Here is a 71,936-nt window from a genome sequence, read left to right on the forward strand (position 1 = left end):
ATAATATCAGAAATGCTATAGAGCTCCCACTCACTTTCTTGTAAATATAGGCTTCACCATAAGTCTGTATAAAACCATATGCTTTGATCACCTCCTCAAAGCGTATATTCCAACTCCGAGATGCTTGCACCAGTCCATAGATGGATCGCTGGAGCTTGCACACTTTTTTAGCACCTTTAGGATCGATAAAACTTCCGGTTGCATCATATACAACTCTTCCTCAAGAAACCCGTTAAGGAATGCAAGGTTTTTGACATCCATTTGCCACATTTCATAATCATAAAATGCGGCAGTTGCTAACATGATTCAGAAAGACTTGAGCATCGCTACGGGTGAGAAAGTCTCATCGTAGTCAACCCCTTGAACTTGTCGAAAACCTTTCACAATAAGCCGAGCTTTATAGACAGTAACATTACCATCAGCGCCAGTCTTCTTCTTAAAAATCCATTTATTCTCTATGGCTTGCCGGTCATTGAGCAAGTCCACCAAAGTCCATACTTTGTTCTCATACATGGATCCTATCTCAGATTTCATGGCCTCAAGCCATTTATCGGAATCTGGCTCATCATAGTTTCTTCATAGTTTGTAGGTTCGCCATGGTCTAACAACATGACTTCCAAGACAGGATTACCATACCAATCTGGTGCGGAACGTGCTCTGTTCGACCTATGAGGTCCAGTAGTAACTTGATCTGAAGTTTCATGATCATCATCATTAGCTTCCTCTCTATTTGGTGTAGACATCATAGAAATAGATTTATCGGATGTGTTACTTTCCAAATTGAGAGAAGGTACAATTACCTCATCAAGTTCTACTTTTCTCCCACTCACTTCTTTCGAGAGAAACTCCTTCTCTAGAAAGGATCCATTCTTGGCAACAAAGATCTTGCCTTCGGATCTGTGGTAGAAGGTGTACCCAATTGTTTCCTTAGGGTATCCTATGAAGACACACTTATCCGATTTGGGTTTGAGCTTATCAGGCTGAAGCCTTTTGACATAAGTGTTGCAACCCCAAACTTTAAGAAACGACAGCTTAGGTTTCTTGCCAAACCACAGTTCATACGGCGTCTTCACAACGGATTTAGACGGTGCCCTATTTAACGTGAAGGCGGCTGTCTCTAATGCATAACCCCAAAACGATAGTGATAAATCGGTGAGAGACATCACATATAGATCGCACCATATCTAATAAAGTATGGTTACAACATTCGGACACACCATTACGTTGTGGTGTTCCAGGTGGTGTGAGTAGTGAAACTATTCCACATTATTTTAAATGAAGGCCAAACTCGTAACTCAAATATTCACCCCCGCAATCAGATCATAGAAACTTTATTTTCTTGTTACAATGATTCTCCACTTCACTCTGAAATTCTTTGAACTTTTCAAATGTTTTAGACTTGTGTTTCATCAAGTAGATATACTCATACCTACTCAAATCATCTATGAAGGTAGAAAAATAACGATACCCATCGCGTACCTCAACACTCATCGGGCCGCATACATCAGTATGTACTATTTCCAATAAGTCATTAGCTCGCTCCATTGTTCTGGAGAATGGAGTTTTAGTCATCTTACCCATGAGGCATGGTACGCAAGTATCAAATGGTTCATAATCAAGTGATTCCAAAAGTCCATCCTCATGGAGTTTCTTCATGCACTTTACACCAATATGACCTAAACGGCAGTGCCACAAGTATGTTGCACTATCATTATCAACTTTGCATCTTTTGGCATAAATATTATGAATATGTGTATCACTACGATCGATATTCAATAAACCATTCACATTGGGTGTATGACCATAGAAGGTTTTATTCATGTAAACATAACAACAATTATGCTCTGAGTTTAAATGAATAGCCGTATTGCAATAAACATGATCTAATCATATTCATGCTCAACGCAAACACCAAATTAACATTAATCCCGAAGGTAGAGGGAGTGTGTGATGGTGATCGTATCAACCTTGGAATCACTTCCAACACTCATCGTCACCTCGCCCTTAACCGGTCTCTGTTTATTCTGCAACTCATGTTTTGAGTTACTAATCTTAGCAACTGAACCGATATCAAATACCAAGGGGTTGCTACGAACACTAGTAAAGTACACATCAATAACATGTATATCAAATACACCTTTGTTCACTTTTCCATCATTCTTATCTGCCAAGTATCTGGGGCAGTTCCGCTTCTAGTGACCATTCCCTTTGCAGTAGAAGCACTCAGTTTCAGGCTTGGGTCCAGCTTTGGGCTTCTTACCGGGAGTGGAAACTTTCTTGCCATTATTTTTGAAGTTCCATTTCTTTCCCTTGCCTTTTTTCTTGAAACTAGTGGTCTCGTTAACCATCAACACTTGATGTTGATTCTTGATTTCTACCTTCACCGATTTCGGCATCATGAAGAGCTCGGGAATCATTTTCTTCATCCCTTGCATGTTGTAGTTCATCATGAAGTTCTAGTAGCTTGGTGATAGTGACTAGAGAACTCTGTCAATCACTATCTTATCTAGAAGATTAACCCCCACTTGATTCAAGCGATTGTAGTATCCATACATTCTGAGCACATGCTCACTGGCTGAGCTATTCTCCTCCATCTTGTAGGCAAGGTACTTGTCAAAGGTCTCATACTTCTCGATACGGGCATGAGTCTGAAATACCAATTTCAGCTCTTGGAACATCTCATATGCTATGTGGCGTTCAAAACGTTTTTGAAGTCCCGGTTCTAAGACGTAAAGCATGGCACACTAAACTATTAAGTATTCATCATATCAAGCTTGCCAAACGTTCAGAACATCTGCATTTGCTCCTGCAATAGGTCTGACACCTAGCGGTGCATGAAGGACATAATTCTTCTGTGCAGCAATGAGGATAATACTCAGATCACGAACTCAGTCCGCTTTATTGCTACCATCATTTTTCAACCTAGTTTTCTCCAGGAACATATCAAAAATAGGGGATCTATATTGTGAGCTATTGATCTACAACATAGATATGCAAAAACTATTAAGACTAAGTTCATGATAAATTTAAGTTCAACTAATCAAATTACTAATGAACTCCCACTTAAATAAGCATCCATCAAGTTATCTAAGTGATACATGATCCAAATCAACTAACCCATGTCTGATCATCACGTGAGATGGGGTAGTCATCAATGGTGAACATCTCTATGTTGATCATATCTACTATATGACTCACGTTTGACCTTTCGGTCTCCAATGTTCCGAGACCATGTCTGTACATGCTAGTCTCGTAAAGTTTAACCCAAGTATTCTACATGTGCAAAACTGTCTTTCATCCGTTGTATGTGAATGTAGAGTCTATCACACCCGATCATCACGTGGTGCTTCGAAATGACGAACTTTGGCAGTGGTGCATACTCAGGGAGAACACTTTTAGCTTGAAATTTAGTGAAGGGATCATCTTATAATGCTACCGCCGTTCTAAGCAAAATAAGATGCATAAAGGATAAACATCACATGCAATCAAAATATGTGACATGATATGGCCATCATCATCTTATGCTTTTGATCTCCATCTCCAAAGCATCATCATGATCTCCATCGTCAACAGCTCGGCACTTGATCTCCATCATTGCGTCGGGGTCGTCTCGCCAACTATTGCTTCTACAACTATCGCTAACGATAGTGATAAAGTAAAGAAATTACATGGCGCTTGAACTTCATACAATAAAGAGACAACCCTAAGAGGCTCTTGCCGGTTGTCGATATTACAAAACATGATCATCTCATACATCAACATATATCACATCATATCTTGACCATATCACATCACAACATGCTCTGCAAAAACAAGTTAGACATCCTCTACTTTGTTGTTGCAAGTTTTACGTGGATGCTATGGGCTTCTAGCAAGAACCGTCTTACTTACGCAAAAACCGCAACGGTGATTCATCAAGTTTGTTGTTTTCGCCTTCTTCATGGACCGGCCATAGTCAAATTCGATTCAACTAAAGTACAAGAAATAGACACCCGCCAGCCACCTTTATGCAAAACTACTTGCATGTCTGTCGGTGGAACCGGTCTCATGTGTGTGGACGTGGCAGTATGACAATCACCGCCCACAACTCTTTGTGTTCTACTCGTGCATATCATCTACGCATAGACCTGGCTCGGACGCCACTGTTGGGAAACGTTGCATGGAAAACGAAAATTTTCTAGGCACACGCAAGATCTATTCATGGAGATGCATAGCAACGAGAGGGGGGAGTATGTCTACATACCAAGCGGAAGCATTTAGTAATGCGGTTGATGTAGTCGAACTTCTTCGCGCTCCAACCGATCAAGTACCAAACATACGGCACCTCCACGCTCAACACACGTTCAGCTCGGTGACGTCCTCCGCCTTCTTGATCCAGCAAGACGATGAGGTAGTGGATGAGTTCTGCCAGCATGACAGCGTGGTGACGGTGATGGTGAAGTGATCTCCCTAGGGCTTCACCTAAGCACTGCGAAAATATGACCGAGGGTGTAAACAGTGGAGGGGGCGCCGCACACGGCTAAGACAATGTTGTGTTGTGCTAGGCGCCCCCCTCCCACATATATATATAGGTGAGGGAGGAGGGAGCAGCCAGGAGGCACCCCCAAGTAGGCTGAATTGTACTTGGGGTCCTCCCCAAGTGGCGCACCCCTCCTTATATAGGTCTGTCCCCTCATTTGGCCCATTAGGCCCATACACTTACCGGGGGTGTCCAGAACCCCTTCCGATGTCCCGATGAGTACCCGGTGCACCCTGGAACATTTTCGGTGCCTGAATACCATCGTACTATATATCAATATTTACCTCTCAACCATTTCGAGACTCCTCGTCATGTCCATGATCTCATCCGGGACTCCGAACAACATTCGGTCACCAAATCATATAAGTCATATAACACTATATCGTCAACGAACGTTAAGCGTGCGGACCCTACGGGTTCGAGAACTATGTAGACATGACCGAGACACCTCTCCTGCCAATAACCAATAGTGGAACCTGGATGCCCACATTGGCTCTTAAATATTCTATGAAGATCTTTATCGGTCAAACCTTATGACAACATACATAATTCCCTTTGTCCATCGATATGTTACTTGCCCGAGATTCAATCGTCGATATCTTAATACCTAGTTCAATCTCGTTACTGGCAAGTCTCTTTACTCGTTCCTTAATACATCATACTGTAACTAACTCCTTAGTCACTTTGCTTGCAAGGCTTCTTATGATGTGTATTACCGAGAGGGCCCAAACATACCTCTTCAATACTCAGAGTGACAAATTCTAATCTCGATCTATGCCAACTCAACAAACACCTTCGGAGATACTTGTAGAGCATATTTATGATCACCCGGTTATGTTTTGACGTTTGATAGCACACAAGGTATTCCTCCGGTATCCGAGAGTTGCATAATCTCATAGTCGAAGGAATATGTATTTGACATGAAGAAAGCAATAGCAAATAAACTAAACGGTCAATATGCTAAGCTAAGGATGGGTCTTGTCCATCACATCATTCTCCTAATGATGTGATTCCATTATCAAATGACAACACATGTCTATGGTTAGGAAAATTTAACCATCTTTAATCAACGAGCCAGTCTGGTAGAGGCTTACTAGGGACACAATATTTGTTTATGTATTCACATGTATTTAAGTTTCCGATCAATAAAATTGTAGCATGAATAATAAACCTTTATCATGAATAAGGAAATATAAAATGACAACTTTATTATTGCCTCTAGGGCATATTTCCTTCAGCTAGATGGCTTCTTCTCTCTGTTTGATCTTCAATACAATGTTCTCCTCAATCTTCTTGGATTTATATCCGATGTAATCTTCTTTTGTTGTGCATTTGTTGGGATCTAATAAATTATGGGTTTATGATCAGATTATTCATTGAAAGTAATTGAGTCTTTTCTGAACTTTATTATGCATGATTATTATAGCTTTATATTTATCTCCGATCTATCTGTTTGGTTTGACCAACTAGATTGATTTATCTTCAGTGGGAGAGGTGATTTGTGATGGGTTCAATCTTGTGGTGTCCTCACCTCCTGATAGAAGGGGTAGCGAGGCATACACTGTATTGTTTCCAATAAGGGTAAAATGGTGGAGTTTATTCTTATTGCTTGAGTTTACTTTGTCTACATCATATCATCGTACTTCATGCATTACTCTATTTGTCATGAACTTAATACGTAGAGAGGCAAGCATAGAAGCGCTCTCGAAGTGGAGTAGTAGTAGATGCAGAATCGTTTCGGTCTACTTGTCACGGACATGATGCATATATACATGACCATTGACATGAATAACATAATAACTTTGTGTTTTCTATCAATTATCCAAGAGTAACTTGTCTACCCACTGTATGCTATTGTTTCGGGAGAGAAGCATCTAGTGAAAACTATGGCCCCTGGGTCTATCTTAATCATATTATTAAAACCAAAAATACCTTACTGTAATTTATTTACTTTTCTTTTTTCTATCTACCGCTATCAGATTTGCAAGTAACGATTTCAAGGGGATTGACAACCCTTTTGCCCACGTTGAGTGTAAGTATTTGCTCTTTTGTGCGCAGGTATTCTTCACTAGGATTTGCGTGGTTCTCCTATTGGTTCGATAATCTTGGTTCTCACTAAGGAAAATACTTATCAGCTACTATACTGTTTCACCCTTTCTCTTCGGGGAAAATCCCGACGCATCTCACAAGTAGCAACGTCGTCGCATCACCAACTCGCAGCAACCCCACATCCCCCTCACTCAACTCCTCACGGCGTTGTTGACGACCATCACAACACCAACTTGCATCAATACTATAGGCACCTCACGCTACTGCTTGCAGCATCTCCGGCAGCCGTCGCCGATGACATCACAGTAGCAACATGCAACAACAACAGCACGGTGGCGCCTTGCACATCGTTGTCTTGCATCATGGATACAACACCCCCATGTCGTATTGTTTGCAACACAGATGCAATGAGCGGCGCTGGATTTGCAAAACCGATCCCCAACTTGTAGCATCGTCGGTCGCAGTGGGATTATATCCACCAAGCATGGGTGAGGTGCATCTCGTAGCACCATGTGCCGCCTTGCTGATGTTGTGACAACAACAAGATCCATTGGCGGCTGCTGTAGTCGCCCTCGTCCAGTTCACTTGGACGGCGATGCCACAACTCAAATGGGAGAGGTAGCTGAAAGCATTCCACTAGCGAGGGAAAATGTAAGGAAGAGGGAGAGGGCACATAAGTAGGGCTCACTGAATGTGTGTCGCTCGCGCGGGGCGGTTGTTGATGCGAGAGTCTACCGCCGGTTGAAACGAATCAATTTCCTTGTTTCATACAGTGCTTATTGGTTAGTTTTACATAAAAAAAATTGTCATAATCTTGTGTGTGCAAACATATTCTTCAAACATACTAAGACAGACATTATTTTGTTGTTCTTTTATCTTGCTCTTCGTTAGTATCTTATTAATCAATATTTCATATTAAATTTTGCCAAAAATATTAACTTAGGTGATCTTTTAATGGTAATGGACATTTTTTGGATTTCCATTCCTTCATTAATACTTTAGAGTATTTACATAAAATTTATTTCTAAATATAAGTGCGATTCTATGGTAGACACTAATTCCCGGTGGTTGTCCAATATCCTTTCATTACATCCTGCCAGCCATAGTTACGTATACTCGATAATTTCGGCTTATCCTTCAACAAAATTTCTCTATAAATACACTGCGAAAGTGGACGCTACCACACAAGAGTACGAAACAAAAACATAAGCAATATATTGCACATTCAAAGGCGTACACATGGAGGCATCTAAACTCGCCCTTTTGGTCATGCTCGCAATGGCAGCCGTGATGTCTGACCCCTGCAATGCCCAGAACTCGCCACACGACTACGTCGTCGCCCACAACGTCGCTCGCGCCGCCGTGGGCTTGGGCCCTGTGACCTGGGACGCGTCCGTGGCGGCCTATGCGGCGAGCTACGCAAGGCAGCGCTCCGGCGATTGCAAGCTGGTGCACTCAAAGGCACCACAGTACGGGGAGAACCTCTTCTGGGGCTCCGGCAAGGACTGGACGGCGGCGCAGGCCGTGAAGATATGGGCCGACGAGAAGGCCAACTACAACTACGCCTCCAACAGCTGCGCCACCAGGAAGCAGTGCGGGCACTACACGCAGATAGTGTGGCGCAACTCAACGCATATCGGCTGCGCGCGTCTGCTCTGCGACCACAACGCCGGCGTGTTCATCACTTGCAATTACAGCCCTCCGGGCAACTACATTGGGCAGAGGCCATATTGACTCCCTCTTTTTGCGGGGAAGAGGCCATACTGATTTAATTGGCGCAAACAGATTTAGATCAGCATATCTTGTTTCTAATACTCTGCATGGGCTGTCGTGCATGTATTTTGTATTGTGAGAACCATAAATATGTACTCCCTCTCTAAATTAATATAAGACGATTTAGATCATTAAAGTAGTGAACTAAAATGTCTTATATTACTTTACATATGGAGTAGTATTTACGAAAAATCAATAAAATAGCTCAAAACTTTTCTTAGTTGGAATCATTCGAAAGTTTTAGTACTACTACTAGTTATTGTGCATGCAATAAACGGTCCTAGAAAGACAATTCGATTTACGGGCATTAGCAAAAGGCTCTATCAACCACTTCACTCTCGCTCCCGTGCGTCTCCACGGACCGCACGGGGATGTCCAAATTCCGGTCGCTTAGGGCCCTCTATCCTCCTCCTCTCTCCTCACCGTCGTTGGGAAATGCCTGGGTGCTATTGGCGGTGGTGGAGCCGTTTGGCGGCACGGTTCGGGGGGGTCTGGAGTTCTCGAGGCTTGGCGACCGATGGTGCTCCAAGGGCTGATTTTGCCAACGGGAGAGGGGGTCAACGATGGCGTGAGGAGGCGGCCACGGCTTGCGGCAGTGCAGCAACAACGAGATGGTGCGGAGATGCCACATTGGCTTTGGGGCGTGGCCAGTGGGACTCGGGCTGCGGTGGATGTCTTTGGCGGACGGTGGTGAGGCTTCGGTGCTGCAGTGGTGGATTTGTTGCTTTGTGTGCTGCGGTGGAGCTCCGCAGACGCGGTGGAGTCGTCAGAATGATGTTGTGTGTGTTGCGGGTGCCTAAACCGGCCTGATCTGGCCATGCAAGGCTCCCGAGCAGGTGCGGGTGCGGGTGTATCGGCAACAGTGATGTTTGGCTCGCATAGAGCTGCTTTGGAGGGAGCATGTGAGGATCTCGTCCGTGCAGTGGTGGTGTATGTGAAGGGATGCAGTGCATCGGGTTGTGGGGAATCTCCCCATGCTCGATGTGGGTCTGCTCATGGGCAGAAAGTGAGGTAGATGGCCTGGGGGTGGACTGGCCATTCTTGAGGTTGCTCTAGAGGTAGGCGAGGCGGTGCTTGGTGAAAACCTGCTCTGGCTGAGGCCATAGTCGATGACGGCTACGCTCATGGGTGTCGTTACTTTCTTGAAGGCTTCGTCGAGGCGATCCTCTCCTTTCCTCCGATCAGGGCAGCTCAGGGAGAAACCACATATCCAAGGATCAGACGATGGAGGCACTTCCGCATCCCTTTGTCTTTGGAACGGGCATCGGCCGAAGGGACCAGTGCTTGATGGTGGTGGGTCGCATGCGACTCGGGTGGCAATGATGATCGTTGCAAGAGGAGCAAGGTCGCGACATGCCTTCCTCATCGACAGTCTAGCATGTAATTGGAGTTGTAGCGTCGTGTGGTGATGTGGCGGTAACAATGTCGTTTGATGGAAGGCCGGGCTATGTTGGTGCAAGGTGTGCGTGTTTCTCATGAGATGCTTGTTTCAAAGTTGGAGCTATCTAGTTCTCTGCGCATTGGGTCGACTATTTGTCATAAGCCGACAAGGTTCACATGTGTTGTTCGTTTGAAGAGCTCTTGGCAAGGCCAAAGTCATCTTGCTCGGAGAGAAGTTTACTCTTATTCCGGCATGAATCCCGTCGAAGCATCTAGTTTTTGGTCATTTCCAAATCCTGTCTTTCTCACAAGATAGAAAGCTGTTTTAGCTAGGAATGAAGTTAGCTTGACCTTTTTCATTGAGAAAAGATACCTTAAGCATCAAATAAGTCAGTTGTTTTGTTTTTTCATTGAAATATGTTTCACCACGAAAAGAAGAGTGCAAATAATAAGATAAAGAGCACAAGAAAAGAAGAGTTTATGTCATGGTACCAAAAAGAAATAGCAAGAATCTGAAAGAAAAAATGATCTCCAAGAAGCGGCCCAATAGACCTATTGAGCGCATTTGTTGTCTTTATTTTTCTCTCAATCTGGTATCTCTACCTCTACTCTTAAAAAAATAGTGTTCCTTTTTCTACCGGTAGAACACTTCGACAACCGATTTTCCTTCCTCCCACCACGTCTCTTCACCTATTTTTTTTGGTTTGGTCAATTTTTTTAGTCCCGTCACATTTTTTCCCTCGTCTTCCCAGAACGCTAATCAATCACCTACAAACACCACGGTAATTTTTGACTAGGTTTTAGAAAAAACAGAACCCTGATAACATTTGTGTCAATAATATGGTAATATTTGACTGCACACCTGATAAATTACTTACAAACACTGCAGTAACTTGAATCGGGGAACTTTTTTGTTGGAAAACATATCCTTGGTAATTTCTGCGTAAATAGCATGGTATTTTGCGCACCACAGACTTGATTATAGGTGGCCAACGGGTCGGCCCGGGCACTGCATGGTCTGGCACATGCCTAAATAGGCCTAGCCCGATACGACCCGCAAAGTTCGGCTTTCTAAGCGGGTCGTGCGGTGTCGACACATGGGCCTCACCTTGCGGCCCAGGCACGACACCGATTGTAGACGGTGATATTTTGCAGACCTAATAGTTTACTTAGAGATATCGTGGCAATTTTTTATCCAGGCAAAAAAAAGTAGTTGAAACATACCCCGATAACTTTAGTGTAAACACCATGATAAGTTACATACTGTAGGCGTAATACTTTACATAGTCCAGGCGTGGTAAGTTTGGTCTGGAAAATAAATCGTCGAAACATATCAATATGGGATCTAGTTTCGAAGATCTCGTCGTGACGATTTTTTCATGTGAAAACGAATTTTGAATCAGAACGACGGTTTGATTTCAATACAATAGAATCTGTGATGACATTGGCACTTCCGTTTCACATTCATGCATGCATGCTCAAAGCAACTACGCACCGGTTCTGCTCAACGTTTTGCTCAAGGAAATGCAGCCCTGGTCGTTCAGGTCTCTTGCCATATACTCCCTCCGTCCGTAAATACTTGTCGGAGGAATGAATGTATCTAGATGCATTTTAGTTTTAGATGCATCCATTTATATCCATTTCCGCGACAAGTATTTCCGGACGGAGGGAGTACCAAACAATCGACAATTAACACTGTCCAATAAGAAATGCATTGTGATAAGACCGCATCCTTTTAACGCCAGGAGCTTAATCTATTACCTAATAATAAAAGGAGAAAGTTTTCATAGTTCTTCATACATTATCTTTTTATATCCATTGATTTATGTTAACTATAAAGATTGACGGTTTATATTTAAAAATAGATCAACAGAACGTTGCGTAAAATATAAAGCATGTACACACCTATAATTGACATGTCTATGAGCAGTCCGTTCCTTTTTAAGAGTATATAAAGGGAGTCCGACTTGTAAGATGAAAAGAATTGCAGTAAGCGTATATCTTGATGGCAGGGACGCGTTCATATTAAATACGCATCACAGAGTACAAAGGCGTAGGTTGTTACTATACTTTTCCCTTACTCCAAGCTATACAAGATGAGGTTTATCTCTAGTTTTTACCTAATTCAAAACTGTCTTTTTATAAACAAAATTCGAAACTCCGTGTAGCTAAGAAGGTTACTACAAAGGCAGGAAGAGTTGGCCATCCTCTTTTGTTGTCTTCTTGCTCTTCTTTTTCTTGAATGACTCGGACATAAGGCATTGGCATGTGTGTTGGTACCGTTGGCAGGCTAACTGTAAAATACGCATGATGGATCCCAAACAAAATATGCATTTCCTACATAGTACTAGGCAACTGGAACGCTTCTTTTTTTTTGACAGAACTTCTCCTCCTTTATTCACTTAGCAAAATAGTGGCATCGTTTACAAGCAATGGAAGCAGTACATCCGGTGCCGAATCCATCCAGATAGAAGGAGGGGAAAACTTAACTATCCTAGCAAGTTCATGAGCTACTTTATTACTCTCTCTATTACAATGATCATAAATTACATGATTAAAATCTGACGACATGAAATAGCAATCATCAATAATTGCACTTGCCACCGAAGAGGAGTCGCCTGCTCTCAAAGCTTCCACAACCTCCATGCTATCCGAGTTGATCACGATCTTGCTGCATCCAATGGTTCTGGCTAGATTCAAACCAAATCTGACTGCCAATGCCTCTGCAGTGAATGAATCATAGCATATGTCCACTCGTTCATTAGCTGCCGCAATAAATTTCCCGTTGTAATCTCGGATTACTACCCCCACTGATCCCTCAAGAAGATCTCGGTCAAAGCCAGCATCTACATTTAATTTCATATACCCCTGTATCGGCTTCTCCCATGAACCAACACGTAGCTTTGCCTTAGTGGAACAAGCAATAGTAAAGTTAGCTGAGAGTCCTCGGATAGCGAAAGCAATTTGTGAGGGTTTTTGGGTGTCCTCCCCATGGTACTTTTTTCGGTGTTCATACCATAGATACCATGCTGCAGTGGCCACAACCTCCTTCAGTTTGGGAAGACCTAGGATCTGGACTTCAGTTTCCTCCATGCTTAATAATTCATTCACCACTTCTTCACCTGATTTGAATTGTGTACATCTCCTCTTGATATGATGGACCGGGCCAGTTGGCCATTCTATGTGTAAGACTGCAAGTGCACTGGACTAGCATACTGGGCCTAGCCTTTATACATGTATCAACGAACTATGAAAATAGTTTCCCTAAAAAAACTACAGAAATTGTGATGAGAGAACCTCCAGGCAACGCAACTATGGCCGACTCGGACTATTCACATGAATCTCGGGGCTAGAACAATTGGCAATCCCAAGGTAAATGTTCGCTCTTGTGTGTTTCCACACACTCATGACCACTGTCGGACACATATGGCCCATCTTACTTATCCATTTTCGCTACAATCATGTGCAAGAAGGTTCCGATAACTACTATCGTCTCCTCTCTCTTTTCCTTCATTTCCAGACTGAGAGAGAACAAAAGGAGGTGAGAGTTGTGCTGCACAGTGGAGGCATGATCTGCGACGACGAGGTGCCCACCACCTCACCTAGTAACATGACCGTGCGCTGCCCCTTACCGATGAGGTGCTCATGCTACCCTCTCTATATATCTATCTATCTACCTATCTCACCTCCTCTATTTTAACATCAATGCACTGTAATTTTATGTTTCGTAAATTTTGTCTTATTTCATACGTAAAAAAGAATGTAAGAAAATATATAATCGTCGCAAAAATTATTTTATGTTAAGTAAAATTACAAACATAAAAACATAGTGTAAAATATACATAAAATGCTTTTTTTCTTATGACCTATATTTTTGTCCATAAAGTTACATTCATATTGGTTCACTATGTAAAATTTGACGTTCCGCGTAAGAAAACAAAAATATAGCTCATAAGATCAGAAAGTTTGCATTTTATGTATATTTTACACTATGTTTTTACATTTGTAATTTTACGTCACATAAAATATTTTTTACAGCCATTATATATTTTCTTACATTCTCTTTTTAGTATGAAATAAGACAAAATTTACGAAACGTAAAATTACGGCTAATTAATGTTAAAATAGAGGGCGGTGAAAAATAATTATTCCTCACCCAGGATGACGAATAGTCAACCTCCCTTCGTCCCTCTCTCTGTGTGTGTATGTGTGTGCGTGCGCGCGCGCGTGCCTGCGTGCGTCTCAAGCTTCTTGGTCCAATTTATGGGCCGAGAGTGAAATCTAGTCTGCATGCCTGCGTGCGTCTCATGCCTAAATGAGCCTAGCCCGATACATACCAGATTTCACTCTCGGCTTTTCTGGATTTCTTTGGAACTTCATTCCATTGGTTTTCTTCTCTGGATTTGTCTTTTGCAAATTTTGGCAATCTTTTCCTTTCCCCAGATGTGTTGAAGTCAAACTAGGAAAATCTTCTCCAACCTAAAGCTCGGAATAGTTTGTAATCTAAACTAAGCCCAGCCTAATCCATTCACGTATATGTTCAGCAAACAAACTAAAACGGACCAAATAGAAATTGCTATAATCCAAACCAATCCAAAATGTAGGTATTTTGAAGCCAACCCCATCCAAGCGAGCAGCAGCCAGCGATACCTAACTGTAGCGGAGAGCGGCGGCAAGCTCCAGCCAAGGGAGGGAAAGATGGCAATCCACTGGCCGGATGATGTCAAAGGGAGGGGAAGTCAGCGACAAAGCTCTAGACGGAGGCAACGGAGCTGGAACCGAAGATCCATAATCATAGTGGCGGGCTACGTCTATCGCAGCGCTACTCACCCGAAATCATGCCCCCATCCCTCCCCGAGACCCCCCCCCTGAGTCAGAGGCGGCGCAGAGCCCCCTGCTCCTGCTGGCGTTGCTGTTGCTGAACTAGAGAGCATTGCCGCGGCGGTAGAAGAGTGTTGCGCTGGTTGTGTACCGGCCATGAAGACCGCGACCCGGCTTGGCAGATCGAGGAGGTCCGGAATACTGTTGCCATCAGAACCTCCACTAATCCGGCCGTCCTGCATCTGATACAGTGACTCAGTCTCTCCGATTGAAGACTCGTCATCAGAACAGACAATGGTTTCCCCATCAGATGTCGGCCCATCCTTGTATTCCGCTCCATGGATGACACCTACGAAAACATGCCTTGCTGCGGGCTGAACCTGGGCAGGGCTTGCACGCTGAGCCGTCTCAATGATGTCGGTGCAGGTGTCCGGCTCAGGGCCGGTTTGCCGATCTTGCCGATGAAGACGTGAATCCCGCCAAAGGGGACCCGGTAGCCGTATTCAATTGAACCGGCCTCGGGACCCCATCCTGCATCGTCGATGTAGAGCTTGCCGCGATGACTCTTAGTCATCCGGCCCACAGCGTATCCCTTGAGTCCTTCGAAGCTGCCCTTCAAGAACTCAAAACCATCGTGCGACAGCCCCATGGTGGGCGCCAATTGCCGTGGTTTTGTCACGGCAGATGTCCTTGTGAAAGGACTTAGTCATGGAGTCATCGCTACGGGTTAGCTTAAAGGGGTTAAACCGGACAGGAGACACGAGAGTTTTTATACTAGTTCGGCCCCTCGATGAAGGTAAAAGCCTACGTCTAGTTGTGTTGGTATTGCTAGGGTTTCGATGACCAAGGAGCGAATCCGCTTTGCCTGGCTCTCGAGTTGTTGTGTCTTTTTCCTAAACCGCTGTCGAGTCGTCCCTTTATGTACAAAGGTTGACGCCCGCCGGATTACAGAGTCCCGAGGCCAGATCGTAAAACGTGTTCGGCTCGGTCTCTATCCTTCCTATCTTACAATACAAGTTACATGAGAAAGTCGGTTTATATCTATAGGCCTTAACCCGCCTTTGGGCCTTGGGCCTTCGTAAAGCGCCACCATCCTTACGTCTTCACGGGCTTCTAATCTTCATAGAGTTAACCTGGCTACTCCTGGCCGGTTTACATCCAGTAGTAATATCCCCAACAAATACCCAAAGAGTATACTAGAGTCAATAATCTAGTTCACATCGCCATGTGATTAACACCCAATGAGTACTAAGGTGTGATCATGTTTTTCTTGTGGGAGAAGTTTAGTCAACGGGTCTGTCACATTCAGATCCGTATGTATTATGCAAATTTCTATGTCTACAATGCTCTGCATGGAGCTACTCTAACTAATTGCTCCCACTTTCCATATGTATCTAGAATGAGACTTAGAGTCATCTGGATCGGTGTTAAAGCTTGCATCGACGTAACCCTTTACAACAAACTCTTTATCACCACCATAACCGAGAAATATTTCCTTGGTCCTCTTAGGTAACTAAGGATAATTTTGACCGCTATCCAGTGATCTACTCCTGGATCACTATTGTACCCCCTTGCCAAACTCATGGCAAGGCACACAACAGGTTCGGTACACAGCATGGCATACTTTATAGAACCAATGACTGAGGCATAGGTAATGACTTTCATTCTCTCTATATATTCTGCCTTGGTCGGGTTTTGATTTTTACTCAACTTCACACCTTCTTACACAGGCAAGAACCCTTTTTTTATTGACCCATTTTTGAACTTTCTTCAAAAAATTGTCGAGGTATGTGTTTTGTGAAAGTCCTATTAAGCGCCTTGATCTATCCCTATAGATCTTGATGCCCAATATATAAGCAGCTTCACCAAGGTCTTTCATTGAAAAACTCTTATTCAAGTATTCTTTTGTGCTATCCAGAAATTCGATATCATTTCCAATCATCAATATGTCATCCACATATAATATCAGAAATGCTATAGAGCTCCCACTCACTTTCTTGTAAATATAGGCTTCACCATAAGTCTGTATAAAACCATATGCTTTGATCACCTCCTCAAAGCGTATATTCCAACTCCGAGATGCTTGCACCAGTCCATAGATGGATCGCTGGAGCTTGCACACTTTTTTAGCACCTTTAGGATCGATAAAACTTCCGGTTGCATCATATACAACTCTTCCTCAAGAAACCCGTTAAGGAATGCAAGGTTTTTGACATCCATTTGCCACATTTCATAATCATAAAATGCGGCAGTTGCTAACATGATTCGGAAAGACTTGAGCATCGCTACGGGTGAGAAAGTCTCATCGTAGTCAACCCCTTGAACTTGTCGAAAACCTTTCACAATAAGCCGAGCTTTATAGACAGTAACATTACCATCAGCGCCAGTCTTCTTCTTAAAAATCCATTTATTCTCTATGGCTTGCCGGTCATTGAGCAAGTCCACCAAAGTCCATACTTTGTTCTCATACATGGATCCTATCTCAGATTTCATGGCCTCAAGCCATTTATCGGAATCTGGCTCATCATAGTTTCTTCATAGTTTGTAGGTTCGCCATGGTCTAACAACATGACTTCCAAGACAGGATTACCATACCAATCTGGTGCGGAACGTGCTCTGTTCGACCTATGAGGTCCAGTAGTAACTTGATCTGAAGTTTCATGATCATCATCATTAGCTTCCTCTCTATTTGGTGTAGACATCATAGAAATAGATTTATCGGATGTGTTACTTTCCAAATTGAGAGAAGGTACAATTACCTCATCAAGTTCTACTTTTCTCCCACTCACTTCTTTCGAGAGAAACTCCTTCTCTAGAAAGGATCCATTCTTGGCAACAAAGATCTTGCCTTCGGATCTGTGGTAGAAGGTGTACCCAATTGTTTCCTTAGGGTATCCTATGAAGACACACTTATCCGATTTGGGTTTGAGCTTATCAGGCTGAAGCCTTTTGACATAAGTGTTGCAACCCCAAACTTTAAGAAACGACAGCTTAGGTTTCTTGCCAAACCACAGTTCATACGGCGTCTTCACAACGGATTTAGACGGTGCCCTATTTAACGTGAAGGCGGCTGTCTCTAATGCATAACCCCAAAACGATAGTGATAAATCGGTGAGAGACATCACATATAGATCGCACCATATCTAATAAAGTATGGTTACAACATTCGGACACACCATTACGTTGTGGTGTTCCAGGTGGTGTGAGTAGTGAAACTATTCCACATTATTTTAAATGAAGGCCAAACTCGTAACTCAAATATTCACCCCCGCAATCAGATCATAGAAACTTTATTTTCTTGTTACAATGATTCTCCACTTCACTCTGAAATTCTTTGAACTTTTCAAATGTTTTAGACTTGTGTTTCATCAAGTAGATATACTCATACCTACTCAAATCATCTATGAAGGTAGAAAAATAACGATACCCATCGCGTACCTCAACACTCATCGGGCCGCATACATCAGTATGTACTATTTCCAATAAGTCATTAGCTCGCTCCATTGTTCTGGAGAATGGAGTTTTAGTCATCTTACCCATGAGGCATGGTACGCAAGTATCAAATGGTTCATAATCAAGTGATTCCAAAAGTCCATCCTCATGGAGTTTCTTCATGCACTTTACACCAATATGACCTAAACGGCAGTGCCACAAGTATGTTGCACTATCATTATCAACTTTGCATCTTTTGGCATAAATATTATGAATATGTGTATCACTACGATCGATATTCAATAAACCATTCACATTGGGTGTATGACCATAGAAGGTTTTATTCATGTAAACATAACAACAATTATGCTCTGAGTTTAAATGAATAGCCGTATTGCAATAAACATGATCTAATCATATTCATGCTCAACGCAAACACCAAATTAACATTAATCCCGAAGGTAGAGGGAGTGTGTGATGGTGATCGTATCAACCTTGGAATCACTTCCAACACTCATCGTCACCTCGCCCTTAACCGGTCTCTGTTTATTCTGCAACTCATGTTTTGAGTTACTAATCTTAGCAACTGAACCGATATCAAATACCAAGGGGTTTCTACGAACACTAGTAAAGTACACATCAATAACATGTATATCAAATACACCTTTGTTCACTTTTCCATCATTCTTATCTGCCAAGTATCTGGGGCAGTTCCGCTTCTAGTGACCATTCCCTTTGCAGTAGAAGCACTCAGTTTCAGGCTTGGGTCCAGCTTTGGGCTTCTTACCGGGAGCGGAAACTTGCTTGCCATTCTTTTTGAAGTTCCATTTCTTTCCCTTGCCTTTTTTCTTGAAACTAGTGGTCTCGTTAACCATCAACACTTGATGTTGATTCTTGATTTCTACCTTCACCGATTTCGGCATCATGAAGAGCTCGGGAATCATTTTCTTCATCCCTTGCATGTTGTAGTTCATCATGAAGTTCTAGTAGCTTGGTGATAGTGACTAGAGAACTCTGGCAAACACTATCTTATCTAGAATATTAACCCCCACTTGATTCAAGCGATTGTAGTATCCATACATTCTGAGCACATGCTCACTGGCTGAGCTATTCTCCTCCATCTTGTAGGCAAGGTACTTGTCAAAGGTCTCATACTTCTCGATACGGGCATGAGTCTGAAATACCAATTTCAGCTCTTGGAACATCTCATATGCTATGTGGCGTTCAAAACGTTTTTGAAGTCCCGGTTCTAAGACGTAAAGCATGGCACACTAAACTATTAAGTATTCATCATATCGAGCTTGCAAAACGTTCAGAACATCTGCATTTGCTCCTGCAATAGGTCTGACACCTAGCGGTGCATGAAGGACATAATTCTTCTGTGCAGCAATGAGGATAATACTCAGATCACGAACTCAGTCCGCTTTATTGCTACCATCATTTTTCAACCTAGTTTTCTCCAGGAACATATCAAAAATAGGGGAGCTATATTGTGAGCTATTGATCTACAACATAGATATGCAAAAACTATTAAGACTAAGTTCATGATAAATTTAAGTTCAACTAATCAAATTACTAATGAACTCCCACTTAAATAAACATCCATCAAGTTATCTAAGTGATACATGATCCAAATCAACTAACCCATGTCTGATCATCACGTGAGATGGGGTAGTCATCAATGGTGAACATCTCTATGTTGATCATATCTACTATATGACTCACGTTTGACCTTTCGGTCTCCAATGTTCCGAGACCATGTCTGTACATGCTAGTCTCGTAAAGTTTAACCCAAGTATTCTACATGTGCAAAACTGTCTTTCATCCGTTGTATGTGAATGTAGAGTCTATCACACCCGATCATCACGTGGTGCTTCGAAATGACGAACTTTGGCAGTGGTGCATACTCAGGGAGAACACTTTTAGCTTGAAATTTAGTGAAGGGATCATCTTATAATGCTACCGCCGTTCTAAGAAAAATAAGATGCATAAAGGATAAACATCACATGCAATCAAAATATGTGACATGATATGGCCATCATCATCTTATGCTTTTGATCTCCATCTCCAAAGCATCGTCATGATCTCCATCGTCAACAGCTCGGCACTTGATCTCCATCATTGCGTCGGGGTCGTCTCGCCAACTATTGCTTCTACAACTATCGCTAACGATAGTGATAAAGTAAAGAAATTACATGGCGCTTGAACTTCATACAATAAAGAGACAACCCTAAGAGGCTCTTGCCGGTTGTCGATATTACAAAACATGATCATCTCATACATCAACATATATCACATCATATCTTGACCATATCACATCACAACATGCTCTGCAAAAACAAGTTAGACATCCTCTACTTTGTTGTTGCAAGTTTTACGTGGATGCTATGGGCTTCTAGCAAGAACCGTCTTACTTACGCAAAAACCGCAACGGTGATTCATCAAGTTTGTTGTTTTCGCCTTCTTCATGGACCGGCCATAGTCAAATTCGATTCAACTAAAGTACAAGAAATAGACACCCGCCAGCCACCTTTATGCAAAACTACTTGCATGTCTGTCGGTGGAACCGGTCTCATGTGTGTGGACGTGGCAGTATGACAATCACCGCCCACAACTCTTTGTGTTCTACTCGTGCATATCATCTACGCATAGACCTGGCTCGGACGCCACTGTTGGGAAACGTTGCATGGAAAACGAAAATTTTCTAGGCACACGCAAGATCTATTCATGGAGATGCATAGCAACGAGAGGGGGGAGTATGTCTACATACCAAGCGGAAGCATTTAGTAATGCGGTTGATGTAGTCGAACTTCTTCGCGCTCCAACCGATCAAGTACCAAACATACGGCACCTCCACGCTCAACACACGTTCAGCTCGGTGACGTCCTCCGCCTTCTTGATCCAGCAAGACGATGAGGTAGTGGATGAGTTCTGCCAGCATGACAGCGTGGTGACGGTGATGGTGAAGTGATCTCCCTAGGGCTTCACCTAAGCACTGCGAAAATATGACCGAGGGTGTAAACAGTGGAGGGGGCGCCGCACACGGCTAAGACAATGTTGTGTTGTGCTAGGCGCCCCCCTCCCACATATATATATAGGTGAGGGAGGAGGGAGCAGCCAGGAGGCACCCCCAAGTAGGCTGAATTCTACTTGGGGTCCTCCCCAAGTGGCGCTCCCCTCCTTATATAGGTTTGTCCCCTCATTTGGCCCATTAGGCCCATACACTTACCGGGGGTGTCCAGAACCCCTTCCGATGTCCCGATGAGTACCCGGTGCACCTTGGAACATTTTCGGTGCCTGAATACCATCGTACTATATATCAATATTTACCTCTCAACCATTTCGAGACTCCTCGTCATGTCCATGATCTCATCCGGGACTCCGAACAACATTCGGTCACCAAATCATATAAGTCATATAACACTATATCGTCAACGAACGTTAAGCGTGCGGACCCTACGGGTTCGAGAACTATGTAGACATGACCGAGACACCTCTCCTGCCAATAACCAATAGTGGAACCTGGATGCCCACATTGGCTCTTAAATATTCTATGAAGATCTTTATCGGTCAAACCTTATGACAACATACATAATTCCCTTTGTCCATCGATATGTTACTTGCCCGAGATTCAATCGTCGATATCTTAATACCTAGTTCAATCTCGTTACCGGCAAGTCTCTTTACTCGTTCCTTAATACATCATACTGTAACTAACTCCTTAGTCACTTTGCTTGCAAGGCTTCTTATGATGTGTATTACCGAGAGGGCCCAAACATACCTCTTCAATACTCAGAGTGACAAATTCTAATCTCGATCTATGCCAACTCAACAAACACCTTCGGAGATACTTGTAGAGCATATTTATGATCACCCGGTTATGTTTTGACGTTTGATAGCACACAAGGTATTCCTCCGGTATCCGAGAGTTGCATAATCTCATAGTCGAAGGAATATGTATTTGACATGAAGAAAGCAATAGCAAATAAACTGAACGGTCAATATGCTAAGCTAAGGATGGGTCTTGTCCATCACATCATTCTCCTAATGATGTGATCCCATTATCAAATGACAACACATGTCTATGGTTAGGAAACTTTAACCATCTTTAATCAACGAGCCAGTCTGGTAGAGGCTTACTAGGGACACAATATTTGTTTATGTATTCACATGTATTTAAGTTTCCGATCAATAAAATTGTAGCATGAATAATAAACCTTTATCATGAATAAGGAAATATAAAATGAAAACTTTATTATTGCCTCTAGGGCATATTTCCTTCAGCTAGATGGCTTCTTCTCTCTGTTTGATCTTCAATACAATGTTCTCCTCAATCTTCTTGGATTTATATCCGATGTAATCTTCTTTTGTTGTGCATTTGTTGGGATCTAATAAATTATGGGTTTATGATCAGATTATTCATTGAAAGTAATTGAGTCTTTTCTGAACTTTATTATGCATGATTATTATAGCTTTATATTTATCTCCGATCTATCTGTTTGGTTTGACCAACTAGATTGATTTATCTTCAGTGGGAGAGGTGATTTGTGATGGGTTCAATCTTGTGGTGTCCTCACCTCCTGATAGAAGGGGTAGCGAGGCATACACTGTATTGTTTCCAATAAGGGTAAAATGGTGGAGTTTATTCTTATTGCTTGAGTTTACTTTGTCTACATCATATCATCGTACTTCATGCATTACTCTATTTGTCATGAACTTAATACGTAGAGAGGCAAGCATAGAAGCGCTCTCGAAGTGGAGTAGTAGTAGATGCAGAATCGTTTCGGTCTACTTATCACGGACATGATGCATATATACATGACCATTGACATGAATAACATAATAACTTTGTGTTTTCTATCAATTATCCAAGAGTAACTTGTCTACCCACCGTATGCTATTGTTTCGGGAGAGAAGCATCTAGTGAAAACTATGGCCCCTGGGTCTATCTTAATCATATTATTAAAACCAAAAATACCTTACTGTAATTTATTTACTTTTCTTTTTTCTATCTACCGCTATCAGATTTGCAAGTAACGATTTCAAGGGGATTGACAACCCTTTTGCCCACGTTGAGTGTAAGTATTTGCTCTTTTGTGCGCAGGTATTCTTCACTAGGATTTGCGTGGTTCTCCTATTGGTTCGATAATCTTGGTTCTCACTAAGGAAAATACTTATCAGCTACTATACTGTTTCACCCTTTCTCTTCGGGGAAAATCCCGACGCATCTCACAAGTAGCAACGTCGTCGCATCACCAACTCGCAGCAACCCCACATCCCCCTCACTCAACTCCTCACGGCGTTGTTGACGACCATCACAACACCAACTTGCATCAATACTATAGGCACCTCACGCTACTGCTTGCAGCATCTCCGGCAGCCGTCGCCGATGACATCACAGTAGCAACATGCAACAACAACAGCACGGTGGCGCCTTGCACATCGTTGTCTTGCATCATGGATACAACACCCCCATGCCGTATTGTTTGCAACACAGATGCAATGAGCGGCGCTGGATTTGCAAAACCGATCCCCAACTTGTAGCATCGCCGGTCGCAGTGGGATTATATCCACCAAGCATGGGTGAGGTGCATCTCGTAGCACCATGTGCCGCCTTGCTGATGTTGTGACAACAACAAGATCCATTGGCGGCTGCTGTAGTCGCCCTCGTCCAGTTCACTTGGACGGCGATGCCACAACTCAAATGGGAGAGGTAGCTGAAAGCATTCCACTAGCGAGGGAAAATGTAAGGAAGAGGGAGAGGGCACATAAGTAGGGCTCACTGAATGTGTGTCGCTCGCGCGGGGCGGTTGTTGATGCGAGAGTCTACCGCCGGTTGAAACGAATCAATTTCCTTGTTTCATACAGTGCTTATTGGTTAGTTTTACATAAAAAAAATTGTCATAATCTTGTGTGTGCAAACATATTCTTCAAACATACTAAGACAGACATTATTTTGTTGTTCTTTTATCTTGCTTTTCGTTAGTATCTTATTAATCAATATTTCATATTAAATTTTGCCAAAAATATTAACTTAGGTGATCTTTTAATGGTAATGGACATTTTTTGGATTTCCATTCCTTCATTAATACTTTAGAGTATTTACATAAAATTTATTTCTAAATATAAGTGCGATTCTATGGTAGACACTAATTCCCGGTGGTTGTCCAATATCCTTTCATTACATCCTGCCAGCCATAGTTACGTATACTCGATAATTTCGGCTTATCCTTCAACAAAATTTCTCTATAAATACACTGCGAAAGTGGACGCTACCACACAAGAGTACGAAACAAAAACATAAGCAATATATTGCACATTCAAAGGCGTACACATGGAGGCATCTAAACTCGCCCTTTTGGTCATGCTCGCAATGGCAGCCGTGATGTCTGACCCCTGCAATGCCCAGAACTCGCCACACGACTACGTCGTCGCCCACAACGTCGCTCGCGCCGCCGTGGGCTTGGGCCCTGTGACCTGGGACGCGTCCGTGGCGGCCTATGCGGCGAGCTACGCAAGGCAGCGCTCCGGCGATTGCAAGCTGGTGCACTCAAAGGCACCACAGTACGGGGAGAACCTCTTCTGGGGCTCCGGCAAGGACTGGACGGCGGCGCAGGCCGTGAAGATATGGGCCGACGAGAAGGCCAACTACAACTACGCCTCCAACAGCTGCGCCACCAGGAAGCAGTGCGGGCACTACACGCAGATAGTGTGGCGCAACTCAACGCATATCGGCTGCGCGCGTCTGCTCTGCGACCACAACGCCGGCGTGTTCATCACTTGCAATTACAGCCCTCCGGGCAACTACATTGGGCAGAGGCCATATTGACTCCCTCTTTTTGCGGGGAAGAGGCCATACTGATTTAATTGGCGCAAACAGATTTAGATCAGCATATCTTGTTTCTAATACTCTGCATGGGCTGTCGTGCATGTATTTTGTATTGTGAGAACCATAAATATGTACTCCCTCTCTAAATTAATATAAGACGATTTAGATCATTAAAGTAGTGAACTAAAATGTCTTATATTACTTTACATATGGAGTAGTATTTACGAAAAATCAATAAAATAGCTCAAAACTTTTCTTAGTTGGAATCATTCGAAAGTTTTAGTACTACTACTAGTTATTGTGCATGCAATAAACGGTCCTAGAAAGACAATTCGATTTACGGGCATTAGCAAAAGGCTCTATCAACCACTTCACTCTCGCTCCCGTGCGTCTCCACGGACCGCACGGGGATGTCCAAATTCCGGTCGCTTAGGGCCCTCTATCCTCCTCCTCTCTCCTCACCGTCGTTGGGAAATGCCTGGGTGCTATTGGCGGTGGTGGAGCCGTTTGGCGGCACGGTTCGGGGGGGTCTGGAGTTCTCGAGGCTTGGCGACCGATGGTGCTCCAAGGGCTGATTTTGCCAACGGGAGAGGGGGTCAACGATGGCGTGAGGAGGCGGCCACGGCTTGCGGCAGTGCAGCAACAACGAGATGGTGCGGAGATGCCACATTGGCTTTGGGGCGTGGCCAGTGGGACTCGGGCTGCGGTGGATGTCTTTGGCGGACGGTGGTGAGGCTTCGGTGCTGCAGTGGTGGATTTGTTGCTTTGTGTGCTGCGGTGGAGCTCCGGAGACGCGGTGGAGTCGTCAGAATGATGTTGTGTGTGTTGCGGGTGCCTAAACCGGCCTGATCTGGCCATGCAAGGCTCCCGAGCAGGTGCGGGTGCGGGTGTATCGGCAACAGTGATGTTTGGCTCGCATAGAGCTGCTTTAGAGGGAGCATGTGAGGATCTCGTCCGTGCAGTGGTGGTGTATGTGAAGGGATGCAGTGCATCGGGTTGTGGGGAATCTCCCCATGCTCGATGTGGGTCTGCTCATGGGCAGAAAGTGAGGTAGATGGCCTGGGGGTGGACTGGCCATTCTTGAGGTTGCTCTAGAGGTAGGCGAGGCGGTGCTTGGTGAAAACCTGCTCTGGCTGAGGCCATATTCGATGACGGCTACGCTCATGGGTGTCGTTACTTTCTTGAAGGCTTCGTCGAGGCGATCCTCTCCTTTCCTCCGATCAGGGCAGCTCAGGGAGAAACCTCATATCCAAGGATCAGACGATGGAGGCACTTCCGCATCCCTTTGTCTTTGGAACGGGCATCGGCCGAAGGGACCAGTGCTTGATTGTGGTGGGTCGCATGCGACTCGGGTGGCAATGATGATCGTTGCAAGAGGAGCAAGGTCACGACATGCCTTCCTCATCGACAGTCTAGCATGTAATTGGAGTTGTAGCGTCGTGTGGTGATGTGGCGGTAACAATGTCGTTTGATGGAAGGCCGGGCTATGTTGGTGCAAGGTGTGCGTGTTTCTCATGAGATGCTTGTTTCAAAGTTGGAGCTATCTAGTTCTCTGCGCATTGGGTCGACTATTTGTCATAAGCCGACAAGGTTCACATGTGTTGTTCGTTTGAAGAGCTCTTGGCAAGGCCAAAGTCATCTTGCTCGGAGAGAAGTTTACTCTTATTCCGGCATGAATCCCGTCGAAGCATCTAGTTTTTGGTCATTTCCAAATCCTGTCTTTCTCACAAGATAGAAAGCTGTTTTAGCTAGGAATGAAGTTAGCTTGACCTTTTTCATTGAGAAAAGATACCTTAAGCATCAAATAAGTCAGTTGTTTTGTTTTTTCATTGAAATATGTTTCACCACGAAAAGAAGAGTGCAAATAATAAGATAAAGAGCACAAGAAAAGAAGAGTTTATGTCATGGTACCAAAAAGAAATAGCAAGAATCTGAAAGAAAAAATGATCTCCAAGAAGCGGCCCAATAGACCTATTGAGCGCATTTGTTGTCTTTATTTTTCTCTCAATCTGGTATCTCTACCTCTACTCTTAAAAAAATAGTGTTCCTTTTTCTACCGGTAGAACACTTCGACAACCGATTTTCCTTCCTCCCACCACGTCTCTTCACCTATTTTTTTTGGTTTGGTCAATTTTTTTAGTCCCGTCACATTTTTTCCCTCGTCTTCCCAGAACGCTAATCAATCACCTACAAACACCACGGTAATTTTTGACTAGGTTTTAGAAAAAACAGAACCCTGATAACATTTGTGTCAATAATATGGTAATATTTGACTGCACACCTGATAAATTACTTACAAACACTGCAGTAACTTGAATCGGGGAACTTTTTTGTTGGAAAACATATTCTTGGTAATTTCTGCGTAAATAGCATGGTATTTTGCGCACCACAGACTTGATTATAGGTGGCCAACGGGTCGGCCCGGGCACTGCATGGTCTGGCACATGCCTAAATAGGCCTAGCCCGATACGACCCGCAAAGTTCGGCTTTCTAAGCGGGTCGTGCGGTGTCGACCCATGGGCCTCACCTTGCGGCCCAGGCACGACACCGATTGTAGACTGTGATATTTTGCAGACCTAATAGTTTACTTAGAGATATCGTGGCAATTTTTTATCCAGGCAAAAAAAAGTAGTTGAAACATACCCCGATAACTTTAGTGTAAACACCATGATAAGTTACATACTGTAGGCGTAATACTTTACATAGTCCAGGCGTGGTAAGTTTGGTCTGGAAAATAAATCGTCGAAACATATCAATATGGGATCTAGTTTCGAAGATCTCGTCGTGACGATTTTTTCATGTGAAAACGAATTTTGAATCAGAACGACGGTTTGATTTCAATACAATAGAATCTGTGATGACATTGGCACTTCCGTTTCACATTCATGCATGCATGCTCAAAGCAACTACGCACCGGTTCTGCTCAACGTTTTGCTCAAGGAAATGCAGCCCTGGTCGTTCAGGTCTCTTGCCATATACTCCCTCCGTCCGTAAATACTTGTCGGAGGAATGAATGTATCTAGATGCATTTTAGTTTTAGATGCATCCATTTATATCCATTTCCGCGACAAGTATTTCCGGACGGAGGGAGTACCAAACAATCGACAATTAACACTGTCCAATAAGAAATGCATTGTGATAAGACCGCATCCTTTTAACGCCAGGAGCTTAATCTATTACCTAATAATAAAAGGAGAAAGTTTTCATAGTTCTTCATACATTATCTTTTTATATCCATTGATTTATGTTAACTATAAAGATTGACGGTTTATATTTAAAAATAGATCAACAGAACGTTGCGTAAAATATAAAGCATGTACACACCTATAATTGACATGTCTATGAGCAGTCTGTTCCTTTTTAAGAGTATATAAAGGGAGTCCGACTTGTAAGATGAAAAGAATTGCAGTAAGCGTATATCTTGATGGCAGGGACGCGTTCATATTAAATACGCATCACAGAGTACAAAGGCGTAGGTTGTTACTATACTTTTCCCTTACTCCAAGCTATACAAGATGAGGTTTATCTCTAGTTTTTACCTAATTCAAAACTGTCTTTTTATAAACAAAATTCGAAACTCCGTGTAGCTAAGAAGGTTACTACAAAGGCAGGAAGAGTTGGCCATCCTCTTTTGTTGTCTTCTTGCTCTTCTTTTTCTTGAATGACTCGGACATAAGGCATTGGCATGTGTGTTGGTACCGTTGGCAGGCTAACTGTAAAATACGCATGATGGATCCCAAACAAAATATGCATTTCCTACATAGTACTAGGCAACCGGAACGCTTCTTTTTTTTTGACAGAACTTCTCCTCCTTTATTCACTTAGCAAAATAGTGGCATCGTTTACAAGCAATGGAAGCAGTACATCCGGTGCCGAATCCATCCAGATAGAAGGAGGGGAAAACTTAACTATCCTAGCAAGTTCATGAGCTACTTTATTACTCTCTCTATTACAATGATCATAAATTACATGATTAAAATCTGACGACATGAAATAGCAATCATCAATAATTGCACTTGCCACCAAAGAGGAGTCGCCTGCTCTCAAAGCTTCCACAACCTCCATGCTATCCGAGTTGATCACGATCTTGCTGCATCCAATGGTTCTGGCTAGATTCAAACCAAATCTGACTGCCAATGCCTCTGCAGTGAATGAATCATAGCATATGTCCACTCGTTCATTAGCTGCCGCAATAAATTTCCCGTTGTAATCTCGGATTACTACCCCCACTGATCCCTCAAGAAGATCTCGGTCAAAGCCAGCATCTACATTTAATTTCATATACCCCTGTATCGGCTTCTCCCATGAACCAACACGTAGCTTTGCCTTAGTGGAACAAGCAATAGTAAAGTTAGCTGAGAGTCCTCGGATAGCGAAAGCAATTTGTGAGGGTTTTTGGGTGTCCTCCCCACGGTACTTTTTTCGGTGTTCATACCATAGATACCATGCTGCAGTGGCCACAACCTCCTTCAGTTTGGGAAGACCTAGGATCTGGACTTCAGTTTCCTCCATGCTTAATAATTCATTCACCACTTCTTCACCTGATTTGAATTGTGTACATCTCCTCTTGATATGATGGACCGGGCCAGTTGGCCATTCTATGTGTAAGACTGCAAGTGCACTGGACTAGCATACTGGGCCTAGCCTTTATACATGTATCAACGAACTACGAAAATAGTTTCCCTAAAAAAACTACAGAAATTGTGATGAGAGAACCTCCAGGCAACGCAACTATGGCCGACTCGGACTATTCACACGAATCTCGGGGCTAGAACAATTGGCAATCCCAAGGTAAATGTTCGCTCTTGTGTGTTTCCACACACTCATGACCACTGTCGGACACATATGGCCCATCTTACTTATCCATTTTCGCTACAATCATGTGCAAGAAGGTTCCGATAACTACTATCGTCTCCTCTCTCTTTTCCTTCATTTCCAGACTGAGAGAGAACAAAAGGAGGTGAGAGTTTTGCTGCACAGTGGAGGCATGATCTGCGACGACGAGGTGCCCACCACCTCACCTAGTAACATGACCGTGCGCTGCCCCTTACCGATGAGGTGCTCATGCTACCCTCTCTATATATCTATCTATCTACCTATCTCACCTCCTCTATTTTAACATCAATGCACTGTAATTTTATGTTTCGTAAATTTTGTCTTATTTCATACGTAAAAAAGAATGTAAGAAAATATATAATCGTCGCAAAAATTATTTTATGTTAAGTAAAATTACAAACATAAAAACATAGTGTAAAATATACATAAAATGCTTTTTTTCTTATGACCTATATTTTTGTCCATAAAGTTACATTCATATTGGTTCACTATGTAAAATTTGACGTTCCGCGTAAGAAAACAAAAATATAGCTCATAAGATCAGAAAGTTTGCATTTTATGTATATTTTACACTATGTTTTTACATTTGTAATTTTACGTCACATAAAATATTTTTTACAGCCATTATATATTTTCTTACATTCTCTTTTTAGTATGAAATAAGACAAAATTTACGAAACGTAAAATTACGGCTAATTAATGTTAAAATAGAGGGCGGTGAAAAATAATTATTCCTCACCCAGGATGACGAATAGTCAACCTCCCTTCGTCCTTCTCTCTGTGTGTGTATGTGTGTGCGTGCGCGCGCGCGTGCCTGCGTGCGTCTCAAGCTTCTTGGTCCGATTTATGGGCCGAGAGTGAAATCTAGTCTGCATGCCTGCGTGCGTCTCATGCCTAAATGAGCCTAGCCCGATACATACCAGATTTCACTCTCGGCTTTTCTGGATTTCTTTGGAACTTCATTCCATTGGTTTTCTTCTCTGGATTTGTCTTTTGCAAATTTTGGCAATCTTTTCCTTTCCCCAGATGTGTTGAAGTCAAACTAGGAAAATCTTCTCCAACCTAAAGCTCGGAATAGTTTGTAATCTAAACTAAGCCCAGCCTAATCCATTCACGTATATGTTCAGCAAACAAACTAAAACGGACCAAATAGAAATTGCTATAATCCAAACCAATCCAAAATGTAGGTATTTTGAAGCCAACCCCATCCAAGCGAGCAGCAGCCAGCGATACCTAACTGTAGCGGAGAGCGGCGGCAAGCTCCAGCCAAGGGAGGGAAAGATGGCAATCCACTGGCCGGATGATGTCAAAGGGAGGGGAAGTCAGCGACAAAGCTCTAGACGGAGGCAACGGAGCTGGAACCGAAGATCCATAATCATAGTGGCGGGCTACGTCTATCGCAGCGCTACTCACCCGAAATCATGCCCCCATCCCTCCCCGAGACCCCTCCCCCTGAGTCGGAGGCGGCGCAGAGCCCCCTGCTCCTGCTGGCGTTGCTGTTGCTGAACTGGAGAGCATTGCCGCGGCGGTAGAAGAGTGTTGCGCTGGTTGTGTACCGGCCATGAAGACCGCGACCCGGCTTGGCAGATCGAGGAGGTCCGGAATACTGTTGCCATCAGAACCTCCACTAATCCGGCCGTCCTGCATCTGATACAGTGACTCAGTCTCTCCGATTGAAGACTCGTCATCAGAACAGACAATGGTTTCCCCATCAGATGTCGGCCCATCCTTGTATTCCGCTCCATGGATGACACCTACGAAAACATGCCTTGCTGCGGGCTGAACCTGGGCAGGGCTTGCACGCTGAGCCGTCTCGATGATGTCGGTGCAGGTGTCCGGCTCAGGGCCGGTTCGCCGATCTTGCCGATGAAGACGTGAATCCCGCCAAAGGGGACCCGGTAGCCGTATTCAATTGAACCGGCCTCGGGACCCCATCCTGCATCGTCGATGTAGAGCTTGCCGTGATGACTCTTAGTCATCCGGCCCACAGCGTATCCCTTGAGTCCTTCGAAGCTGCCCTTCAAGAACTCAAAACCATCGTGCGACAGCCCCACGGTGGGCGCCAATTGCCGTGGTTTTGTCACGGCAGATGTCCTTGTGAAAGGACTTAGTCATGGAGTCATCGCTACGGGTTAGCTTAAAGGGGTTAAACCGGACAGGAGACACGAGAGTTTTTATACTAGTTCGGCCCCTCGATGAAGGTAAAAGCCTACGTCTAGTTGTGTTGGTATTGCTAGGGTTTCGATGACCAAGGAGCGAATCCGCTTTGCCTGGCTCTCGAGTTGTTGTGTCTTTTTCCTAAACCGCTGTCGAGTCGTCCCTTTATGTACAAAGGTTGACGCCCGCCGGTTTACAGAGTCCCGAGGCCAGATCATAAAACGTGTCCGGCTCGGTCTCTATCCTTCCTATCTTACAATACAAGTTACATGAGAAAGTCGGTTTATATCTATAGGCCTTAACCCGCCTTTGGGCCTTGGGCCTTCGTAAAGCGCCACCATCCTTACGTCTTCACGGGCTTCTAATCTTCATAGAGTTAACCTGGCTACTCCTGGCCGGTTTACATCCAGTAGTAATATCCCCAACAAATACCCAAAGAGTATACTAGAGTCAATAATCTAGTTCACATCGCCATGTGATTAACACCCAATGAGTACTAAGGTGTGATCATGTTTTTCTTGTGGGAGAAGTTTAGTCAACGGGTCTGTCACATTCAGATCCGTATGTATTATGCAAATTTCTATGTCTACAATGCTCTGCATGGAGCTACTCTAACTAATTGCTCCCACTTTCCATATGTATCCAGAATGAGACTTAGAGTCATCTGGATCGGTGTTAAAGCTTGCATCGACGTAACCCTTTACAACAAACTCTTTATCACCACCATAACCGAGAAATATTTCCTTGGTCCTCTTAGGTAACTAAGGATAATTTTGACCGCTATCCAGTGATCTACTCCTGGATCACTATTGTACCCCCTTGCCAAACTCATGGCAAGGCACACAACAGGTTCGGTACACAGCATGGCATACTTTATAGAACCAATGACTGAGGCATAGGTAATGACTTTCATTCTCTCTATATATTCTGCCTTGGTCGGGTTTTGATTTTTACTCAACTTCACACCTTCTTACACAGGCAAGAACCCTTTTTTTATTGACCCATTTTTGAACTTTCTTCAAAAAATTGTCGAGGTATGTGTTTTGTGAAAGTCCTATTAAGCGCCTTGATCTATCCCTATAGATCTTGATGCCCAATATATAAGCAGCTTCACCAAGGTCTTTCATTGAAAAACTCTTATTCAAGTATTCTTTTGTGCTATCCAGAAATTCGATATCATTTCCAATCATCAATATGTCATCCACATATAATATCAGAAATGCTATAGAGCTCCCACTCACTTTCTTGTAAATATAGGCTTCACCATAAGTCTGTATAAAACCATATGCTTTGATCACCTCCTCAAAGCGTATATTCCAACTCCGAGATGCTTGCACCAGTCCATAGATGGATCGCTGGAGCTTGCACACTTTTTTAGCACCTTTAGGATCGATAAAACTTCCGGTTGCATCATATACAACTCTTCCTCAAGAAACCCGTTAAGGAATGCAAGGTTTTTGACATCCATTTGCCACATTTCATAATCATAAAATGCGGCAGTTGCTAACATGATTCGGAAAGACTTGAGCATCGCTACGGGTGAGAAAGTCTCATCGTAGTCAACCCCTTGAACTTGTCGAAAACCTTTCACAATAAGCCGAGCTTTGTAGACAGTAACATTACCATCAGCGCCAGTCTTCTTCTTAAAAATCCATTTATTCTCTATGGCTTGCCGGTCATTGAGCAAGTCCACCAAAGTCCATACTTTGTTCTCATACATGGATCCTATCTCAGATTTCATGGCCTCAAGCCATTTATCGGAATCTGGCTCATCATAGTTTCTTCATAGTTTGTAGGTTCGCCATGGTCTAACAACATGACTTCCAAGACAGGATTACCATACCAATCTGGTGCGGAACGTGCTCTGTTCGACCTATGAGGTCCAGTAGTAACTTGATCTGAAGTTTCATGATCATCATCATTAGCTTCCTCTCTATTTGGTGTAGACATCATAGAAATAGATTTATCGGATGTGTTACTTTCCAAATTGAGAGAAGGTACAATTACCTCATCAAGTTCTACTTTTCTCCCACTCACTTCTTTCGAGAGAAACTCCTTCTCTAGAAAGGATCCATTCTTGGCAACAAAGATCTTGCCTTTGGATCTGTGGTAGAAGGTGTACCCAATTGTTTCCTTAGGGTATCCTATGAAGACACACTTATCCGATTTGGGTTTGAGCTTATCAGGCTGAAGCCTTTTGACATAAGTGTTGCAACCCCAAACTTTAAGAAACGACAGCTTAGGTTTCTTGCCAAACCATAGTTCATACGGCGTCGTCACAACGGATTTAGACGGTGCCCTATTTAACGTGAAGGCGGCTGTCTCTAATGCATAACCCCAAAACGATAGTGCTAAATCGGTGAGAGACATCACATATAGATCGCACCATATCTAATAAAGTATGGTTACAACATTCGGACACACCATTACGTTGTGGTGTTCCAGGTGGTGTGAGTAGTGAAACTATTCCACATTATTTTAAATGAAGGCCAAACTCATAACTCAAATATTCACCCCCGCAATCAGATCATAGAAACTTTATTTTCTTGTTACAATGATTCTCCACTTCACTCTGAAATTCTTTGAACTTCTCAAATATTTTAGACTTGTGTTTCATCAAGTAGATATACTCATACCTACTCAAATCATCTATAAAGGTAGAAAAATAACGATACCCGTCGCGTACCTCAACACTCATCGGGCCGCATACATCAGTATGTACTATTTCCAATAAGTCATTAGCTCGCTCCATTGTTCTGGAGAATGGAGTTTTAGTCATCTTACCCATGAGGCATGGTACGCAAGTATCAAATGGTTCATAATCAAGTGATTCCAAAAGTCCATCCTCATGGAGTTTCTTCATGCACTTTACACCAATATGACCTAAACGGCAGTGCCACAAGTATGTTGCAATATCATTATCAACTTTGCATCTTTTGGCATAAATATTATGAATATGTGTATCACTACGATCGATATTCAATAAACCATTCACATTGGGTGTATGACCATAGAAGGTTTTATTCATGTAAACATAACAACAATTATGCTCTGAGTTTAAATGAATAACCGTATTGCAATAAACATGATCTAATCATATTCATGCTCAACGCAAACACCAAATTAACATTAATCCCGAAGGTAGAGGGAGTGTGTGATGGTGATCGTATCAACCTTGGAATCACTTCCAACACTCATCGTCACCTCGCCCTTAACCGGTCTCTGTTTATTCTGCAACTCATGTTTTGAGTTACTAATCTTAGCAACTGAACCGATATCAAATACCAAGGGGTTGCTATGAACACTAGTAAAGTACACATCAATAACATGTATATCAAATACACCTTTGTTCACTTTTCCATCATTCTTATCTGCCAAGTATCTGGGCAGTTCCGCTTCTAGTGACCATTCCCTTTGCAGTAGAAGCACTCAGTTTCAGGCTTGGGTCCAGCTTTGGGCTTCTTACCGGGAGTGGAAACTTTCTTGCCATTCTTTTTGAAGTTCCATTTCTTTCCCTTGCATTTTTTCTTGAAACTAGTGGTCTCGTTAACCATCAACACTTGATGTTGATTCTTGATTTCTACCTTCACCGATTTCGGCATCATGAAGAGCTCGGGAATCATTTTCTTCATCCCTTGCATGTTGTAGTTCATCATGAAGTTCTAGTAGCTTGGTGATAGTGACTAGAGAACTCTGTCAATCACTATCTTATCTAGAAGATTAACCCCCACTTGATTCAAGCGATTGTAGTATCCATACATTCTGAGCACATGCTCACTGGCTGAGCTATTCTCCTCCATCTTGTAGGCAAGGTACTTGTCAAAGGTCTCATACTTCTCGATACGGGCATGAGTCTGAAATACCAATTTCAGCTCTTGGAACATCTCATATGCTATGTGGCGTTCAAAATGTTTTTGAAGTCCCGGTTCTAAGACGTAAAGCATGGCACACTAAACTATTAAGTATTCATCATATCGAGCTTGCCAAACATTCAGAACATCTGCATTTGCTCCTGCAATAGGTCTGACACCTAGCGGTGCATGAAGGACATAATTCTTCTGTGCAGCAATGAGGATAATACTCAGATCACGAACTCAGTCCGCTTTATTGCTACCATCATTTTTCAACCTAGTTTTCTCCAGGAACATATCAAAAATAGGGGAGCTATATTGTGAGCTATTGATCTACAACATAGATATGCAAAAACTATTAAGACTAAGTTCATGATAAATTTAAGTTCAACTAATCAAATTACTAATGAACTCCCACTTAAATAAACATCCATCAAGTTATCTAAGTGATACATGATCCAAATCAACTAACCCATGTCTGATCATCACGTGAGATGGGGTAGTCATCAATGGTGAACATCTCTATGTTGATCATATCTACTATATGACTCACGTTTGACCTTTCGGTCTCCAATGTTCTGAGACCATGTCTGTACATGCTAGTCTCGTAAAGTTTAACCCAAGTATTCTACATGTGCAAAACTGTCTTTCATCCGTTGTATGTGAATGTAGAGTCTATCACACCCGATCATCACGTGGTGCTTCGAAATGACGAACTTTGGCAGTGGTGCATACTCAGGGAGAACACTTTTAGCTTGAAATTTAGTGAAGGGATCATCTTATAATGCTACCGCCGTTCTAAGCAAAATAAGATGCATAAAGGATAAACATCACATGCAATCAAAATATGTGACATGATATGGCCATCATCATCTTATGCTTTTGATCTCCATCTCCAAAGCATCGTCATGATCTCCATCGTCAACAGCTCGACACTTGATCTCCATCATTGCGTCGGGGTCGTCTCGCCAACTATTGCTTCTACAACTATCGCTAACGATAGTGATAAAGTAAAGAAATTACATGGCGCTTGAACTTCATACAATAAAGAGACAACCCTAAGAGGCTCTTGCCGGTTGTCGATATTACAAAACATGATCATCTCATACATCAACATATATCACATCATATCTTGACCATATCACATCACAACATGCTCTGCAAAAACAAGTTAGACATCCTCTACTTTGTTGTTGCAAGTTTTACGTGGATGCTATGGGCTTCTAGCAAGAACCGTCTTACTTACGCAAAAACCGCAACGGTGATTCATCAAGTTTGTTGTTTTCGCCTTCTTCATGGACCGGCCATAGTCAAATTCGATTCAACTAAAGTACAAGAAATAGACACCCGCCAGCCACCTTTATGCAAAACTACTTGCATGTCTGTCGGTGGAACCGGTCTCATGTGTGTGGACGTGGCAGTATGACAATCACCGCCCACAACTCTTTGTGTTCTACTCGTGCATATCATCTACGCATAGACCTGGCTCGGACGCCACTGTTGGGAAACGTTGCATGGAAAACGAAAATTTTCTAGGCACACGCAAGATCTATTCATGGAGATGCATAGCAACGAGAGGGGGAGTATGTCTACATACCAAGCGGAAGCATTTAGTAATGCGGTTGATGTAGTCGAACTTCTTCGCGCTCCAACCGATCAAGTACTAAACATACGGCACCTCCACGCTCAACACACGTTCAGCTCGGTGACGTCCTCCGCCTTCTTGATCCAGCAAGACGATGAGGTAGTGGATGAGTTCTGCCAGCATGACAGCGTGGTGACGGTGATGGTGAAGTGATCTCCCTAGGGCTTCACCTAAGAACTGCGAAAATATGACCGAGGGTGTAAACAGTGGAGGGGGCGCCGCACACGGCTAAGACAATGTTGTGTTGTGCTAGGCGCCCCCCTCCCACATATATATATAGGTGAGGGAGGAGGGAGCAGCCAGGAGGCACCCCCAAGTAGGCTGAATTGTACTTGGGGTCCTCCCCAAGTGGCGCTCCCCTCCTTATATAGGTCTGTCCCCTCATTTGGCCCATTAGGCCCATACACTTACCGGGGGTGTCCAGAACCCCTTCCGATGTCCCGATGAGTACCCGGTGCACCCTGGAACATTTTCGGTGCCTGAATACCATCGTACTATATATAAATATTTACCTCTCAACCATTTCGAGACTCCTCGTCATGTCCATGATCTCATCCGGGACTCCGAACAACATTCGGTCACCAAATCATATAAGTCATATAACACTATATCGTCAACGAACGTTAAGCGTGCGGACCCTACGGGTTCGAGAACTATGTAGACATGACCGAGACACCTCTCCTGCCAATAACCAATAGTGGAACCTGGATGCCCACATTGGCTCTTAAATATTCTATGAAGATCTTTATCGGTCAAACCTTATGACAACATACATAATTCCCTTTGTCCATCGATATGTTACTTGCCCGAGATTCAATCGTTGATATCTTAATACCTAGTTCAATCTCGTTACCGGCAAGTCTCTTTACTCGTTCCTTAATACATCATACTGTAACTAACTCCTTAGTCACTTTGCTTGCAAGGCTTCTTATGATGTGTATTACCGAGAGGGCCCAAAGATACCTCTTCAATACTCAGAGTGACAAATTCTAATCTCGATCTATGCCAACTCAACAAACACCTTCGGAGATACTTGTAGAGCATATTTATGATCACCCGGTTATGTTTTGACGTTTGATAGCACACAAGGTATTCCTCCGGTATCAGAGAGTTGCATAATCTCATAGTCGAAGGAATATGTATTTGACATGAAGAAAGCAATAGCAAATAAACTAAACGGTCAATATGCTAAGCTAAGGATGGGTCTTGTCCATCACATCATTCTCCTAATGATGTGATTCCATTATCAAATGACAACACATGTCTATGGTTAGGAAACTTTAACCATCTTTAATCAACGAGCCAGTCTGGTAGAGGCTTACTAGGGACACAATATTTGTTTATGTATTCACATGTATTTAAGTTTCCGATCAATAAAATTGTAGCATGAATAATAAACCTTTATCATGAATAAGGAAATATAAAATGACAACTTTATTATTGCCTCTAGGGCATATTTCCTTCAGCTAGATGGCTTCTTCTCTCTGTTTGATCTTCAATACAATGTTCTCCTCAATCTTCTTGGATTTATATCCGATGTAATCTTCTTTTGTTGTGCATTTGTTGGGATCTAATAAATTATGGGTTTATGATCAGATTATTCATTGAAAGTAATTGAGTCTTTTCTGAACTTTATTATGCATGATTATTATAGCTTTATATTTATCTCCGATCTATCTGTTTGGTTTGACCAACTAGATTGATTTATCTTCAGTGGGAGAGGTGATTTGTGATGGGTTCAATCTTGTGGTGTCCTCACCTCCTGATAGAAGGGGTAGCGAGGCATACACTGTATTGTTTCCAATAAGGGTAAAATGGTGGAGTTTATTCTTATTGCTTGAGTTTACTTTGTCTACATCATATCATCGTACTTCATGCATTACTCTATTTGTCATGAACTTAATACGTAGAGAGGCAAGCATAGAAGCGCTCTCGAAGTGGAGTAGTAGTAGATGCAGAATCGTTTCGGTCTACTTGTCACGGACATGATGCATATATACATGACCATTGACATGAATAACATAATAACTTTGTGTTTTCTATCAATTATCCAAGAGTAACTTGTCTACCCACCGTATGCTATTGTTTCGGGAGAGAAGCATCTAGTGAAAACTATGGCCCCTGGGTTTATCTTAATCATATTATTAAAACCAAAAATACCTTACTGTAATTTATTTACTTTTCTTTTTCTATCTACCGCTATCAGATTTGCAAGTAACGATTTCAAGGGGATTGACAACCCTTTTGCCCACGTTGAGTGTAAGTATTTGCTCTTTTGTGCGCAGGTATTCTTCACTAGGATTTGCGTGGTTCTCCTATTGGTTCGATAATCTTGGTTCTCACTAAGGAAAATACTTATTAGCTACTATACTGTTTCACCCTTTCTCTTCGGGGAAAATCCCGACGCATCTCACAAGTAGCAACGTCGTCGCATCACCAACTCGCAGCAATCCCACATCCCCCTCACTCAACTCCTCACGGCGTTGTTGACGACCATCACAACACCAACTTGCATCAATACTATAGGCACCTCACGCTACTGCTTGCAGCATCTCCGGCAGCCGTCGCCGATGACATCACAGTAGCAACATGCAACAACAACAGCACGGTGGCGCCTTGCACATCGTTGTCTTGCATCATGGATACAACACCCCCATGTCGTATTGTTTGCAACATAGATGCAATGAGCGGCGCTGGGTTTGCAAAACAGATCCCCAACTTGTAGCATCGCCGGTCGCAGTGGGATTATATCCACCAAGCATGGGTGAGGTGCATCTCGTAGCACCATGTGCCGCCTTGCTGATGTTGTGACAACAACAAGATCCATTGGCGGCTGCTGTAGTCGCCCTCGTCCAGTTCACTTGGACGGCGATGCCACAACTCAAATGGGAGAGGTAGCTGAAAGCATTCCACTGGCGAGGGAAAATGTAAGGAAGAGGGAGAGGGCACATAAGTAGGGCTCACTGAATGTGTGTCGCTCGCGCGGGGCGGTTGTTGATGCGAGAGTCTACCGCCGGTTGAAACGAATCAATTTCCTTGTTTCATACAGTGCTTATTGGTTAGTTTTACATAAAAAAAATTGTCATAATCTTGTGTGTGCAAACATATTCTTCAAACATACTAAGACAGACATTATTTTGTTGTTCTTTTATCTTGCTTTTCGTTAGTATCTTATTAATCAATATTTCATATTAAATTTTGCCAAAAATATTAACTTAGGTGATCTTTTAATGGTAATGGACATTTTTTGGATTTCCATTCCTTCATTAATACTTTAGAGTATTTACATAAAATTTATTTCTAAATATAAGTGCGATTCTATGGTAGACACTAATTCCCGGTGGTTGTCCAATATCCTTTCATTACATCCTGCCAGCCATAGTTACGTATACTCGATAATTTCGGCTTATCCTTCAACAACATTTCTCTATAAATACACTGCGAAAGTGGACGCTACCACACAAGAGTACGAAACAAAAACATAAGCAATATATTGCACATTCAAAGGCGTACACATGGAGGCATCTAAACTCGCCCTTTTGGTCATGCTCGCAATGGCAGCCGTGATGTCTGACCCCTGCAATGCCCAGAACTCGCCACACGACTACGTCGTCGCCCACAACGTTGCTCGCGCCGCCATGGGCTTGGGCCCTGTGACCTGGGACGCGTCCGTGGCGGCCTATGCGGCGAGCTACGCAAGGCAGCGCTCCGGCGATTGCAAGCTGGTGCACTCAAAGGCACCACAGTACGGGGAGAACCTCTTCTAGGGCTCCGGCAAGGACTGGACGGCGGCGCAGGCCGTGAAGATATGGGCCGACGAGAAGGCCAACTACAACTACGCCTCCAACAGCTGCGCCGCCGGGAAGCAGTGCGGGCACTACACGCAGATAGTGTGGCGCAACTCAACGCATATCGGCTGCGCGCGTCTGCTCTGCGACCACAACGCCGGCGCGTTCATCACTTGCAATTACAGCCCTCCGGGCAACTACATTGGGCAGAGGCCATATTGACTCCCTCTTTTTGCGGGGAAGAGGCCATACTGATTTAATTGGCGCAAACAGATTTAGATCAACATATCTTGTTTCTAATACTCTGCATGGGCTGTCGTGCATGTATTTTGTATTGTGAGAACCATAAATATGTACTCCCTCTCTAAATTAATATAAGACGATTTAGATCATTAAAGTAGTGAACTAAAATGTCTTATATTACTTTACATAGGGAGTAGTATTTACGAAAAATCAATAAAATAGCTCAAAACTTTTCTTAGTTGGAATCATTCGAAAGTTTTAGTACTACTACTAGTTATTGTGCATGCAATAAACGGTCCTAGAAAGACAATTCGATTTACGGGCATTAGCAAAAGGCTCTATCAACCACTTCACTCTCGCTCCCGTGCGTCTCCACGGACCGCACGGGGACGTCCAAATTCCGGTCGCTTAGGGCCCTCTATCCTCCTCCTCTCTCCTCACCATCGTTGGGAAATGCCTGGGTGCTATTGGCGGTGGTGGAGCCGTTTGGCGGCACGGTTCGGGGGGGTCTGGAGGTCTCGAGGCTTGGCGACCGATGGTGCTCCAAGGGCTGCTTTCGCCAATGGGAGAGGGGGTCAACGATGGCGTGAGGAGGCGGCCACGGCTTGCGGCAGTGCAGCAACAACGAGATGGTGCGGAGATGCCACATTGGCTTTGGGGCGTGGCCAGTGGGACTCGGGCTGCGGTGGATGTCTTTGGCGGACGGTGGTGAGGCTTCGGTGCTGCAGTGGTGGATTTGTTGCTTTGTGTGCTGCGGTGGAGCTCCGGAGACGCGGTGGAGTCGTCAGAATGATGTTGTGTGTGTTGCGGGTGCCTAAACCGGCCTGATCTGGCCATGCAAGGCTCCCGAGCAGGTGCGGGTGCGGGTGTATCGGCAACAGTGATGTTTGGCTCGCATAGAGCTGCTTTGGAGGGAGCATGTGAGGATCTCGTCCGTGCAGTGGTGGTGTATGTGAAGGGATGCAGTGCATCGGGTTGTGGGGAATCTCCCCATGCTCGATGTGGGTCTGCTCATGGGCAGAAAGTGAGGTAGATGGCCTGGGGGTGGACTGGCCATTCTTGAGGTCGCTCTAGAGGTAGGCGAGGCGGTGCTTGGTGAAAACCTGCTCTGGCTGAGGCCATATTCGATGACGGCTACGCTCATGGGTGTCGTTACTTTCTTGAAGGCTTCGTCGAGGCGATCCTCTCCTTTCCTCCGATCAGGGCAGCTCAGGGAGAAACCTCATATCCAAGGATCAGACGATGGAGGCACTTCCGCATCCCTTTGTCTTTGGAACGGGCATCGGCCGAAGGGACCAGTGCTTGATGGTGGTGGGTCGCATGCGACTCGGGTGGCAATGATGATCGTTGCAAGAGGAGCAAGGTCGCGACATGCCTTCCTCATCGACAGTCTAGCATGTAATTGGAGTTGTAGCGTCGTGTGGTGATGTGGCGGTAACAATGTCGTTTGATGGAAGGCTGGGCTATGTTGGTGCAAGGTGTGCGTGTTTCTCATGAGATGCTTGTTTCAAAGTTGGAGCTATCTAGTTCTCTACGCATTGGGTCGACTATTTGTCATAAGCCGACAAGGTTCACATGTGTTGTTCGTTCGAAGAGCTCTTGGCAAGGCCAAAGTCAGCTTGCTCGGAGAGAAGTTTACTCTTATTCCAGCATGAATCCCGTCGAAGCATCTAGTTTTTGGTCATTTCCAAATCCTGTCTTTCTCACAAGATAGAAAGCTGTTTTAGCTAGGAATGAAGTTAGCTTGACCTTTTTCATTGAGAAAAGATACCTTAAGCATCAAATAAGTCAGTTGTTTTGTTTTTTCATTGAAATATGTTTCACCATGAAAAGAAGAGTGCAAATAATAAGATAAAGAGCACAAGAAAAGAAGAGTTTATGTCATGGTACCAAAAAGAAATAGCAAGAATCTGAAAGAAAAAATGATCTCCCAGAAGCGGCCCAATAGACCTATTGAGCGCATTTGTTGTCTTTATTTTTCTCTCAATCTGGTATCTCTACCTCTACTCTTAAAAAAATAGTGTTCCTTTTTCTACCGGTAGAACACTTCGACAACCGATTTTCCTTCCTCCCACCACGTCTCTTCACCTATTTTTTTTGGTTTGGTCAATTTTTTTAGTCCCGTCACATTTTTTCCCTCGTCTTCCCAGAACGCTAATCAATCACCTACAAACACCACGGTAATTTTTGACTAGGTTTTAGAAAAAACATAACCCTGATAACATTTGTGTCAATAATATGGTAATATTTGACTGCACACCTGATAAATTACTTACAAACACTGCAGTAACTTGAATCGGGGAACTTTTTTTTTGGAAAACATATCCTTGGTAATTTCTGCGTAAATAGCATGGTATTTTGCGCACCACAGACTTGATTATAGGTGGCCAACGGGTCGGCCCGGGCACTGCATGGTCTGGCACATGCCTAAATAGGCCTAGCCCGATACGACCCGCAAAGTTCGACTTTCTAAGCGGGTCGTGCGGTGTCGACACATGGGCCTCACCTTGCGGCCCAGGCACGACACCGATTGTAGACGGTGATATTTTGCAGACCTAATAGTTTACTTAGAGATATCGTGGCAATTTTTTATCCAGGCAAAAAAAAAGTAGTTGAAACATACCTCGATAACTTTAGTGTAAACACCATGATAAGTTACATACTGTAGGCGTAATACTTTACATAGTCCAGGCGTGGTAAGTTTGGTCTGGAAAATAAATCGTCGAAACATATCAATATGGGATCTAGTTTCGAAGATCTCGTCGTGACGATTTTTTCATGTGAAAACGAATTTTGAATCAGAACGACGGTTTGATTTCAATACAATAGAATCTGTGATGACATTGGCACTTTCGTTTCACATTCATGCATGCATGCTCAAAGCAACTACGCACGGGTTCTGCTCAACGTTTTGCTCAAGGAAATGCAGCCCTGGTCGTTCAGGTCTCTTGCCATATACTCCCTCCGTCCGTAAATACTTGTCGGAAGAATGAATGTATCTAGATGCATTTTAGTTTTAGATGCATCCATTTATATCCATTTCCGCGACAAGTATTTCCGGACGGAGGGAGTACCAAACAATCGACAATTAACACTGTCCAATAAGAAATGCATTGTGATAAGACCGCATCCTTTTAACGCCAGGAGCTTAATCTATTACCTAATAATAAAAGGAGAAAGTTTTCATAGTTCTTCATACATTATCTTTTTATATCCATTGATTTATGTTAACTATAAAGAATGACGGTTTATATTTAAAAATAGATCAACAGAATGTTGCGTAAAATATAAAGCATGTACACACCTATAATTGACATGTCTATGAGCAGTCCGTTCCTTTTTAAGAGTATATAAAGGGAGTCCGACTTGTAAGATGAAAAGAATTGCAGTAAGCGTATATCTTGATGGCAGGGGCGCGTTCATATTAAATAGGCATCACAGAGTACAAAGGCGCAGGTTGTTACTATACTTTTCCCTTACTCCAAGCTATACAAGATGAGGTTTATCTCTAGTTTTTACCTAATTCAAAACTGTCTTTTTATAAACAAAATTCGAAACTCCGTGTAGCTAAGAAGGTTACTACAAAGGCAGGAAGAGTTGGCCATCCTCTTTTGTTGTCTTCTTGCTCTTCTTTTTCTTGAATGACTCGGACATAAGGCATTGGCATGTGTGTTGGTACCGTTGGCAGGCTAACTGTAAAATACGCATGATGGATCCCAAACAAAATATGCATTTCCTACATAGTACTAGGCAACCGGAATGCTTCATTTTTTTTTGACAGAACTTCTCCTCCTTTATTCACTTAGCAAAATAGTGGCATCGTTTACAAGCAATGGAAGCAGTACATCCGGTGCCGAATCCATCCAGATAGAAGGAGGGGAAAACTTAACTATCCTAGCAAGTTCATGAGCTACTTTATTACTCTCTCTATTACAATGATCATAAATTACATGATTAAAATCTGACGACATGAAATAGCAATCATCAATAATTGCACTTGCCACCGAAGAGGAGTCGCCTGCTCTCAAAGCTTCCACAACCTACATGCTATCCGAGTTGATCACGATCTTGCTGCATCCAATGGTTCTGGCTAGATTCAAACCAAATCTGACTGCCAATGCCTCTGCAGTGAATGAATCATAGCATATGTCCACTCGTTCATTAGCTGCCGCAATAAATTTCCCGTTGTAATCTCGGATTACTACCCCCACTGATCCCTCAAGAAGATCTCGGTCAAAGCCAGCATCTACATTTAATTTCATATACCCCTGTATTGGCTTCTCCCATGAACCAACACGTAGCTTTGCCTTAGTGGAACAAGCAATAGTAAAGTTAGCTGAGAGTCCTCGGATAGCGAAAGCAATTTGTGAGGGTTTTGGGGTGTCCTCCCCATGGTACTTTTTTCGGTGTTCATACCATAGATACCATGCTGCAGTGGCCACAACCTCCTTCAGTTTGGGAAGACCTAGGATCTGGACTTCAGTTTCCTCCATGCTTAATAATTCATGCACCACTTCTTCACCTGATTTGAATTGTGTACATCTCCTCTTGATATGATGGACCGGGCCAGTTGGCCATTCTATGTGTAAGACTGCAAGTGCACTGGACTAGCATACTGGGCCTAGCCTTTATACATGTATCAACGAACTACGAAAATAGTTTCCCTAAAAAAACTACAGAAATTGTGATGAGAGAACCTCCAGGCAACGCAACTATGGCCGACTCGGACTATTCACACGAATCTCGGGGCTAGAACAATTGGCAATCCCAAGGTAAATGTTCGCTCTTGTGTGTTTCCACACACTCATGACCACTGTCGGACACATATGGCCCATCTTACTTATCCATTTTCGCTACAATCATGTGCAAGAAGGTTCCGATAACTACTATCGTCTCCTCTCTCTTTTCCTTCATTTCCAGACTAAGAGAGAACAAAAGGAGGTGAGAGTTTTGCTGCACAGTGGAGGCATGATCTGCGACGACGAGGTGCCCACCACCTCACCTAGTAACATGACCGTGCGCTGCCCCTTACCGATGAGGTGCTCATGCTACCCTCTCTATATATCTATCTATCTACCTATCTCACCTCCTCTATTTTAACATCAATGCACTGTAATTTTATGTTTCGTAAATTTTGTCTTATTTCATACGTAAAAAAGAATGTAAGAAAATATATAATCGTCGCAAAAATTATTTTATGTTAAGTAAAATTACAAACATAAAAACATAGTGTAAAATATACATAAAATGCTTTTTTTCTTATGACCTATATTTTTGTCCATAAAGTTACATTCATATTGGTTCACTATGTAAAATTTGACGTTCCGCGTAAGAAAACAAAAATATAGCTCATAAGATCAGAAAGTTTGCATTTTATGTATATTTTACACTATGTTTTTACATTTGTAATTTTACGTCACATAAAATATTTTTTACAGCCATTATATATTTTCTTACATTCTCTTTTTAGTATGAAATAAGACAAAATTTACGAAACGTAAAATTACGGCTAATTAATGTTAAAATAGAGGGCGGTGAAAAATAATTATTCCTCACCCAGGATGACGAATAGTCAACCTCCCTTCGTCCTTCTCTCTGTGTGTGTATGTGTGTGCGTGCGCGCGCGCGTGCCTGCGTGCGTCTCAAGCTTCTTGGTCCGATTTATGGGCCGAGAGTGAAATCTAGTCTGCATGCCTGCGTGCGTCTCATGCCTAAATGAGCCTAGCCCGATACATACCAGATTTCACTCTCGGCTTTTCTGGATTTCTTTGGAACTTCATTCCATTGGTTTTCTTCTCTGGATTTGTCTTTTGCAAATTTTGGCAATCTTTTCCTTTCCCCAGATGTGTTGAAGTCAAACTAGGAAAATCTTCTCCAACCTAAAGATCGGAATAGTTTGTAATCTAAACTAAGCCCAGCCTAATCCATTCACGTATATGTTCAGCAAACAAACTAAAACGGACCAAATAGAAATTGCTATAATCCAAACCAATCCAAAATGTAGGTATTTTGAAGCCAACCCCATCCAAGCGAGCAGCAGCCAGCGATACCTAACTGTAGTGGAGAGCGGCGGCAAGCTCCAGCCAAGGGAGGGAAAGATGGCAATCCACTGGCCGGATGATGTCAGACGGAGGGGAAGTCAGCGACAAAGCTCTAGACGGAGGCAACGGAGCTGGAACCGAAGATCCATAATCATAGTGGCGGGCTACGTCTATCGCAGCGCTACTCACCCGAAATCATGCCCCCATCCCTCCCCGAGACCCTCCCCCCCTGAGTCGGAGGCGGCGCAGAGCCCCCTGCTCCTGCTGGCGTTGCTGTTGCTGAACTGGAGAGCATTGCCGCGGCGGTAGAAGAGTGTTGCGCTGGTTGTGTACCGGCCATGAAGACCGTGACCCGGCTTGGCAGATCGAGGAGGTCCGGAATACTGTTGCCATCAGAACCTCCACTAATCCGGCCGTCCTGCATCTGATACAGTGACTCAGTCTCTCCGATTGAAGACTCGTCATCAGAACAGACAATGGTTTCCCCATCAGATGTCGGCCCATCCTTGTATTCCGCTCCATGGATGACACCTACGAAAACATGCCTTGCTGCGGGCTGAACCTGGGCAAGGCTTGCACGCTGAGCCGTCTCGATGATGTCGGTGCAGGTGTCCGGCTAAGGGCCCGGTTCGCCGATCTTGCCGACGAAGACGTGAATCCCGCCAAAGGGGACCCGGTAGCCGTATTCAATTGAACCGGCCTCGGGACCCCATCCTGCATCGTCGATGTAGAGCTTGCCGCGATGACTCTTAGTCATGCGGCCCACAGCGTATCCCTTGAGTCCTTCGAAGCTGCCCTTCAAGAACTCAAAACCATCGTGCGACAGCCCCACGGTGGGTGCCAATTGCCGTGGTTTTGTCACGGCAGATGTCCTTGTGAAAGGACTTAGTCATGGAGTCATCGCTACGGGTTAGCTTAAAGGGGTTAAACCGGACAGGGGACACGAGAGTTTTTATACTAGTTCGGCCCCTCGATGAAGGTAAAAGCCTACGTCTAGTTGTGTTGGTATTGCTAGGGTTTCGATGACCAAGGAGCGAATCCGCTTTGCCTGGCTCTCGAGTTGTTGTGTCTTTTTCCTAAACCGCTGTCGAGTCGTCCCTTTATATACAAAGGTTGACGCCCGCCGGTTTACAGAGTCCCGAGGCCAGATCATAAAACGTGTCCGGCTCGGTCTCTATCCTTCCTATCTTACAATACAAGTTACATGAGAAAGTCGGTTTATATCTATAGGCCTTAACCCGCCTTTGGGCCTTGGGCCTTCGTAAAGCGCCACCATCCTTACGTCTTCACGGGCTTCTAATCTTCATAGAGTTAACCTGGCTACTCTTGGCCGGTTTACATCCAGTAGTAATATCCCCAACAAATACGCAAAGAGTATACTAGAGTCAATAATCTAGTTCACATCGCCATGTGATTAACACCCAATGAGTACTAAGGTGTGATCATGTTTTTCTTGTGGGAGAAGTTTAGTCAACGGGTCTGTCACATTCAGATCCGTATGTATTATGCAAATTTCTATGTCTACAATGCTCTGCATGGAGCTACTCTAACTAATTGCTCCCACTTTCCATATGTATCCAGAATGAGACTTAGAGTCATCTGGATCGGTGTTAAAGCTTGCATCGACGTAACCCTTTACAACAAACTCTTTATCACCACCATAACCGAGAAATATTTCCTTGGTCCTCTTAGGTAACTAAGGATAATTTTGACCGCTATCCAGTGATCTACTCCTGGATCACTATTGTACCCCCTTGCCAAACTCATGGCAAGGCACACAACAGGTTCGGTACACAGCATGGCATACTTTATAGAACCAATGACTGAGGCATAGGTAATGACTTTCATTCTCTCTATATATTCTGCCTTGGTCGGGTTTTGATTTTTACTCAACTTCACACCTTCTTACACAGGCAAGAACCCTTTTTTTATTGACCCATTTTTGAACTTTCTTCAAAAAATTGTCGAGGTATGTGTTTTGTGAAAGTCCTATTAAGCGCCTTGATCTATCCCTATAGATCTTGATGCCCAATATATAAGCAGCTTCACCAAGGTCTTTCATTGAAAAACTCTTATTCAAGTATTCTTTTGTGCTATCCAGAAATTCGATATCATTTCCAATCATCAATATGTCATCCACATATAATATCAGAAATGCTATAGAGCTCCCACTCACTTTCTTGTAAATATAGGCTTCACCATAAGTCTGTATAAAACCATATGCTTTGATCACCTCCTCAAAGCGTATATTCCAACTCCGAGATGCTTGCACCAGTCTATAGATGGATTGCTGGAGCTTGCACACTTTTTTAGCACCTTTAGGATCGATAAAACTTCCGGTTGCATCATATACAACTCTTCCTCAAGAAACCCGTTAAGGAATGCAAGGTTTTTGACATCCATTTGCCACATTTCATAATCATAAAATGCGGCAGTTGCTAACATGATTCGGAAAGACTTGAGCATCGCTACGGGTGAGAAAGTCTCATCGTAGTCAACCCCTTGAACTTGTCGAAAACCTTTCACAATAAGCCGAGCTTTGTAGACAGTAACATTACCATTAGCGCCAGTCTTCTTCTTAAAAATCCATTTATTCTCTATGGCTTGCCGGTCATTGAGCAAGTCCACCAAAGTCCATACTTTGTTCTCATACATGGATCCTATCTCAGATTTCATGGCCTCAAGCCATTTATCAGAATCTGGCTCATCATAGTTTCTTCATAGTTTGTAGGTTCGCCATGGTCTAACAACATGACTTCCAAGACAGGATTACCATACCAATCTGGTGCGGAACGTGCTCTGTTCGACCTATGAGGTCCAGTAGTAACTTGATCTGAAGTTTCATGATCATCATCATTAGCTTCCTCTCTATTTGGTGTAGACATCATAGAAATAGATTTATCTGATGTGTTACTTTCCAAATTGAGAGAAGGTACAATTACCTCATCAAGTTCTACTTTTCTCCCACTCACTTCTTTCGAGAGAAACTCCTTCTCTAGAAAGGATCCATTCTTGGCAACAAAAATCTTGCCTTCGGATCTGTGGTAGAAGGTGTACCCAATTGTTTCCTTAGGGTATCCTATGAAGACACACTTATCCGATTTGGGTTTGAGCTTATCAGGCTGAAGCCTTTTGACATAAGTGTTGCAACCCCAAACTTTAAGAAACGACAGCTTAGGTTTCTTGCCAAACCACAGTTCATACGGCGTCGTCACAACGGATTTAGACGGTGCCCTATTTAACGTGAAGGCGGCTGTCTCTAATGCATAACCCCAAAACGATAGTGATAAATCGGTGAGAGACATCACATATAGATCGCACCATATCTAATAAAGTATGGTTACAACATTCGGACACACCATTACGTTGTGGTGTTCCAGGTGGTGTGAGTAGTGAAACTATTCCACATTATTTTAAATGAAGGCCAAACTCGTAACTCAAATATTCACCCCCGCAATCAGATCATAGAAACTTTATTTTCTTGTTACAATGATTCTCCACTTCACTCTGAAATTCTTTGAACTTTTCAAATATTTTAGACTTGTGTTTCATCAAGTAGATATACTCATACCTACTCAAATCATCTATGAAGGTAGAAAAATAACGATACCCGTCGCGTACCTCAACACTCATCGGGCCGCATACATCAGTATGTACTATTTCCAATAAGTCATTAGCTCGCTCCATTGTTCTGGAGAATGGAGTTTTAGTCATCTTACCCATGAGGCATGGTACGCAAGTATCAAATGGTTCATAATCAAGTGATTCCAAAAGTCCATCCTCATGGAGTTTCTTCATGCACTTTACACCAATATGACCTAAACGGCAGTGCCACAAGTATGTTGCACTATCATTATCAACTTTGCATCTTTTGGCATAAATATTATGAATATGTGTATCACTACGATCGATATTCAATAAACCATTCACATTGGGTGTATGACCATAGAAGGTTTTATTCATGTAAACATAACAACAATTATGCTCTGAGTTTAAATGAATAGCCGTATTGCAATAAACATGATCTAATCATATTCATGCTCAACGCAAACACCAAATTAACATTAATCCTGAAGGTAGAGGGAGTGTGTGATGGTGATCGTATCAACCTTGGAATCACTTCCAACACTCATCGTCACCTCGCCCTTAACCGGTCTCTGTTTATTCTGCAACTCATGTTTTGAGTTACTAATCTTAGCAACTGAACCGATATCAAATACCAAGGGGTTGCTACAAACACTAGTAAAGTACACATCAATAACATGTATATCAAATACACCTTTGTTCACTTTTCCATCATTCTTATCTGCCAAGTATCTGGGGCAGTTCCGCTTCTAGTGACCATTCCCTTTGCAGTAGAAGCACTCAGTTTCAGGCTTGGGTCCAGCTTTGGGCTTCTTACCGGGAGTGGAAACTTGCTTGCCATTCTTTTTGAAGTTCCATTTCTTTCCCTTGCCTTTTTTCTTGAAACTAGTGGTCTCGTTAACCATCAACACTTGATGTTGATTCTTGATTTCTACCTTCACCGATTTCGGCATCATGAAGAGCTCGGGAATCATTTTCTTCATCCCTTGCATGTTGTAGTTCATCATGAAGTTCTAGTAGCTTGGTGATAGTGACTAGAGAACTCTGTCAATCACTATCTTATCTAGAAGATTAACCCCCACTTGATTCAAGCGATTGTAGTATCCATACATTCTGAGCACATGCTCACTGGCTGAGCTATTCTCCTCCATCTTGTAGGCAAGGTACTTGTCAAAGGTCTCATACTTCTCGATACGGGCATGAGTCTGAAATACCAATTTCAGCTCTTGGAACATCTCATATGCTATGTGGCGTTCAAAACATTTTTGAAGTCCCGGTTCTAAGACGTAAAGCATGGCACACTAAACTATTAAGTATTCATCATATCGAGCTTGCCAAACGTTCAGAACATCTGCATTTGCTCCTGCAATAGGTCTGACACCTAGCGGTGCATGAAGGACATAATTCTTCTGTGCAGCAATGAGGATAATACTCAGATCACGAACTCAGTCCGCTTTATTGCTACCATCATTTTTCAACCTAGTTTTCTCCAGGAACATATCAAAAATAGGGGAGCTATATTGTGAGCTATTGATCTACAACATAGATATGCAAAAACTATTAAGACTAAGTTCATGATAAATTTAAGTTCAACTAATCAAATTACTAATGAACTCCCACTTAAATAAACATCCATCAAGTTATCTAAGTGATACATGATCCAAATCAACTAACCCATGTCTGATCATCACGTGAGATGGGGTAGTCATCAATGGTGAACATCTCTATGTTGATCATATCTACTATATGACTCACGTTTGACCTTTCGGTCTCCAATGTTCCGAGACCATGTCTGTACATGCTAGTCTCGTAAAGTTTAACCCAAGTATTCTACATGTGCAAAACTGTCTTTCATCCGTTGTATGTGAATGTAGAGTCTATCACACCCGATCATCACGTGGTGCTTCGAAATGACGAACTTTGGCAGTGGTGCATACTCAGGGAGAACACTTTTAGCTTGAAATTTAGTGAAGGGATCATCTTATAATGCTACCGCCGTTCTAAGCAAAATAAGATGCATAAAGGATAAACATCACATGCAATCAAAATATGTGACATGATATGGCCATCATCATCTTATGCTTTTGATCTCCATCTCCAAAGCATCGTCATGATCTCCATCGTCAACAGCTCGACACTTGATCTCCATCATTGCGTCGGGGTCGTCTCGCCAACTATTGCTTCTACAACTATCGCTAACGATAGTGATAAAGTAAAGAAATTACATGGCGCTTGAACTTCATACAATAAAGAGACAACCCTAAGAGGCTCTTGCCGGTTGTCGATATTACAAAACATGATCATCTCATACATCAACATATATCACATCATATCTTGACCATATCACATCACAACATGCTCTGCAAAAACAAGTTAGACATCCTCTACTTTGTTGTTGCAAGTTTTACGTGGATGCTATGGGCTTCTAGCAAGAACCGTCTTACTTACGCAAAAACCGCAACGGTGATTCATCAAGTTTGTTGTTTTCGCCTTCTTCATGGACCGGCCATAGTCAAATTCGATTCAACTAAAGTACAAGAAATAGACACCCGCCAGCCACCTTTATGCAAAACTACTTGCATGTCTGTCGGTGGAACCGGTCTCATGTGTGTGGACGTGGCAGTATGACAATCACCGCCCACAACTCTTTGTGTTCTACTCGTGCATATCATCTACGCATAGACCTGGCTCGGACGCCACTGTTGGGAAACGTTGCATGGAAAACGAAAATTTTCTAGGCACACGCAAGATCTATTCATGGAGATGCATAGCAACGAGAGGGGGGAGTATGTCTACATACCAAGCGGAAGCATTTAGTAATGCAGTTGATGTAGTCGAACTTCTTCGCGCTCCAACCGATCAAGTACCAAACATACGGCACCTCCACGCTCAACACACGTTCAGCTCGGTGACGTCCTCCGCCTTCTTGATCCAGCAAGACGATGAGGTAGTGGATGAGTTCTGCCAGCATGACAGCATGGTGACGGTGATGGTGAAGTGATCTCCCTAGGGCTTCACCTAAGCACTGCGAAAATATGACCGAGGGTGTAAACAGTGGAGGGGGCGCCGCACACGGCTAAGACAATGTTGTGTTGTGCTAGGCGCCCCCCTCCCACATATATATAGGTGAGGGAGGAGGGAGCAGCCAGGAGGCACCCCCAAGTAGGCTGAATTCTACTTGGGGTCCTCCCCAAGTGGCGCTCCCCTCCTTATATAGGTTTGTCCCCTCATTTGGCCCATTAGGCCCATACACTTACCGGGGGTGTCCAGAACCCCTTCCGATGTCCCGATGAGTACCCGGTGCACCCTGGAACATTTTCGGTGCCTGAATACCATCGTACTATATATCAATATTTACCTCTCAACCATTTTGAGACTCCTCGTCATGTCCATGATCTCATCCGGGACTCCGAACAACATTCGGTCACCAAATCATATAAGTCATATAACACTATATCGTCAACGAACGTTAAGCGTGCGGACCCTACGGGTTCGAGAACTATGTAGACATGACCGAGACACCTCTCCTGCCAATAACCAATAGTGGAACCTGGATGCCCATATTGGCTCTTAAATATTCTATGAAGATCTTTATCGATCAAACCTTATGACAACATACATAATTCCCTTTGTCCATCGATATGTTACTTGCCCGAGATTCAATCGTCGATATCTTAATACCTAGTTCAATCTCGTTACTGGCAAGTCTCTTTACTCGTTCCGTAATACATCATACTGTAACTAACTCCTTAGTCACTTTGCTTGCAAGGCTTCTTATGATGTGTATTACCGAGAGGGCCCAAAGATACCTCTTCAATACTCAGAGTGACAAATTCTAATCTCGATCTATGCCAACTCAACAAACACCTTCGGAGATACTTGTAGAGCATATTTATGATCACCCGGTTATGTTTTGACGTTTGATAGCACACAAGGTATTCCTCCGGTATCCGAGAGTTGCATAATCTCATAGTCGAAGGAATATGTATTTGCCATGAAGAAAGCAATAGCAAATAAACTGAACGGTCAATATGCTAAGATAAGGATGGGTCTTGTCCATCACATCATTCTCCTAATGATGTGATCCCATTATCAAATGACAACACATGTCTATGGTTAGGAAACTTTAACCATCTTTAATCAACGAGCCAGTCTGGTAGAGGCTTACTAGGGACACAATATTTGTTTATGTATTCACATGTATTTAAGTTTCCGATCAATAAAATTGTAGAATGAATAATAAACCTTTATCATGAATAAGGAAATATAAAATGACAACTTTATTATTGCCTCTAGGGCATATTTCCTTCAGCTAGATGGCTTCTTCTCTCTGTTTGATCTTCAATACAATGTTCTCCTCAATCTTCTTGGATTTATATCCGATGTAATCTTCTTTTGTTGTGCATTTGTTGGGATCTAATAAATTATGGGTTTATGATCAGATTATTCATTGAAAGTAATTGAGTCTTTTCTGAACTTTATTATGCATGATTATTATAGCTTTATATTTATCTCCGATCTATCTGTTTGGTTTGACCAACTAGATTGATTTATCTTCAGTGGGAGAGGTGATTTGTGATGGGTTCAATCTTGTGGTGTCCTCACCTCCTGATAGAAGGGGTAGCGAGGCATACATTGTATTGTTTCCAATAAGGGTAAAATGGTGGAGTTTATTCTTATTGCTTGAGTTTACTTTGTCTACATCATATCATCGTACTTCATGCATTACTCTATTTGTCATGAACTTAATACGTAGAGAGGCAAGCATAGAAGCGCTCTCGAAGTGGAGTGCTAGTAGATGCAGAATCGTTTCGGTCTACTTGTCACGGACATGATGCATATATACATGACCATTGACATGAATAACATAATAACTTTGTGTTTTCTATCAATTATCCAAGAGTAACTTGTCTACCCACCGTATGCTATTGTTTCGGGAGAGAAGTATCTAGTGAAAACTATGGCCCCTGGGTCTATCTTAATCATATTATTAAAACCAAAAATACCTTACTGTAATTTATTTACTTTTCTTTTTCTATCTACCGCTATCAGATTTGCAAGTAACGATTTCAAGGGGATTGACAACCCTTTTGCCCACGTTGAGTGTAAGTATTTGCTCTTTTGTGCGCAGGTATTCTTCACTAGGATTTGCGTGGTTCTCCTATTGGTTCGATAATCTTGGTTCTCACTAAGGAAAATACTTATTAGCTACTATACTGTTTCACCCTTTCTCTTCGGGGAAAATCCCGACGCATCTCACAAGTAGCAACGTCGTCGCATCACCAACTCGCAGCAATCCCACATCCCCCTCACTCAACTCCTCACGGCGTTGTTGACGACCATCACAACACCAACTTGCATCAATACTATAGGCACCTCAAGCTACTGCTTGCAGCATCTCCGGCAGCCGTCGCCGATGACATCACAGTAGCAACATGCAACAACAACAGCACGGTGGCGCCTTGCACATCGTTGTCTTGCATCATGGATACAACACCCCCATGTCGTATTGTTTGCAACATAGATGCAATGAGCGGCGCTGGATTTGCAAAACAGATCCCCAACTTGTAGCATCGCCGGTCGCAGTGGGATTATATCCACCAAGCATGGGTGAGGTGCATCTCGTAGCACCATGTGCCGCCTTGCTGATGTTGTGACAACAACAAGATCCATTGGCGGCTGCTGTAGTCGCCCTCGTCCAGTTCACTTGGACGGCGATGCCACAACTCAAATGGGAGAGGTAGCTGAAAGCATTCCACTGGCGAGGGAAAATGTAAGGAAGAGGGAGAGGGCACATAAGTAGGGCTCACTGAATGTGTGTCGCTCGCGCGGGGCGGTTGTTGATGCGAGAGTCTACCGCCGGTTGAAACGAATCAATTTCCTTGTTTCATACAGTGCTTATTGGTTAGTTTTACATAAAAAAATTTGTCATAATCTTGTGTGTGCAAACATATTCTTCAAACATACTAAGACAGACATTATTTTGTTGTTCTTTTATCTTGCTTTTCGTTAGTATCTTATTAATCAATATTTCATATTAAATTTTGCCAAAAATATTAACTTAGGTGATCTTTTAATGGTAATGGACATTTTTTGGATTTCCATTCCTTCATTAATACTTTAGAGTATTTACATAAAATTTATTTCTAAATATAAGTGCGATTCTATGGTAGACACTAATTCCCGGTGGTTGTCCAATATCCTTTCATTACATCCTGCCAGCCATAGTTACGTATACTCGATAATTTCGGCTTATCCTTCAACAAAATTTCTCTATAAATACACTGCGAAAGTGGACGCTACCACACAAGAGTACGAAACAAAAACATAAGCAATATATTGCACATTCAAAGGCGTACACATGGAGGCATCTAAACTCGCCCTTTTGGTCATGCTCGCAATGGCAGCCGTGATGTCTGACCCCTGCAATGCCCAGAACTCGCCACACGACTACGTCGTCGCCCACAACGTCGCTCGCGCCGCTGTGGGCTTGGGCCCTGTGACCTGGGACGCGTCCGTGGCGGCCTATGCGGCGAGCTACGCAAGGCAGCGCTCCGGCGATTGCAAGCTGGTGCACTCAAAGGCACCACAGTACGGGGAGAACCTCTTCTGGGGCTCCGGCAAGGACTGGACGGCGGCGCAGGCCGTGAAGATATGGGCCGACGAGAAGGCCAGCTACAACTACGCCTCCAACAGCTGCGCCGCCAGGAAGCAGTGCGGGCACTACACGCAGATAGTGTGGCGCAACTCAACGCATATCGGCTGCGCGCGTCTGCTCTGCGACCACAACGCCGGCGTGTTCATCACTTGCAATTACAGCCCTCCGGGAAACTACATTGGGCAGAGGCCATATTGACTCCCTCTTTTTGCGGGGAAGAGGCCATACTGATTTAATTGGCGCAAACAGATTTAGATCAGCATATCTTGTTTCTAATACTTTGCATGGGCTGTCGTGCATGTATTTTGTATTGTGAGAACCATAAATATGTACTCCCTCTCTAAATTAATATAAGACGATTTAGATCATTAAAGTAGTGAACTAAAATGTCTTATATTACTTTACATAGGGAGTAGTATTTACGAAAAATCAATAAAATAGCTCAAAACTTTTCTTAGTTGGAATCATTCGAAAGTTTTAGTACTACTACTAGTTATTGTGCATGCAATAAACGGTCCTAGAAATACAATTCGATTTACGGGCATTAGCAAAAGGCTCTATCAACCACTTCACTCTCGCTCCCGTGCGTCTCCACGGACCGCACGGGGACGTCCAAATTCCGGTCGCTTAGGGCCCTCTATCCTCCTCCTCTCTCCTCACCGTCGTTGGGAAATGCCCGGGTGCTATTGGCGGTGGTGGAGCCATTTGGCGGCACGGTTCGGGGGGGTCTGGAGGTCTCGAGGCTTGGCGACCGATGGTGCTCCAAGGGCTGCTTTCGCCAACGGGAGAGGGGGTCAACGATGGCGTGAGGAGGCGGCCACGGCTTGCGGCAGTGCAGCAACAACGAGATGGTGCGGAGATGCCACATTGGCTTTGGGGCGTGGCCAGTGGGACTCGGGCTGCGGTGGATGTCTTTGGCGGACGGTGGTGAGGCTTCGGTGCTGCAGTGGTGGATTTGTTGCTTTGTGTGCTGCGGTGGAGCTCCGGAGACGCGGTGGAGTCGTCAGAATGATGTTGTGTGTGTTGCGGGTGCCTAAACCGGCCTGATCTGGCCATGCAAGGCTCCCGAGCAGGTGCGGGTGCGGGTGTATCGGCAACAGTGATGTTTGGCTCGCATAGAGCTGCTTTGGAGGGAGCATGTGAGGATCTCGTCCGTGCAGTGGTGGTGTATGTGAAGGGATGCAGTGCATCGGGTTGTGGGGAATCTCCCCATGCTCGATGTGGGTCTGCTCATGGGCAGAAAGTGAGGTAGATGGCCTGGGGGTGGACTGGCCATTCTTGAGGTCGCTCTAGAGGTAGGCGAGGCGGTGCTTGGTGAAAACCTGCTCTAGCTGAGGCCATAGTCGATGACGGCTACGCTCATGGGTGTCGTTACTTTCTTGAAGGCTTCGTCGAGGCGATCCTCTCCTTTCCTCCGATCAGGGCAGCTCAGGGAGAAACCTCATATCCAAGGATCAGACGATGGAGGCACTTCCGCATCCCTTTGTCTTTGGAACGGGCATCGGCCGAAGGGACCAGTGCTTGATGGTGGTGGGTCGCATGCGACTCGGGTGGCAATGATGATCGTTGCAAGAGGAGCAAGGTCGCGAGATGCCTTCCTCATCGACAGTCTAGCATGTAATTGGAGTTGTAGCGTCGTGTGGTGATGTGGCGGTAACAATGTCGTTTGATGGAAGGCCGGGCTATGTTGGTGCAAGGTGTGCGTGTTTCTCATGAGATGCTTGTTTCAAAGTTGGAGCTATCTAGTTCTCTACGCATTGGGTCGACTATTTGTCATAAGCCGACAAGGTTCACATGTGTTGTTCGTTCGAAGAGCTCTTGGCAAGGCCAAAGTCAGCTTGCTCGGAGAGAAGTTTACTCTTATTCCGGCATGAATCCCGTCGAAGCATCCAGTTTTTGGTCATTTCCAAATCCTGTCTTTCTCACAAGATAGAAAGCTGTTTTAGCTAGGAATGAAGTTAGCTTGACCTTTTTCATTGAGAAAAGATACCTTAAGCATCAAATAAGTCAGTTGTTTTGTTTTTTCATTGAAATATGTTTCACCACGAAAAGAAGAGTGCAAATAATAAGATAAAGAGCACAAGAAAAGAAGAGTTTATGTCATGGTACCAAAAAGAAATAGCAAGAATCTGAAAGAAAAAATGATCTCCCAGAAGCGGCCCAATAGACCTATTGAGCGCATTTGTTGTCTTTATTTTTCTCTCAATCTGGTATCTCTACCTCTACTCTTAAAAAAATAGTGTTCCTTTTTCTACCGGTAGAACACTTCGACAACCGATTTTCCTTCCTCCCACCACGTCTCTTCACCTATTTTTTTTGGTTTGGTCAATTTTTTTAGTCCCGTCACATTTTTTCCCTCGTCTTCCCAGAACGCTAATCAATCACCTACAAACACCACGGTAATTTTTGACTAGGTTTTAGAAAAAACATAACCCTGATAACATTTGTGTCAATAATATGGTAATATTTGACTGCACACCTGATAAATTACTTACAAACACTGTAGTAACTTGAATCGGGGAACTTTTTTGTTGGAAAACATATCCTTGGTAATTTCTGCGTAAATAGCATGGTATTTTGCGCACCACAGACTTGATTATAGGTGGCCAACGGGTCGGCCCGGGCACTGCATGGTCTGGCACATGCCTAAATAGGCCTAGCCCGATACGACCCGCAAAGTTCGGCTTTCTAAGCGGGTCGTGCGGTGTCGACACATGGGCCTCACCTTGCGGCCCAGGCACGACACCGATTGTAGACGGTGATATTTTGCAGACCTAATAGTTTACTTAGAGATATCGTGGCAATTTTTTATCCAGGCAAAAAAAAAGTAGTTGAAACATACCCCGATAACTTTAGTGTAAACACCATGATAAGTTACATACTGTAGGCGTAATACTTTACATAGTCCAGGCGTGGTAAGTTTGGTCTGGAAAATAAATCGTCGAAACATATCAATATGGGATCTAGTTTCGAAGATCTCGTCGTGACGATTTTTTCATGTGAAAACGAATTTTGAATCAGAACGACGGTTTGATTTCAATACAATAGAATCTGTGATGACATTGGCACTTCCGTTTCACATTCATGCATGCATGCTCAAAGCAACTACGCACGGGTTCTGCTCAACGTTTTGCTCAAGGAAATGCAGCCCTGGTCGTTCAGGTCTCTTGCCATATACTCCCTCCGTCCGTAAATACTTGTCGGAGGAATGAATGTATCTAGATGCATTTTAGTTTTAGATGCATCCATTTATATCCATTTCCGCGACAAGTATTTCCGGACGGAGGGAGTACCAAACAATCGACAATTAACACTGTCCAATAAAAAATGCATTGTGATAAGACCGCATCCTTTTAACGCCAGGAGCTTAATCTATTACCTAATAATAAAAGGAGAAAGTTTTCATAGTTCTTCATACATTATCTTTTTATATCCATTGATTTATGTTAACTATAAAGATTGACGGTTTATATTTAAAAATAGATCAACAGAACGTTGCGTAAAATATAAAGCATGTACACACCTATAATTGACATGTCTATGAGCAGTCCGTTCCTTTTTAAGAGTATATAAAGGGAGTCCGACTTGTAAGATGAAAAGAATTGCAGTAAGCGTATATCTTGATGGCAGGGACGCGTTCATATTAAATAGGCATCACAGAGTACAAAGGCGCAGGTTGTTACTATACTTTTCCCTTACTCCAAGCTATACAAGATGAGGTTTATCTCTAGTTTTTACCTAATTCAAAACTGTCTTTTTATAAACAAAATTCGAAACTCCGTGTAGCTAAGAAGGTTACTACAAAGGCAGGAAGAGTTGGCCATCCTCTTTTGTTGTCTTCTTGCTCTTCTTTTTCTTGAATGACTCGGACATAAGGCATTGGCATGTGTGTTGGTACCGTTGGCAGGCTAACTGTAAAATACGCATGATGGATCCCAAACAAAATATGCATTTCCTACATAGTACTAGCAACCGGAACGCTTCTTTTTTTTTGACAGAACTTCTCCTCCTTTATTCACTTAGCAAAATAGTGGCATCGTTTACAAGCAATGGAAGCAGTACATCCGGTGCCGAATCCATCCAGATAGAAGGAGGGGAAAACTTAACTATCCTAGCAAGTTCATGAGCTACTTTATTACTCTCTCTATTACAATGATCATAAATTACATGATTAAAATCTGACAACATGAAATAGCAATCATCAATAATTGCACTTGCCACCGAAGAGGAGTCGCCTGCTCTCAAAGCTTCCACAACCTCCATGCTATCCGAGTTGATCACGATCTTGCTGCATCCAATGGTTCTGGCTAGATTCAAACCAAATCTGACTGCCAATGCCTCTGCAATGAATGAATCATAGCATATGTCCACTCGTTCATTAGCTGCCGTAATAAATTTCCCGTTGTAATCTCGGATTACTACCCCCACTGATCCCTCAAGAAGATCTCGGTCAAAGCCAGCATCTACATTTAATTTCATATACCCCTGTATCGGCTTCTCCCATGAACCAACACGTAGCTTTGCCTTAGTGGAACAAGCAATAGTAAAGTTAGCTGAGAGTCCTCGGATAGCGAAAGCAATTTGTGAGGGTTTTTGGGTGTCCTCCCCATGGTACTTTTTCCGGTGTTCATACCATAGATACCATGCTGCAGTGGCCACAACCTCCTTCAGTTTGGGAAGACCTAGGATCTGGACTTCAGTTTCCTCCATGCTTAATAATTCATGCACCACTTCTTCACCTGATTTGAATTGTGTACATCTCCTCTTGATATGATGGACCGGGCCAGTTGGCCATTCTATGTGTAAGACTGCAAGTGCACTGGACTAGCATACTGGGCCTAGCCTTTATACATGTATCAACGAACTACGAAAATAGTTTCCCTAAAAAAACTACAGAAATTGTGATGAGAGAACCTCCAGGCAACGCAACTATGGCCGACTCGGACTATTCACACGAATCTCGGGGCTAGAACAATTGGCAATCCCAAGGTAAATGTTTGCTCTTGTGTGTTTCCACACACTCATGACCACTGTCGGACACATATGGCCCATCTTACTTATCCATATTCGCTACAATCATGTGCAAGAAGGTTCCGATAACTACTATCGTCTCCTCTCTCTTTTCCTTCATTTTCAGACTGAGAGAGAACAAAAGGAGGTGAGAGTTGTGCTGCACAGTGGAGGCATGATCTGCGACGACGAGGTGCCCACCACCTCACCTAGTAACATGACCGTGCGCTGCCCCTTACCGATGAGGTGCTCATGCTACCCTCTCTATATATCTATCTATCTACCTATCTCACCTCCTCTATTTTAACATCAATGCACTGTAATTTTATGTTTCGTAAATTTTGTCTTATTTCATACGTAAAAAAGAATGTAAGAAAATATATAATCGTCGCAAAAATTATTTTATGTTAAGTAAAATTACAAACATAAAAACATAGTGTAAAATATACATAAAATGCTTTTTTTCTTATGACCTATATTTTTTGTCCATAAAGGTACATTCATATTGATTCACTATGTAAAATTTGACGTTCCGCGTAAGAAAACAAAAATATAGCTCATAAGATCAGAAAGTTTGCATTTTATGTATATTTTACACTATGTTTTTACATTTGTAATTTTACGTCACATAAAATATTTTTTACAGCCATTATATATTTTCTTACATTCTCTTTTTAGTATGAAATAAGACAAAATTTACGAAACGTAAAATTACGGCTAATTAATGTTAAAATAGAGGGCGGTGAAAAATAATTATTCCTCACCCAGGATGACGAATAGTCAACCTCCCTTCGTCCCTCTCTCTGTGTGTGTATGTGTGTGCATGCGCGCGCGCGTGCCTGCGTGCGTCTCAAGCTTCTTGGTCCGATTTATGGGCCGAGAGTGAAATCTAGTCTGCATGCCTGCGTGCGTCTCATGCCTAAATGAGCCTAGCCCGATACATACCAGATTTCACTCTCGGCTTTTCTGGATTTCTTTGGAACTTCATTCCATTGGTTTTCATCTCTGGATTTGTCTGTTGCAAATTTTGGCAATCTTTTCCTTTCCCCAGATGTGTTGAAGTCAAACTAGGAAAATCTTCTCCAACCTAAAGCTCGGAATAGTTTGTAATCTAAACTAAGCCCAGCCTAATCCATTCACGTATATGTTCAGCAAACAAACTAAAACGGACCAAATAGAAATTGCTATAATCCAAACCAATCCAAAATGTAGGTATTTTGAAGCCAACCCCATCCAAGCGAGCAGCAGCCAGCGATACCTAACTGTAGCGGAGAGCGGCGGCAAGCTCCAGCCAAGGGAGGGAAAGATGGCAATCCACTGGCCGGATGATGTCAAAGGGAGGGGAAGTCAGCGACAAAGCTCTAGACGGAGGCAACCGAGCTGGAACCGAAGATCCATAATCATAGTGGCGGGCTACGTCTATCGCAGCGCTACTCACCCGAAATCATGCCCCCATCCCTCCCCGAGACCCCCCCCCCCCAATGTGTGTTTTGGGCCAACCCAGGTGCAAGGCTGTACTTTTTCCGTTCTTTTTTTCTTGTTTTACCTTTTCATTTAAAAAAATCAAAATACCTTTGCGAAACTTTGCAAAATCTTCATTAATATGGAAAAAAATCAAAAATTAAATTGTTTTGTAACTTCAAAAATATTCAATATTACAAAAAAATCACGAATTCAAAAAATATTTGTGAGGATCAAAAACTGGTCGTCCGTTCAAAAAAATTAACAAATTTCAAAGAAGTTTTCATGGGTTTGAAAAATGTTTACAAATTCAACAAAAATGTTTGCAAATCCAAAAGTAATTCATGAATCCAAAAAATGTTCATGAATTTCAAAATATGTTCATGAGTTTGAAGATATACCTATTTAAAAAGAAAATCGCAAATTTGATAAAATTGTTTGTGGATTTAAAAAAATCACGACGTTTGAAAAATATTCAAGTTTTTTAGAAAGTTAATAAATTTAAAAAAAGTTAATGATGTAAAAAGGAATTTAAATTTTTTTTATAAAGATTGCGAATTTTTTTAAAAAAAGTAAAATAGAAAGTGAAAAATAGAAAAAAATACAAACAGAGAAGAAAAATAAGTTTTAAAAAAATTTAAAAAATAAAACAGACAGAAGAATGCAGAAAATACTAACGGTCAGGCCCATTTTGCGGACAGTGGTGCGCATTTGGTCGCTAACCCCCGATCTGCATTTGAATTAGGTATCGCCGATCGAAACAAGCCAGGGTTCTTTTTTTTGCGGGAAAACAAGCCAGGGTTCTTGCTCCTACCGATTCCTATTAGAAATCACCTACGACCAGACGACTACGGGCCCACTCATTAGTTGTTAGATTCGATGCCTTCACTCACCCACGTCGGGTCCCCGCGTTCGATCAGTTCAGTCTTGTTTTCTTTTATGTTGTTTTCTTTTCTTTTCTTTGTTTTTAGCTGGTTTTCTTTGGTTTTTCTTTTTTTCTTCGTTATCCTTTCGATTTTCTTTGTTTTTTCAGCTTTTTTCTTTAGGTTTTTTCATTATATTTCAGTTTTCCTTGTTTCTTTCTTGGACTTTTGGGTAACTTCACTTTCCTTTTTGTTCTTTTGCCAGCTTTTTTCAGTTTTCTCAACACATGTCTACCATTTTATATATAATATTTTTTTGCATACATGTAAAACATTTTTATATACGTTTAACATTTTCATATAAATGTTTACAATGTTTTATGAAAACTAGTTTTCAATATATTTCTAAAATTCGGGTTAAACATTTATAAGTACATACGAAAACATTGTTTGAATAGTAAAAACCATTTTTTGTACTATGCAAATATTCTGTACATTTTACAAACAATTTTTTTCAAACATCACGAACACTTTTCTGAAACTTGTGAAGATTTTTTCAGGGTAACGTACATTTCTTTGAATGTTTCAAGCAGTTTTATTGAATTACACGACCATTTTCACATTTGTCTAAACATTTTTCAAAATTACATTTACATTTCTTCCGAAATGTGTGATATTTTATCATTATCATAAACATTTTTCATACATATAGTTAACAGTTTTCCTATACATGACTAACATTTCTACTTTTTACATTCACATTTATTCAATTTTCGTGCACAATAGAAACATTTTTCTATTCATGTTTAACCTTTATCAAATGCAAGATTATAATTTTACAAAATTTTACGTAAAGTATTTTTTAATATATATAGTACAAAAATAATAAAAGAAAACTAAAATATGAAGAAAAAAAGGCGCATGCCATTACCATGAGATCACCATGGCGCGGCAGCTTGTTTCAAGGCCGGACCATTTCCAGCGGGCGGCATATATAGCCGTGTCCGCCAAAACAGGCGCGCCTATTTGGGAGCTCCAAGAGGAACTAGTTGCCGAGCGGTTCTTCGGGAGCCTTCCAACGATCACTTGCGGGTGGACTGAGAGCGTGCCATTTGACGCGTTCTCAATCGTTGCCACGTGTCTCGTTTTGGGTGTTTTCTCCAAATTTTGTTTTTTTTTTTATTTTTCACACGCGTTTTCGGTCTTTTAAACAGTTTTTTTGCATGGAAAACACGTTTTCTTTCTTCATTGAGAGGTGCGATTTTGCTTTGCGAGAGGCACGGCCATGTCTCTCGGAAACGGAACAAAACACGTTTTTTTTTTCCTTCCACGAGATGCACGATTTTGCTTCCGCGAGAGGCATGGCCGTGCCTCTCGGAAAGAGAAAAACTCATTTTTTTTGTTTGCTTTTTCCTTCCACGAGAGGTATGGTTCTGCTTTCGTGAGAGGCACCATGCCTCTCGAAAACGGAAAAAAACGTGTTTTTTCCTTTCATGGGAGGCACGGTTGTGCTTTCGCAGCCATGCCTCTTGAAAACGAAAAAAACATGTTTTTTATTTTTTTTCGCAAGAGGCACGGTTTTGCTTCTGCGAGAGGCACGACCATGTCTCTTTCGAAAAGGGGGAAAATGTGTTCCCGATTCGGTTTTTTCCTTTGGTTTTTTTTTGTTAAAACCTATCAATAAGGGATCTAGTTTTGAAAATCTCGACGCGAGGAATGAAAACGGTTCAAGATTTGAACGCACGATTTAAGAGATAATTTTTTTTGAATAAACAGATGTAAAAAAAGGAAAACACTCAGGCTGCGACAAGTGACGCACATCCAGTGCGCCACTTGTCGCACCCTGAGGAGGTGCGAGTGATCTTTTAAAGTAGTATTCCTTAATTAGTGATTTCGGGGAGCTCCTATATGTCGCTTATTGCGACAGACTATCGGACAGACGCACAAGGGATGGCAGTTTTGCCCATGGGTATGGATACCCGCGGGTACCTTACCCGAAAACAATGGATATGGGCAAGACTTGAAGAAATTTTCTACCCACGGGTAATGGGTACCCATACCCGCAAAATATATGGGTAGAGCATGGGTAAGAAATTATGCCCATGGGTAACCCAATGGATACCCAGAAAAATTAATAAATGAAAATAACTCCTATAACATGTGGGGTTAACATCCAACTCATATGGTCCAACCCTAAATCTCGTATTCCTTAAACAAGTCATAGCTCATAGACTCATAATCACCTGCTCGCCATTCTTCAAACATCCCATGTGACTTCTCAAAAGATGAAATATCGACTCTTAGCTACCAGACTCTTGTCGAACACTCGATCCAGTGATCCCCAATTCTCACCACCACCTTCCGCTACGTCGGCCTTCCACCAACCGTTGCTCATACTCCCCTAATGCCTCTAAGAGGCCACCCACTAGAGAAGGCCACATACGTGTTATACTACTCTACCATGATCACTTGAATTTTGAACTCATTTCTCTACCTCTTAAGAATTTGAATGCTATATATTGTACCCAATGGATACCCATTGGGTATAGGATACCCGATAGGTATGGGCATGGGTGTCAGTTTATACCTATGGGTATTGAAATAGGTGGGTATAAAAAGTTCCTATGGGTATGGGTTTGGGTAGAAGGAGGTTGTACCCGCCCATACCCTACCCATTGCCACAGGCGACCCCGACTGGGCCGGTCCAGAGCGGATGTGCCAGTGATTGACCACTGTAGCAACTATAAATTCGAAAAGAAATTAAGAGTTACCTAGGATCGAACACGAGACGTCCAGCAAAGAACCTTTTCATGCTAGCCACAGTAGATAATACAGTGTAAAAAATATTTTTATATTATGGGACGAAGGGACCAGTGATTACTTAGCAGCGCAAGCTTATAAGAACAAATTCAAACACAGATCCAAACGTTTCCTCTTTCTTTTTTTTCTTTACGTGTTTTTGAATTTTTTGTTCAAGATTCAAAAAAAATGTTTTTGTACCATAAATTTGTTCATAAATTCAAAAAAACAGTTGTGTTTTACATTTTTTGCAAAACTCAAAAAATGATCATGTTTACAAAACTTTTTCATATTTTACAAAAAATGTTCAAAAACTTCAGAAGTTCTTTGGTTTTTTGGGAAAAACTCCAGGTTTTAAAAAATTGTTCATGTTTATAAAAAACCATTTTTTGTAAAATGAATGTTTAATGAGACGTAAATAATTTTCCCTGAAACATTTTCTCCAAACTTAAACGTTTTTTGAATATTTACAAATATTTTTAAATATATGTACATTTTTTAAATGGAAACATTATTTGAAACACTTTTAAAAATTGGAAACGTGAAGAATTTTTTAGAACCAAAACATTTTTGGAAACTCCTGAAGAAATTTGAATATGAGACATTTTTTCAAAAAATTGCGGTTTTTTCGAAGAACAGGAACAATTTTTGGAAACGGGGCATATTTTTAAACTCCCGTACAAAATTTGAAAAATCTGAATTTGTTTTTGGAAAAAAATGAAACTCCTAAATAAATTTTAAAACACAAACATTTTTGGAAATTGCGAACAATTTTGGACACCACAAACATTTTGTTGTAAACAAAAATAAAATCTAACAATGAAAAATCAAGCAAAAGGGCAAAGAAAAAGAAAATTTGGAAAATAAAGACCAAGAAAAAGGAAAAATAAAAGGAACTGGAAAAAGGAAATAAAAAACGGCTCAGGAACCTTCTAATAGGTTCCCAAAACTGAAAAACCCAGCTAGGAACCTCTCAACTTGAGGCAACATGCGTCATATAGGTTTTTCCCACCTATGTATCGCTTAGGGTGACACGTACGACAGCCTCGCTTAAACCGTAAAGGCAAGCGCGGACGTGTGCTAGGCCGGAAATCACAGCCACGTATTTGGGAGCAACTAGTTAACGAGCGCTTCTTCGGAAGCCTCGCAACGATTAGCGCTATTTGGCGCGCTCTCAGTCATTTGCCACGTGTCGTGTACTGGACGCTTCCTTCGGATTTTGTTTTTTTATTTTTCCGCACGTGTTTTTGGCTTTTTAAACGGTTTTTTCGGGTTTTTTCGACGTTTTGGTTTTCCCCCGGTCTTTCTTAGCTTTTTGATCAAAAAAAAATTCGCGAAAAAACGCGTTTTCTTTTTTCTTTTCCCTTTCGCGAAAGTCACGGTTTTTCTTTCGCGAGAGGCACGGTTGTGCTTTAACGAGAGTCACGGTCATGCCTTTCGGAAATGAAAAAAAAACGTGTTTTCTGTTTTTTTTCTTTCGCGAGAGTCACGGTTTTGCTTCCGCGAGAGGCACGGTTGTACTTTCGCGAGAGTCACGTCCGTGCCTCTGGGAAAAGGAAAAACAAAACGCGTTTTCTGTTTTTTTTCTTTCGGGAGAGTCACGGTTTTGCTTCCGTGTAACATTCTAAAATTCTAAATTTTAAAATGTTATAAACAAATAGATAGATTTGATTGATTGATTGATTGATTGTCTGAAAGTGAGTGAAGTTCAAAACTTTTTGAAAGTTAAATGAGAGGGAATAAAAGGACTTTCCCAAACTTTCACCTTTTTCTTTTGATCCCCGAGAATTCAAATTTTTTTCATCACAAAACCCTGAAGAGAAGATGACATGACTTCTTTCATTTATTTAAATGAAGGGGTGTTGAAAATATTTGAATTTCATTTGGAAAATATTTCCAATTCTGAAACTTTACGCAACTCAATGACCCACGGAGAGAGTTGGGGATTTTGTTATTTTCATATTTGAGTTTTCTCAAATGTTGAGAATAGGATCATTTGATTTTATTTATTTTATCATCAATTATTTCTATTACAAAAATATGAGAGAGGGAATAAAATGACTTTTACAAAATAAAGAAATATTGCGGATTTAATAAAAAAAATTAAATAAAATTTTATTTCGGAGTTTTTCGGTGTTTTATTTGAATTTAGGAAAAATGTGCGTTTTTCAAAATTGCATTTAGGGCCCAAATAAATGTTCATCTTGTGCGGCTTGATTTTAGAAGCCCGCGAAAATTTATTTCGGAATTTTTGGAGTACATTTAGTGTTTCTTTTTATTTTTCTTCCGAGCGGAATAATTAAAAAAACGACTTCGGGCCGTACCCAAGCGGGACACTGCCCGGGGGCAGCCTTTAAATAGCACCGCCCCGAGCCGCCCCAGCCCATCAGCCCCGCCTCGATCCGTGCGCGCCGCCGGAGCCGCTACCGCCGCCGCCGACGATCCCGCCGCCCGAGGTTCGTCGCGCCTCGTTTTCCGTGCCGAAAAAAAAGAAAAAGAAGAAAGAGAAAAAAATTCGGCGTTCGGCATTTTTCTTTTTCTCGGATTAAATCCGCGATTTTTCTGATCGTGATTCCTGATCCAATTTTCGTTTTAGTTTAATTTTTCGCTCGTTTATCGGAATCAGGTGATTCAAGCGCCTAGGGATTCATCTCGAAACCCTTTATCCGTTTAACCAACTTAAACAAGATTTTGCTACTATAAAATTTGCCCTAGATCCAGATTACTAGAACGAAGTTGTTTTCTTTCGCAGTTTGACTTTTGTTGCTTTGTTCGATTTGATTCTTTTTGCCAACCGGAGTTCTTAAGTTGAACCTTCTGGTTATATCTATTATTTGAATTTTACCTGTGCATTAGATGAGTACTTATTGTATGCTTGTTTATTTGTCTGTGATAGAATACCCGGAGTGCGCCGCCTGTTACTTTGAATCGTTAGGTTTCGCGGATCATCAGCAAGACAAGTTCACACTTTGATCATATCCCCTTCATACCCAGTTTTCATTGCATTAGATCAAACCTCAAATATTGCATGATTAAGATCTAATTAAATTGTGGGATTGGGAAGTAGTTGATGAGGTAGGAACCTATTGCCCTGTTACTATCAAACCCTTGGGAGTTACTTCTACGTGTTGCTTATATTGCTATGCTATGCTCGTAGACGTGGTTTGGGTATGAGTGAAATCCATGACAGATGTGAGATTGTTATTTAATGGTTCAACTTAAGGTGGCAACTTTAGTACACATCTGGGTGGATTGCTAGGGGCACCCTAGGGATATACCAGTGGACTTGCCCGGACACCTGGGGATATACCAGTGTTGTCCTAGGAGATCCCGGGGATATACCGTGTGATCATCCTACGGTCCGCCACCCAGGCTCAAAGGGATCATAAGATTATTCATGCTAGAAACTTCCGTGTGCAGCCACAAGTTATTATGAGCTCTAGCATAGTTGACTAAGTCGTGCGAACTCTTACAGTGGTAGACTAGCAGATGTAGGGGATGTAGGTGGTACGGTCTACCCATCGTAAGGTGCTAGCACTTCTGAAAGACTATGTCTCGGTCATCCGTCTTCTCAAACACCATGTAGTGCGAGAAACCAAACGGAGGCGATCGAGTCTTGTGGGGAAAAGTGCGCAAACCTCTGCAGAGTGTATAAACTAATCATGGTTAGCCGTGTCCCCGGTTATGGACATCTTGAGTATCTAGTTCTTGGATTATCCTGTTGATCTCATCACGTTACTTTAAATGAATATTGTTGGGTTTAATGATATTACTTAATTGGGATTGAGAATGTTGTCAACCATTCTCAATGTTTAACAACCACCATGATAGTTAAGTAAATTTATTCCTTTGCAGTAGGGAAAATTGGATTTTCGCAAAAACCTTATAACCATAGAGCTTTTCCACCAGCCAAATATGCATGTAGTGATAGCCTTTATTCATCATTCTCTATGGTGTGAATTTGCCAGTACATTCAATGTACCGACCCTCTGTGGCTGCAACATCTCATGTTGCAGGGAATCTTACGACGAGTAAGTGATACGTTAGGGTTACGATTTCTACACTCAACTTTGTCGTTGGTGTTGATGGGAATCCACAACCTTGTTACTTCTGCTATTTTGGATTGAGGTAATAGTATTTACGTTACTTTTTACATGTGATTTACCTCTATTATAAATCCTCGAGTATTGTGTGTG

At 42.6% G+C, this 71,936-nt stretch overlaps 4 pseudogenes; all 4 read left to right on the plus strand.

Moving 5' to 3' along the window:
* Positions 1-7,767: 7,767 nt before the first annotated feature.
* LOC147968090 (pathogenesis-related protein PRB1-2 pseudogene) lies at positions 7,768-8,366 on the plus strand (annotated as a pseudogene).
* A 15,902-nt stretch (positions 8,367-24,268) lies between these two features.
* Positions 24,269-24,867, plus strand: LOC147968091 (pathogenesis-related protein PRB1-2 pseudogene; annotated as a pseudogene).
* A 15,900-nt stretch (positions 24,868-40,767) lies between these two features.
* LOC147968092 (pathogenesis-related protein PRB1-2 pseudogene) lies at positions 40,768-41,572 on the plus strand (annotated as a pseudogene).
* A 15,698-nt stretch (positions 41,573-57,270) lies between these two features.
* LOC147968093 (pathogenesis-related protein PRB1-2 pseudogene) lies at positions 57,271-58,075 on the plus strand (annotated as a pseudogene).
* The last annotated feature ends 13,861 nt before the right edge of the window (positions 58,076-71,936 follow it).

The sequence above is a fragment of the Triticum urartu genome, chromosome 5A (assembly GCF_056163025.1).
Source record: "Triticum urartu cultivar PI428250 chromosome 5A, HENAU_Tu73, whole genome shotgun sequence".
Lineage (NCBI taxonomy): Eukaryota > Viridiplantae > Streptophyta > Magnoliopsida > Poales > Poaceae > Triticum > Triticum urartu.